Below are 72,089 nucleotides of genomic sequence, written 5' to 3'. Positions count from 1 at the left end.
CTTGTACAAGTGATACCATAGGATGTGCTGGGCCTGAACATGTTCATGGTGGTGCTTGCTGCTCATGCTTGTGGCCATGCACTGTGGTGTGACACTGGAGAAATATGACACAGAAGCTCCTCTGCAAGGGGCGCAAGTATCCAGATAGGTAGCTCTCTGGGTGGTTGTTTTCCTTAAGGATAAAATTTGGAGATTCCGAGAAGTAAATGGCTTGCCCTTTAGGCAAGCTTCTTAAAATATTGTCATTGAAAATTAAGTTGATAAAGAGTTTGAGGTTAATTTTCTGAAAAACACCCAAGAATCAAATGCTCTTTTCTGAGGATCAGTACATAAATAGAAGGAGCCAGGTTTGACATCTCTGGGTAAAGAGAGGAAGCTAACCAAGTCATATGCTTGAAGTGATAGCCACACCATCTTGGAGAGAAGAGGTCAAGGAAGGTTTTGGAGTCAGGGCCAACAAAGGGACTGTGAACTCCAGACCACAGCTTTATTCCTGAAAGGTGAGTTGATTGGGCATCAGTTTCTATGACTATCTTTATTAAGAATAATGGTTGGCTTTCATTATTTGTGTTAATAATAAAGAGGGGGAGAGGAGTGGTAAATCCAAAATAGTAATATGTTCCCAGTTTAGTCTTAGTTAAGGATATTTTTTAAGAACTAAAACAATAGAAATCTCAAAAGCTTTGCCTCCTCTCTTTATATTTGGACATAAGTGCATTTTATTTAGCAATCGAAATATAGTAATAACAGCTGCCATCTGCTGAGTTTCTACAGGGCTTCAGGCAGTGGGCTGGGTACTTTTCTATGTTCTCATTTAGTTCTTAGAAAAACTCCTCAAGGAAGGTAACATTTTTCTTATATATAATTCTTTAGATTTAGTGTGAAGACCCTGCCCAGGAATCTGTTATCTAGTGTCCCCATTCGTGCTCATAAATCGAACAGATTAAAAAAAAAAAAACTAAGAAGTCACAAAAATTTAAAATAAAATTTGCTTCCAATTACTTAATAATTGATTTTAAAAAATAGGTTTATTTGTTGTTCTTAACACTGCTGATAATCAGCTCATAGATGTTTGAAGATTTATTCATACTGAATATTTTCACGGGAAATGTCATAATGACCAAAGATGAAAAAAATCAAAGCAAACGTTTCAGGGAGTATTACCTCGATTATGTCCAGCTGTGCAGAAAGAAAATCATAACCAGACATACCTGTTAGTTAATTTTTCTTTTCTTAACTTCATTGGCCCTGGTCTGGGTGTGTTTACATCAGCCTTCTTTTTAAAGCTCTTTAATGTGTCTAGGTATCATGTTGACATGTTAATTATCCCAATTTTTAAGTCCATAGTGATCTAACTTTCATATGCATAGAAATCAGTCAGGTGCTTGTTAAAAAGGCATACTTCTAGGCCCCACCCCAGAGTTTGTAATTTATCAGTTCTGGGGTAGGGGACCACAATTTCCATTTTTAATAAGCAACACAGTTATTTCTGATGCAGTTAGTTCTGGATCCACTTTCTGGGAACCTCTCCCCAGGTAAGAGATGACAGTGGCAATGACTGGGGTGTCATCCGTGGGTCAGGTAATGGTAGAATATGCATAAGGCAACTTGTTTATTTGATACCTTTTTTTCCTTCTATTTCCTGTTTCCCCCCGAATCTCTAGTTCTACCCATCTACAACTCAAGATCTCAATAGACCCCTCTCCCGCCACTATCAAATCTGTTTAGGATACGAAGAAGCAAATGCCTCGCTGGTTGATTGTGCAGGCTCAGCATCTTAGTGAAGCTAGAAACTTTGTTTCACCCACAACTTGGTTCTGACAATCAGAAATCTTACTCTAAATGAATAAATTCATTCTGAGTTAACAAACCAGCCTCCTGCTTCAGGCCTTTTTAGCAAGTGTGGGTTCTGTTCTGTGGCCAAAACCCTGCTCTGGAGAGTATAAAACCTTGAGTTTGAATTGGGGCTTGGTCACTTACAAATTGTACAGTTTTCAGCATGTAGTAATTCATGATCTTAGAAAAATAGTTTCACCACATGCCAAATGAGAATACTAAAACTTGCATTACCTAGTGTTCAGAAAAATGTTGTCATTCATTCACTTAACAAATATTTATTATACAATGACCATGCGCCAGGTCCAAGTGAGAATGTAGCATTAAACAGTACGAAGTTCTTGCCCTCATGGAACTAATAGAGGGAAAGGCAGATGTAAGCAAATAAATGATATAATGGTGGGTAGTAATTAAGTACTATGAAGCAAAATTAAGCATGGTAATTAGAGAGCGTTTGCCATGAGTGGCGGGTGGTAAGGTGATGGAGTGATGGGGTGAACTATTTGACAGGTTGGTTGGGGAAGGCCTCCATGACATAAGGAATGTAAAAGTAAAAGTAAGTACTTGTGTACATGTTCAAGTAACAGTAATTAAGTTTGAACTTGCCCTCATTACATTTTCCTTTTTCGTATATGTTAAGCATCCTTATTATCTTTTCATTATTTAGCTTCCTACCAAATACAGTCATATGAAATTAGCACTTAATAAAACATTTTAGTAATATAAAATATGAGACATCTCTTGTCTACAGCCAAAAGGAATATATACATTAATTTAATGATCTAATTATTAATTATCTATGATATGTCAGGCACTTTACAGGAATTGCAGATACAGAATAAACAAAACTGACATGGTCTGAATCTTCATTGACCTCACATTCTAGCATAAGTGACAATTATTCAACTACCAGGAAAGATGAGTATTAAACAACTAATTGCACAATTATTGAAACACAGTTCTACAAAAAATTTAAAGTGATTTATAAATGATTTAACAGGGATATGTGACCTAGTCGTGGGATGATGGTGGAAAAAATACTTACTTGAGAAAACAAAACTTGAGCAAAGCTCTAAAAGAAGAATATATATTAACCAGGCCCAAGAAAAGGGGAGTGAGCTGGTCAAAGGGAGAGGTTTCAGGGAGCAAGTTAGCATCTGCCACCCTGAGCAGGAAGGAGCATGACACTTCTCAGGCACTTAAAAAAACTTAATTTTAGAAAGATCGAGCAAACTTATTTTTTAAAAGGTTGAGCTGATGCTGGTGGGAAATGTACTGGAAGAGGCAAGTCTATGTTGGAAGGAGAACTGGGAGTTTAGACTAGAGAAGTGGCTAGCAGAGGGAATAGACTAAAGCTAAAGCTATTGGATTAGAGAGATTATGTAAGAGGTGAAATGAGCAAGTCTTACTGCTTGATTGGACACGGCCGGTGGAGGGGAGATGGGTAATGACCATCTCTCAGGTTTCTGGCTCAACGTGCACAATTGGGGAAAGGTACTATTCATCACAGTGCCGCTGATGTTTTCTGATGTCCTGTTGCCCGTAGGCAGTAGGAATAATAGCTCCTGTGGCTATATTGTACTTAGCATGGTGTCACTAAAAGAGCAGTGGATTGGAAGTCAAACAAATTCATGTCACTAGCGTGACTTTGGGCAAGTCTCTTAACCACTTGGTGTGAATTTATTTTTATCATTTGTCAAATATTGGATTTTAGTGTCTAAAATTCCAGTTAAAAATTTTTATGGTGATTTACTTTGGTCTAATGAGATTAAGTAAATTAAAATTCAATTAGACAGTGACTTTTTTTTTTTTTTTTTAGAAACTATTAAGCCATAGGAACCTACTTAGCCAAGCTAAAAATCTAAGCATTATCCTTGAATCTCTTCTCGCAAATGCCATATCTGGTTTAGCATCAAGTCTCGTCAATTCTACCTGCTAAACATATCTTGAATCCACCCATCTTTCTTTATTGCTGCTGCTACAGCCATGGTCCAAGTCACTATTGTTTTCTAGACTACTGTAATATTATCTTAACTAGTATCCTTCCTTCCACACTCGCCTGCTCCACAACCTACTCTCTATGCAGTAGCTAAACCCCTCTTCTGACATCTTATCGTACTTGGAATAAAATCTGAGCTTCTTCTTCCTTCTCACAAAGTCCTCCTTGTATCCTACCTGTCTCTTCCTCCTCCTTGTCCATCATTACTCTCTTCAACACCCAGGTTCTAGCTACATTATGTTTCTTTCCTTTTCTGGAACATGCCAACCCCCTTTGTGCTTTAGCAGGCTGGTTCTTCTACCTGGAAGGTGCTTTATTGGTTCTTCACCTGCCTGGGTTCTCCTTGTCACTCAGTTCTCAGCCTAGATGTTGCCTCTTCAGACATCTCTCCTGACTACTCGATCTAGTGGCCGCCTGGTAACTCAAATACTTGCCCCTATTTTAATTCTCTGAAAAGCATTAATAATCCCCTGCTTTGTGGATTATTTATTGATTGATTATCTCCTCCCACGTGAATGTCAGCTCCATAAGAGAAGGAACTTTGTCTGTTTCTTTGTTACTATGTCTCCAGTGCAAAAGAGACTTTTCATATATTAGGTACACAGAAGATATTTGAGAAATAAATGAATGAATGGGGACATATCAAGAAGTTAAACACCATTTTCACATTCATTGATTTTACAATCTTGCAAACAAAGTACATGATTTATTATAATCTGAGGTTTTATGAGTGGTCAAGGAGTTAATGTTTCTTAGCTTCAAGCTCAAGGGTCCTTCCTGCAGTCTTTGCAGCCTCTGTAAAGTTGCAGCTACATTAAGCACACATGCCATGTCTTTCTGAGTAGGGTATATCAGCCTATAAAAAAGAAATCGCTTTTAAACTAAGACATTGATGAAAAAACTATTGGCTTCTCTATCCAAATAAATAATCTGTGTCTCCAAACTGTTAGTATTGCTTTTGCTATATTATGTTTTTTCATATTCAATAGTTTTGGTTAGGATGTGAAATGTTTTCCCAGTGTTTAATGAAATATTAAAGCAACATGATCTAAAAGGATTCTGGCTTGGTTTTAAGAGAAATACTTAACATTTTGCTCTGCCTCTAAACTATTCTGTGACCTCTGGATCCCTCTGTCCCTCAGTATCCTCGTCTGTAAAGACTAAATAACGTAATAGAAACCTCTCATTTTCAGGTAAGATAGATACAGAAAGTCAGATTCTTTCAGTCTCACAGTGACTCCCTCGAGATCACTGAGGCGTCTTGAAGGAATCTCTTGGCTGAGCTGGTGAGAATCATTTACTGCTCCACTGTTCTGAGGGCAGGCTGCCAGCCGGGAATCATATGAGGGCACTGCAAGGTCTTGTTTTTCTTAATGTTTATTTTCCCCACCAGTCTTCCAGAATGTCTGAAATGTCTACCACAAGAATAGCTCCTTTGGGTTAAGAGGTTATCTCTAGGGAGACATGTTTAAAATGAACTCCATGTGTAGATAACACATGAATGCCATTTAGCACATCTGCACTGATTGCATTATTAGACTAGAAGTTGCCTTCAGAAGAAAGTTGAGCTAAGGGAATGGAATATGTTATTTTTTGTTTCTTCCACCATGTATCCATCCACCCTTGAAACAGTTCCAGATTACTTCTATAATCATTACCTCTGCTAAGCCTTAAATAGAATTAAAAAAAAAAAAAACGAACAGCCTCTCCTTAAAGGACCTTGCAGTATAGTGCATCTGACGAGCATATAAAATTAACTATACTACAAAGGCAAAATGAAATAAACAGGTGAGATTATAAGGACAGGAGAAGCTCATGTTGGCATGTAATACCGAGAACAGCTTTGTGGAGAGAAGGCATTTTATTTGAGCTTGAATTAGACTTTGAAAAGAAAGAAAAAATTTCAATAGACAGAGGAGGAATGATAGGGGATAGGAGTAAGAAAGGAGAGAGTCTTCTAATCTGAGAGAGCAGCATAAGCAAAGGCAGAGTAAATTTTGATAAAGATGAGAATTTGGAAATATCTGGAGAAGGAAGTGTTTCCTATGAATCGTTTACAATTATTGAAGTATAATCGATACACAGTGAACTGCACATGAGTTTGTTATAAGTAGACAGTGAAATAATCACCACAGTCAAGATCATGAAATATTCATTTCCCCCAACATTTACTTGTGTCCCTTGATAATTTTTCCCTTTCATTCCTTCAGGCAACCACTGATCTGCTTTCTATCACTATAGTTTTCATTTTCTAGACATTTATGTAAATGGAATTGTACAATATACTCTTCTTTTTGTTAAAGTTTCTTTGATTTAACACGATTATTTTGAAATTCCTTTGTTGTCTGTATCAATAGCTCATTTCTTTTTATTGCCGAGTTGTATTTTATTGTATGGATATCCCATAATTTATTTATCTATTCACCTATTAATGAAAATTTGGATTATTTTAAGTTTATGGCTATGATGAATAATGCTGTATGAACATTCATGTAAAAGTCTTTACATGGATAAGTGCCATCATTCTTGGGTAAATACCTAGTAGTAGAATGGCTGGATTGTATGGTAGGTGTATACTTAACCTTTTAAAAACATTGCCAAACTGTTTTCCAAAGTGATTGTACTGTTTTACATCCCAATTAGCAATGTATGTGAGTTTCAGTTCTTCTACTTCTTCATTAGCACTTAGTATGGTCAGGCTTTTTAATTTTAGCCATTGTAAATGATGCGTGGTAGTACCCAATTGTGGTTTCGATTTGTGTTTTTCTAAAGAATAATGATATTGTGCATTTTTTTCATATATTTATTTGCCAGCAGTGTATCTTCTTTGGTGAAGTGTCTTTTTAAATCTTTTGCCCGTATATCGATTCCTTTTTTTGTATTAAATTTTGAGAGTTCTTTGGATATAAGTTCTCCATTGACCATGGGATTTGAAATATTTTATTCCAGTCTGTGGCTGTCTATTTTTTATTTTTTTTTTAAATTAAAAATTTTCAATTACAGTTGACATTCAATATTATATTAACTTTAGGTGTAGAACATAGTGGTTAGACATCTATATAATTTACAAAGTGATTCCCCTCAGTCTAGTACCCCCCTGACACCATACATAGTTATTACAATACTATTGGCTATATTCCCATGATGTATTTTACATCATGTGACTATTTTGTAACTGCTAATTTGCACGTCTTAATCTCTCCACCTTTTTCACCTAGCTCTTCAAACCCCTTCCTACCTGGCAATCGTCAGTTTGTTCTCTGTATCTATGAGTTTGTTTCTGTTTTGTTTGTTCATGTGATATTTGTCTTTTCTGACTTATTTCACTAAGTATAATACCTTCTAAGTCCATCCATGTTGTCGCAAATGGCAAAATTTCACTCTTTTATGGCTGAATAATATTCCATTGTATGTATGTATCATATCTTCTTTATCCATTTGCCTATCGATGGACACTAAGGTTGCTTCCATATCTTAGCTGTTGTAAATAATACTGTAGTGAACAGAGGGATTCATGTATCTTTTTGAATTAGTGTTTTATGTTTCTTCAGATAAATACCCAGACTTTTAACACTCAATAAAAAAAAACCCCACAATTAATTAATGAGCAATTTCTAGGTTCTTTTTTGTCTCATTATAACCTTAGTTTTAAAGTGTATTTTGTCTGATATGAGTATTGCTACTCCCATTTGTTCGTTTGTTTGTTTCCATTTGTTGTTTGTGGAGATGGTTGGGTGGTGCTTTGGTGTGATCTGAAGCTCACCAACAGGGTATGTTGGTTCTCAGAACTCTTGGGAAGGGCTCAGGTGCAGGCCCAGGTCAGCCGCTGCCTTGCCCAACCTGGGCCACATGGTAGCAGCAACAATGTGATCTGAGGTTGGTAGCTGCTTTTGCTGGGCTTGGAGGCACCTGGGATTGGTTATGCTGCAAACTGAAGCTGGCTACCACAGGAGTGTTGGGCTTGGAGATGCTTAACAAGAGATATAGGGCCAGCAGCTGCTTGTTTGGGGTTTGTGGACCATTCAGAGATTACAAAGAAGTCCATAGCAGGGGCTGAGGCCAGCTGTTTCTTTGTAACAGCTATTGAAAGAGGTTCCAGCCAGTGTGCCCATTGGGTGGGGCAGGTTGTCAGGGAATAACCAGATTGGGGTAAATTTGATAGAAATTCGGATTCAAGATCCGCCCAGTGGTTCAGGGTGGGGAGGACTCAGTAAAGGAACAAAATAGCAGATAATGCTGCCCTCCAGCTCCAGCCCTGAAGCCAGACTATTCAGTTTCTCCCCATATTGTCCCTGGCACTTTCCGAGTTGCTGCCCAGTGCTGGATCTCAGAAGGACCTCAAAATAAATGAGTCTGACAGTGAGTAAGTCAGTGTGAGGCCCCTTTAAGAGGAATGTCTGGGACTTCAACAGCCCTCACCCAAACAGAATCCCCACTGATTTTCGCAGCCAGATGATGTAAGGACTCTTATTCTTAGCACTGGTGGTCTGAACTGAGGAGCCAAGTGTGGGGCCGGAATCCCTCCCTCCTCAGGGGAAACCTTAGTAACAGAGATATCCTTCCTGATGCTTAACTGCCACATATGGATGTGGAACCTGCCCCTTTAATGTCTCTGCTTCTCCTACCAGTCTCCACATGGTTTCTGTATATCCTTGGTTACGAGTACTGTTCAGCTAGTTCAGGTGGTTCTCAAGGGTGGTTTGTTCTATAATTTAGTTGTAATTTTGATGTGATCATGGGAGAAAGCAAGCACAGTGTTTACCTACTCTGCCATCTTGACTGCAGTCTTTTTATTCTCTTAATAGTCTTTTGAACAGACGTGTTTAATTTTGATAAGTTATAATTTATTAACTTCTTTTTGTGGATAGTCATATTCATATTTCTCCTCTTTTCTAATAAATCTTTACCTATCCTAAGGTCATAAAGATTCTAATTTATGATTTTTTAGAAGTCCTATAATTTTTATCTTACATTTAGGTCCATGATCTATTGTGAATTCATTTTTGTATATGGCATGAGGTATAGATTGAAGTTCATTTTTTTCTAATATTTATTTGTTGAAAATGGTACCATTTATTGAAACGATTATCATTTCTCTACTGAGCTGTCTTTGCATCTTCCTCAAAAATCTGTTTATATATGGGTAGGAAAATTTATGTTCTTTTTTTCTGTTTCATTGGTCTATTTGACTATCTTTAGTCAATTAAGATAATTCTATATTTTTATAGAACTATTTCTATAAGATAGAGTTAGTTCATCAACTGTTTTTCCTTTTCTAATTATTTTGGCTATTCTAGGCCATTTGAATTTTCAGAATCAGTTTGCCAGTTTCTGCAGAAAAGCCTGCTGAGGTTTTGATTGGGTCTGAGTTGAATCTATAGATCAATTGTAGGGGAAAGGTATATGTCTCCATTATTTAGCTTTTTAATTCCTCAGCAAAGTCCTCTTGTTTTCATTGTACAAACTTTGCACATATTTTACGAGATTTATCCCTAAGTATTTCATGTTTTTTTGATGCTATTGTAAATGGTATTTTTAAATTTTATTTCAATTGTTCATTAGCAGCATACAGAAATTAATTTAAATTTTGTACTTTGACCATTTATCCTAAAAGTTTGCTAGTTCATTTATTAGTTCTATTAGCCATTTCTATAGATTTCATTAGATTTTCTACATAGATGGCCATGTCATCTGTGAATAAAGAGTTTTATTTCTTCCTTTCCTATCTGGACATCTTTTGTTTATTTTTCTTGCCTTACTGAAATTATTAGGATATCCAGTACAATGTTGAATAGAGTAGTGAGAGCAGGCATCCTGCCTTGTCCTGTTCTTAGGGAAAAGCATTGTTTTGTTTTGTTTTGTTTTTAACCATTATTACTGGTGGTATTGTGTCCTCCTAAAATTCTATGGTAAAGCCCTTAGCCACTGGTACCTCAGAATATGACTGTTTTTGGAGATGTAGTCCTTAAAGGGACAGTTGAGGTAAAATGACGTCATATGAGTGGGCTCTAATTCAGTATGATTGAAGTTTTTAGAAGAAGAGATCAGGACACATATGCACAAGTACAGAGGAAAGACCATGTGAAGACAGAGAGCGGACCATCTACAAGTCAAGAAGAGACTTCAGGATGAAATCAGTCCTGCCAAAACCTTGATCTTGGGCTTCGAGCCTCCAGAATTATGAGAAAATAAATTTCTATTGTTTAAACTATCCAGTGTGTAGTATTTTGTACAGAAACCCTAGCAAACTAATACATCCATTGAACATGATATTAGCTGTAGATTTTTTTATGGATACCCCTTATCAGGTTTTGGAATTTCCCTTCTATTCCTAAGTGCTGAGAGCTTTTATCAGGAATATATGTAAGATTTGTCCAAGCTTTTTTTAATCTATTGAGAAGTTCATATGGTTTTTATTTTTTAGTTTGTTAATATGGTGAATCAAATGGATTGCAGCAGTGATTTAATATGCTATAAAATTCTTATGTGCAGGAATTAATGACATTTTTTAGCTCTTTCTGTGTTATCAGTGAAACAAAAACTTAGTTACAAATGAGCCTATGTAGGTTGGTAAAACTCTCAGTGGGGTTTCATAAACTAAAAAGGAAACAGTGAGATTGAATGATTAATAGTTATACCTAAAATAGATTGCAATATGAACCCTGAATTAAGTAAAAAACTTCTGTACTTGACTTTAAAATAGAAAGAGGAAAATAAGAAAACAGGTAATGTAGCAATGATAAATAAAACTCAAATATTCAAAATATGGTGTGGGTTTGGTTTCCTTTTTATTAAATGTTGTATGTATGTCTACATCTATAATGGAGGTGTGAAGAATGGATAGTTATGTAGGTGGTACTTAAGGAACTTCAGGAAGGCATCTTCCTTGCCAAAATACCTATAATGCAATGTTGGCAGTTCATTTCTTTGGTTTAGATTTGTCTCCTTTAAAATTAGATTTTACTTAGATAATTAGCACTTTGGGTTGTTTAGTATCTACTAACAGTTTTAGTTGATTTACTTTTCCCTAGGGCCATTTGGCTGAGATCAGAATACTATGGAGCTAGAAGCCGTATTAAATGAGGGAAGAATAATTTTGAAGCATAGAATAAATCCCATCAGAGGATATTGCCCATTTAGGGGTTTGGCAGTGGGCAATATGAAGGCATAAGGGACTTGTGGCTGGTGGGAAGGAGAAAGTGACACATTCCAGGAAACAAGGTGAAGTGTAGAAAGAGGAAGTAGGAGATCATTTAAGGTGTTATTTAATAAAACAAACCCATATGAGCATCTTAGGTGCCAGATTTGGGTCTAGACATAAGTATAAATAAGTCAGTACCTTTAAATAGGAGTGGGGATGGGAGCGAAGGTGAGAAGTAGTATCTGGGAGAAGCAGGGACATCAGCAGGTAACATTAATTGCCTGTAGCTGTCACAAAGGTCTATTCGAAGTTGGGCTGGAGCATGGTGAATGCAGCTGCTGCTCAGTGGTCAAAAGAGGGAAAATTTAGGAAAATCCTAGGGAGGAGACGTGTATAAAATCTTATTATGGTTTTGATGATAACTGGATATTTCCACAAAATATTTAATTTTAAAGGAAGGTCATATTATTTTCTGTATTCTATGTTTACTAGGGCAAGATGCTAAGAAAAGGTGCTTGTAGGAAGAGTAAAATTATACCTAGATAGATAGATAGATAGATAGATAGATAGATAGAATAAATATCAATATTAAATGTCAATAGATTGTAGAACACAAATTTGGGTAAAAGGTAAAAGGCAGACCTAAATTTCAATCCTGGTTCTCCTATGTACTTTCTGAGCCACAGTTGTTTTTAAATTGCACAATGAATATAATAAGTTTTGTAGGGTGTTGTGACATAAAATATACATTATTGCCTAATCAATTCTCTAGTTATTAATAGGCACTTAATGGCTATCATCTATTATTATTACATATCTTTTAGTGGTCATTTCTGATCATAGTTCTTTTAGAATGACCTTTTAAAGCTATTGCTAAGAAGTATTAATAAATACTCCTATGAATTTAGTGATTTCTTTTATACAATATAGACTGGGCAAAAATCAATTCTTTTTAAAAATTGAGCCATTTATTTCTATCTCTGTTTCAAGAAAGACAGAATTGAAATACAATATATGATAATGTGGTTTGAATACTTAGCTAAACCCCAGCAATTTATTTACTAAAGTTTACAAATATATTAATTTGTTTCCTTAAAAAACTATGTGGCATCTCTAATCAGTGGCGAGAAGATGGAATAAATTTTATTAAATTATATTGGTATTGGGATAATAAGATAGTCTATTGGGAAAAACTGAGTTTGATTTATAGCTCATTCAATGCATCATGATAAACTCCAAATATATTAAATATTTAAATGTAAAATATGAAATCATAAAAGTCATAGATGAGTAGATAAAGATGTGATATATATATGTGTATGTATATGTACATATATATACACACACACATATACATACACAATGGAATATTACTCAGCCATAAAAAGAATGAACTCTTGCCATTTGCAACAACATGGATGGACCTAGAGAATATTATGTGAAGTGAAATAAGTTGGACAGACAAAGACAAATACCATATTTCACTTACATATGGAATCTAAAAAAACCCAAAAAACCCCCCAGAAACTCACATAGAGAACAAACTGATGGTTGCTAAAGGGAAGAGGGGTAGGAAGGTGGGTGGGAAAGGGAAAGGAAATTAAGAAGTCGATTTTTAGTTATAAAATACATCATGGGGATACAATTTACAGCATAGGAAATAGAGTCAATAATATCATAATAACTATATATAGTGACGAATAGTTACTAGATTATTTTGGTGATTATTTTGTAAGGCATATGAATGTTGAATCACTGTCGTACACTTGAAACTAATATAATGTCAATTATAATTAAAAATGAAACAAAACAAAACAAAACAAAAAACAAAAGTAATAGAATAAAAAGCATGAGTGAATTTTTTCTAGCTTTGGAGTAGGAAAGTTTTTCTACCCATGACTAAGAATCCAGAAGTCATAAAAAAGAGACTGATAATTTGACCACATTAAAAAATATGTATTAATATAGCAAAACCTTCCACAGGGTAAAAACTATAATAAGCTAATCAGAAGAAAATAACATATTGGGAAAGGCACTCTGTAATTCTTAGGGATAAAATATTAATCTCCCTAATATATACAGAGCTTCTTGAGATAGGTATGAAAAAGAATAGTTGTTTTTTTAAAGTGGACAAATAATATGAATGGACAATTCACAGGAAAGGAAATATAATTGGACCTTTAAAAATGTAGAATATACTTCAAGTCACTCATCATAAGAAAATTAGATCTATACCAAAAAGCAAATTTTTACCTAACAGTTTGAAATTATACAATTTCTATGAAGTACAATTTGACATTATCCATCAAATTCATAAATACATTTCCCTTAGACTTAGCAATTTAACTTCTGGAAATTTATCCTACAGATAAAACTGTAGACATACGGAATGACTTATATACACGCTTATTTGTTGTAATAGCAAAAGATTGAAAATAACCTATGTGTCCATCAATAAGGGACTGATTTTTAAAATATGGTGGTCCATTCTCTACAATGTGATACAAGGTAGCTCTAAAAAAGAAAAAAAATGTTCTCGTGCTGAAATGGAAAATTCGCTCAGAGATATTGAGTAGTAAAAACAAAACGATCTAGAACAATGTAAATAATATTCTATATTTTGTATCAAACTGGGGAGAATAGGAAAATAAATGTATATTTTATTATAATCGCATAAAAACTAATAAAATTGGTTACCTTTGGGATAGCAGGTGGTGAACAGGGCAGATAGAAGCCGGAATAGGAGTGAGACATTTTACTGCATTGTTTTTAATATTGTTTTAATTTATAACCAGGTACATTTATTACCTACTCAAGAATGAAATAACATAAAATAAAAGTTTTCTGTCTCTTGAATCAATAGTTACATTCTTTTCATGATCATAGGACGTTACAAATAATGACTTATTTTTCTTGAATTAATTTTGTCTTGCCACTCCTATTTCATCTTATTATTAATTTTTCCTAAATCCTCAAAGAACACAATGAACCCAGAGCCCATCAGGAGATGACAAAGTGCTCTGGTCAGCCACAAATAAATTTAGACCAATTAAAAAATGTTTCTCCTGATCTCTTGATTTCCTTTTGTTAATCCTGTTTCCTTAAAAACTAAATAACTCAGATGGTGTTAATTTAGCATCAGTTGTAGAAATGCACACTGACGGGCAGTTGTGTTAGAACAAGTTCTATTATAAAATCATCTTATGACAAGCTAGATAATTTCTTACTTGATTATTCATTTATAATTTAAAATAGTGCCCTATGTCACATATAAAATTCAAGAAGTGGCAAAAGGAAAAAAGATTTTCACTATAAGATATTTTACTGGAAAAGGCCAAGTGTTTGATATTTTTGGCGTATAAAGCTGATTAGCTCAGAGGAGTCAAACAACAGATTTAATCATATTAATCCATGCTAAATGTACAGAGTTAAAAATGATTTCCTATTTATTAATGTCTTCAATGTTATCTCTTGTACTTTAAAATAAAATGCAAGGTTCAACCTTATGATTGAAAGATTAGATGAGGCTTGAACCAGTAAAAATAGATTTTTTAAAGGAAAAGTTATTTTGAGTGGAGTGCTAGCTGTACTAGACAAATTCAGTCGGGCCTCCTCTTCAGTCTTGTCAAAGCTTAGCACAGTCCAGAAGGCACTAGTGTGTATGCCAAAAAATCAGAGCAGCAGCAGTTAAAAAAAATAAGTGCACTAAGAAATATTAAATGGAAAGCCAATGCCTATAAATAAAAAGGCAAGTGAGCACTAATCAATCATAAGTAACTCTGAACAGAAAATAGGAGTTGGAAGGGTGAGAGAGATTTCACATACAACATATGAGACTAGATACAAATGATTTAATTAAACTGCGTTCCTTCTACACGAGACTCAAAATCTCTAAATGTTAAGAAAAACTGGAGTATAGAAATGCAACGTCTTGCTTTGCAATCTATAGCAGATGAGTAGCAAGGCATATGCCAACAGCAGAAATAGAAGCAGTTGATGAATCCTGGGTGAGTGGAAGTGTTTCATTATCTTTGTCTGTTTCTTTCTATTCATCTCAGCTTTATGGCTCTTACTAAAGGACTAAACTCTTTCCACTATGAACAATAGCAGCATCCGTATGATTGAAGTTTGGGGTAAAAATCATTAGAATACAAAACTAATCTGAATAAATATTGAATAAAGGCAGTCAAAAGTTAAAATAATTCAATCAATAAAATCAATATTGGCGGGACCAGAGGGAAGATAGAGGAAGGAGAGAGAAAGGAGGTGAGGAGAGGGAAAAGGTGATCATGGCTGCTTGCCAACCAGTCTCAAAAAAGAGAAATTTAACTCTAGACATTGTCTAGTTGACCTTTAAGGCCAGTCTTGCCTTAGGAAATTATTTATGCCGCTCAGTGAAATTGGACCATATGGCCTTCTTTTTAGAAGGGGACTTGAATCTTCTCAAATAAGTCCCCTCAGCACTATGACATTTAGATTCCAAGAAATAGATATAGGTTGATAAAAACATGCTCCACAGACTTCTTGGATATCCATGATTTTATGCCTTGAAATAATTGTAGATAAGTCAGAAAAAAAAGGAATTATTTTCCTTATATACATTTAGTTTTTAAAATAAAAGGTATTCAAAATTCTGGAATTAAAATCTGAGAGATTTATCAAGTGCTCTCTCTCTCTCTCTCTCTCTCCCCCCTCCCCACGTATATGTATATATGTATATATGTATATATGTATATATGTGTGTGTGTGTATATATATATATATATACCAATATTATTGTTCATTCTCAATTCTATGAAATGAGAATGTAATGACATACAAGAAACTATAATGAGTTTGTTTCTTATCACAAACATTGTAAAGACAAATCTAAATCCAAATACCAAAACCAAAAATTAATTTTCCATCCTAATAAATGACAGTCAGTTCTCTGAAAGGAAAAGAGTTATTTTTTAAAAGCAAAGATGATTTCAGTGGTTGGTAGCTTTGGTAATGGGTAGCGAAAATGGCTGATGGTAAAGGCACATGTGCTGCTAATAGATTGACTGAAAAGGAAAACATTATTATTGGTGTTTTTTCCCCCTACCAGTTCCAGTGATATCACTACTGCAATCTGTTATTTATGTAGAAAGGCAGTAAACAGTGGAAAGGAGAGTATCTGTACGGGAACATCTCTGAGAAGTTGCTTGAAAAATAAGCATGTGATGAATATGTGAGAAGCATTTATGCAGTTGGCAGCACATAAATTCTCAGAACAGTAGGGGATAGAAATGGGTTAGATAAAGAAAATTAAGAATCAAATCCAGATAAACAATGGGACGTTTGTAGTATACATATATTATATATGTAATATATATATAATATATATAATACACACGCACATACATATCTTTTTTATAAAAGCTGGGAATGTAGCCTATACCTTAAATGAAATCCAGCCTGAAACAAAAATTAAAAAAAAATTAGTTCGGACTAAAAATTTTAAGACTAAAATTTTACTTTAGTTCATATTATAATCTGTAACTTACAAGAGGGTATGCCTGCATTTTGTTTCTACTCTCTACAACAATTAAACACACCCTTTTTATAAAGATCAGCTTATATTAGGATTTCTCATCTTTGGCACAATGGACCTTTTGTGATAGACAATGCTTTGTTGTGGAAAGCTGACCTGTCCGAGGTAGAAGGTTTAGCAGCCTCCCTGGGCTCTATCCCCTAGATGCCAGTGGTATTACCCCAGTAGTGACAACCAACAATATCTCCACATATTGCCAACTGTCCCCTGAGTGATAAAATCCTCCTAGCTGAGAATCATTGATCTATATCTCTTACTAGAAAATCAAGGAGATCTAAAAGTTATAAAATCGCTTCTCAAATGGCATATGTACATAATTAAAAAAAAAAACCCCGCCTTATTTAAGTCTAAAATAAATTTGTAAGGACTGTGTGAATGATAAAACAAATTAAATTATGGTTGAGAAAATTTCCTCTAGCAAAGGAAAAAACCTCATATGGAATCTTGAGCACTAAATGTAGTCACTCAAAACCAGTCTTGTTTTCCAATTGTTTTTTTTTTCTTATTGATTGATATAGGCTATATTCTCTGATTTCCTGGCATAGCAAAGTGCCTCCAAATGAGAAAGTCTTTGAGCACTTACTGGTTTCTCCACAGGGAAGGTATATTTTCACCTTCCCCTCTACTGGGGCAGGGGGATGTCATCAGAAAACCACCCTATTCCTTTTTCTCACTGCCTGACAAACCTGCTCTTTAGGGAGAGTCTCAAGACTTTCTGATTGCTGTTGGTAATAAAGGTTGTTCTGATCACCGAATGCTCAGTTTAGTAATTAATAATATTCAGTTTAGTATAATATTCAAAATGTATGTACCATTTCCTCCTACCCCAGCTTATGTCTGAGAGCTGGCTGCCTGTAGTTTGAAAAGAATGGCCAACTTTTCCATTTCCCTGCCTAGAGCTTTTATTCCTCCTCTTCTGTCCCCCTCCACCCCCACTCTACTAGGCTGACTTTTGGACCCACTTGGAATTGCAACAAGAAAATGAGGAGTCAAAGGGAGCAGAAGAGATTTTACTTGACTGATAATGTTGTTGAGTAGTGTTAGCCTTTTCCGGGCTTCTTCCTTTCAGGTTTTTTTTGTGTGAGTTTTTGTTTGTTTGTTTGTTTGTTTGGATGCCCCACCTCCCAAGCACTTGACTCTGGCTAGTTCCTGGTTACCTCCTTCTTTAGCCCCTAGGTATATGGTGGGGCCTTGCCTTTCTAGGGCAGTCTCTTCAACTAAATCTAAGACAACTCCAGGCTAGCTCCCTCTTGTATACTTCACATCTGGAAAGTAGAAAATACTCAGTCAGGTATTATTTGTCCTGACTAACCTTGGATGTGTAGGGCACCCCCAGATCTGCCAAGTCTCTTTCCTCCAATAGCAGAGCAGCCAGCAAACCATAGTCACTCACCCTTTAGAATTTACAGGAATGAGTCAAACATCAGTGCGTTATATCTCCGTGCTGCAGAAGATACACATCAAGCACTCTAAGGGACCTAATGAAGCCCATTTCCTAGGCATGAGGGAAGGAGGAAGCTTATGCACCTTCCTCCAAGGAGTGGGATTTGTACTCACAAGTTAGCTTTCTTCAAAGAAATCCTTCTCCAAGTTCCTACTTGACCCTTTTAGACCTGTCAAAATATACCTTTCAAAAAGTTACAATCGTAATTTTTATACAGATATAGAGTGAGCACATGCCAAAGATTTATGTTACCGTAGTCCTCTCTTATTCCCAAGAAATAATTTCCAAGACCCCCAGTGGATGTCTGAAACCGAGGAAAGTACTGAACCCTACATATACTGTGTTTTTCCTATACCTACTTACTACGAAGTGTGTAAGTATAATATAGTTAGTGAAAAAAGAACACAAAGATAAGATACAAGTTAGTTAAAAGACTGGCTAATGTCCTATAGAGCAATGAAATGGTACTCTTTGGAGTTATTTCTTCTACCAGGCAGAAATCATTTGTGTTTCTATTAGACAAAATAATTTATAACATCGGTTTTATACAAGTTAATATTTAATTTCACAGATTCTAGACCCAAAGCTATAGTAAAGAAGAAAATTATCTTTCTTTAGAGCAGTGGTAGGCAAACTATAGCTTGCAGGCCCAAAGAAACCAGGCTGTTTTTTATATATAAGGTTTTATTGATACATAACCACAACCACCCATTCATTGTGTATTACCTGTGCAATGGCAGTGGGTAGTAGATGACATAGAGACTATATATAATTCACAGAGCCCCCGAATATTTACTATATGTCCATTTACAGAAAGTTTCCTGACTTCTACTCTAGAACATCAGGTAACCCACAGGCAGGCTTATTAGGCCATGATTTTTTACAGCTTTGAAATGGCACAGAATAATCTTTTTGCTGTAATTCCAAGTTTTAGATAATTTTTCTTAACCTTGATATGACTAAGTTGTAAAACAAGTTTTGACTACCATTTTTGCATGCTTATCTTGTCCCTCATTTTGGAATATGGGAAAAGTTGAGGTTTGCAGCTGAACCTGATATTAAAATAGTTTCACACAGTTGTTATCTTAAAATATTGCCCCAAATAACTTATGATCTGGTTTTGGGGATGCTAATTTTGTGTTTTGTTAAAGTGAAAGTCTCATGACTTTGCAAAAAACCTACCTTTTTCCTTGGAATTGGCAATTAAGGAAGGTTGGAAGTGTCAGTAACAGCAGGTGATTCAAAATAATCATTGAAAACAATTTAATTTTTTCGTCATTTTTGTTTTAAATTTTACTCAGAAAACTGCTGCAATTTGCTGTTAGTTAATTAAATGTAATATTATTGAATCTAGTTTTTTATTGCCTACATTTAGATAGTTTTGTCAGATGGCTGTGATGTTTATTGGCGAGTAGCCGAATATCATTTTATTCAGTAATTATTTTTCTAGAGATATGATATATTTGTTCTTAAGTCATACTGCAGTCTCTAATGATTCATTTAAACTGTGTTTTTCTTAGGAAGTAGTGTGGCAGTTGGGGAATTTGGTGATGAAAGATCTTTACTTAGCTACAATCGTGTTTCCTTGATCAGCTTACTTAACTTATCTGTTCTCTTTTCCTAAGTGTTCAATAAGGATAACAATAAAAGATATGATTCCACTTATCTTACAAGGCATTTGAGAGAATGATAGATGAAACAGTGCTTTGTAAGCTATGAGGTTCTTAGCCAGTGTTAGTTGTGTAATTATTGGTGACTGCAGATATTTGAGAATTGTTCCGACTACATTTTACCAAATTTAGATTTTTCAGTACTTCTCAGTCTCTGTAGAGCTCAGTTATTATGTTTTCCAGTGTTTCTTCTTGGATTTCCTAGGATTAGATTTGAACTTGGAGCCTGTGCTGACCTCTACCTTATCGTATGTCTCTTTTTGGGTCTAATACATTATAAGCTTCTTAAGGACACAATTTTACCTTCAGTATACATAGAACTTGCATATAGTATTGGTTTGCAGGATAATAATTGGTATTAGACAGAAGTATAAAGAAGCAGGCAACATAGATTAGAGTAAGATCTAATTGCAAAGAAAAGACACTTGGACTTATAAAAATGATTCCCCTCCCCCAAACAGAACAAAATAGAACATAACAACAACAACAACAAACAGGTCAATCACAGTGGCAGAAAAATACTGTTAAAGTATTTACCAAAACTTAGTGGAACTGGGAGTAGTGGTAATGGGGTACAGTGTGGCAGAGAAGAAATAGACATACCATTAAAAAATGTACAAGGCTCTTGGTGATCTCCTTAATATTTAGGCTTCTGTTTCTCTTGGTACCCTTTCATATAATACATTATGGATAAATTAAGTATGCCATAAGGGGAATAGGCTGGAGAGGCTTTTATCTTGGGACCTAGTACATATCATAGTTCCAGTGATGGGTTGAGAGAGTTGGGAGTTTTAGGAGTTTTCGAATAACTTGTTTTAAGGTATATAAACTCTACCTTGGCAATAATGAGACAAATGACAACTAAAGCCACTTGGAATGTACTTTTAAAAATGACTGATATTTTGTTAAAAAAAATAAAGTTCATATAGAATGTTGCATTGGCTTACAAAGGTCCTCATGATTACATTGAGCCCATCAGGATAATGTCAAGATGCTTTATTTAATCACATCTGCAAACTTTCTTTGTCATGTAGAATACATTATTCACAGGTTTCCAGGATTAGGACATGTATATCTTTCATGGGAGAAACTCTAGCAATACCTGGTGAAGAATATAGCTGATTTGGTTCATGGAAAGCTACAAGAAACAAAACCCTTAACCATTCTTCTATAGGATAATTTTATTATATCATGATTGTATTTTTGCAACAAAACCAGAAAATATTCCTTAGATTTCATTACATACTTCCAAAATTTCGAGATATACATAAAATGGAAGTCCCTGATGCTACTCGTCAGTGTGGTTAATAGAACAAAAATGAAATGTTCTGGTTTGTGATGGAGTAGGGTACTGAGGCACGGAGGGAGACTGCAGGTACTTTTGATCAGTTTTTTTATTTTGTGATAGTGATTATTTTCTCTACCAAACTTTTCAGATGAACTGCCATTTAATATCCAAATTGTTTGGTTTGAATTTCATTTCTATTTCCATGTCCCTCTGCTCTTTAATAGGAAATTCATAGTTATCATCAGGACTAATTAGGAGGAAGAGAAGCAAAGTGTCTAGGAAAATGGGATAAACTACTTTTGAATAACCAAGAGTTAGTTTAAAACATTATTTCGATGGATGAGTGGAGAATAATTTGTTAAATTCAAAGAATTGTGGTATTTTTTTAATAACCACAAAATCTGCATTGCAATATATAAATACTGAGTTTCATATGGTCTACCTTTAAATGGTATTCGAAACAGTATGGCCTTGTTACTTAAACTGAATAACACAGCTGTCTTCTTGTTGCTTCTTTTGCATTTTTAGGAAAAGATACTTTTCTGAGTCAGAAGTTTTAGCCCTTGAAGGTTGTCTGACCAGACTGTAGGTATTTACTGTGAAAATTACATCATTCTATCTAATTGAACTTCCCAGGCATTTGCAAAAGTTTAACTTTTTTTAGTAGTAGTCATTTTTTAGTGCTACATAATGAATTGGGCTCAGTTAAATTAGTCAGCCCAGGTTTGTTGCAGGACCTTTCACTTTGCACTCAATAAATCATTGCCTATTTATACAAGGCATGCTAAGTATGTAGCACTGTGCTACATGTTGTAAGAATAAAAAGAAGGATAATGTGATAGGCAAGTGAATGATGAATTCCCATAACTGGAAGGGGTTTCCATATTCAAAATGTAGTCTTCAATTTGTAGGAAGCACTGGGAGGCAATGTATCAAGGAAACAGCATAGATTTACATTTCAGAAAGATCTAGCTTTATATTCTGACTTTGTTACTTATAAAATGTATATAATACCTACATTATAGTGCAGCTGTGAGAATTACATAAAATATTAAAAACAAACTCTCAAGGCAAAACCACACAGTGGTTACTGGAGGTTGGTAGAGGGAGGGATGACTAGGCATAGCACAGAAGAATTTTAGGGCAGTGAAAATACTCTAAATGATACTATAAATGATGGATATTTGTCATTATACGTTTGTCCAAACGCATCGAATGTACAACATGAAGAGTGAACTGTAGTGTGATTATGATGTGTCAGTCAGTGTAGATTCATCAGTTGTTACAGATGTACCACTTTGGTGGATGATGTTGATAATAGAGGAGGCTATGCACGTATAGGGGTTAGGGATATAAAAGAAATCTCTGTACCTTCCCCTCAATTTTACTATGAACCTAAAACTGCTCTAAAAGAAATAAACTCCTAATGAAAGACGAAAGAAAACAAAACAAAACACTAAACTCTCCTGGTTTAGTGGCTGACAATAGAGTAGTAAAGATGAAAGTTAAAATTATTTAGAGAAGATTTTTGGTTGTTTCCAGAATGTCCCTGGGTAGCATGGACCATATTTAGAAAGAAGCTTGAAAAAGACAGATTTTCCTGAGTTTTTCTGCTTACCTAGTTCTGTCCATGGGCACCACATTCTTGTTATTATTTATCTTATAACAATCTCTGCTGGGAGTGGGGGAAGCTGGATAACTGGGGGAATTTTAAAGATAATAAAAATGGTTTGTTGAAAATTATCAAAAATAAACTTTTTAAGATTATTAGAAATGGTATTTAGCACGTTATCTGTGATAGTGAATTTTTAATATCAATCTCTAATTCTTCACGAAATAAATGTTGAAAACCCTTAGTCTAATATTTCTTAAAGGCAGGTCTCCAATCAGGTCTAAGCTAAATTCCTCTCACCCTATACTTTCCAATTTCTTATTTTCTTCTGAAATCTCTGTTTTGCTCTGATTCTAAGATGGTCTACCCTGAAACATCAATTGTTTGTTTCTGGGTCTGTAGTGAATTGAAGGGTGTTTCTTCTCTCGCCTCCAGATGATATGTCTACCAGTAACTTCACAATGCAACCTTATTTGGAATAAGGGCCAATTCAGAGATAATTAAAGTAAGGGTTTTAAGAGGAGATCCTCTTGGATTAGGGTGAGCCATAAATCCAATGATGGGTGGCTATTTAAGAAGAACAGAGAGACACAGGGAAGAAGGCCATATGAAGATGGAGGCTCTGCTCCTTATGAAACACCAAATTTGCACCCGCTCTCTTTATTGCCTGCTGTTCTACTTGTGTGTTCCTTCATGCTTCAGTTGTAACAGTTGACCAATTTTCATTCTTTTGGGGAGAGAGAAAGATAGCTTCCTGTTTGGAGACTGAGCGGAAAATAATCACCATGAGGGAGAAATACAGACTCCCAGAGGATTCTGGCATAACATGGTTAAATGTCCACCTTGACTACTGCAGCTGAGGATTTCACTCTTAAATTGTTTTTTTGCCCACCTACTTGAGTTATACTTGCCCTTGTATTTGTCCAATTCTAGATAAAAATGTATGTTCTGAAGAGGAAACTATTTGAGTAGTCAAGGCCTGTGTAATCTCCAGGTGATTGGGAGAAGGGCGACCTCTCTAAGCCAGAGCTTCAGCAGTGACTTAGGGAGGGAGCCAGTGAACAGCAGGAGAGAGAGGTGTGCGTGTGGGAGGTGGTAGTAGGAGGATTAAAGGAAGGTGGTGGTGGAGAAAGATTTGAGGCACATGTAACTGTAATTAACATGCAAGTACTTTCAGTAATAACGGGGCAAAAGACCGGTCCACAAAGACTCCAAAGCTATCTTTTTTTTAACTTTTTTTTTCTTCTAAGCAGAAATAATATTTATTTAACAAAACATACAGCACTCACTCTATACTAAGTACAAGCTAAGCATTCTATAAATACTAACTCACTTAATTGTCAAACAAACCTGTAAGTTAGTACTATTATTATCCTCAGTGTACTAATAAGGAAAATGAGGCACAAAGACAATAAATAACTTGCTGAAATTCACATAGCTAGCAAGTAACTGAGATAAAATGGGCACTTATATAGGGTTGCCAGATTAACTATAGGACATACAGTTAAATTTGAATTTCAGATAAACAACAAATAATTTCGAAGTATAAGTATGCATTTTTATTGCTATAACTGGCAACCCTCACCCAGGGGCTGTTTGCTGTTAAGCACTACCCTATTCTGTATTTGATTAAAAAAAAAAAATCTTTAGGGAAGGAGAAAAAAAAATCATCCAGCATGATTTGCCTTTGGTTCTGAAGTCTTAATAAATGTTCTTGGATTCAAAATTTGGGATGCTCTGCACAGTAAATAACATACACTTTTTTACCTCCCCAGTCAAACAAGGCTATTATTGTACATCATTGCGCAAGTGGGCTTATGCTGATTTCAAGTAATTCTCTTCTCAATTTATTCATAAGAGATCAAATATACAATTACATGTGCAACTGCAATTCTCTAAGGCTTACCACAGAGGCACTCATATCTAGCCTTTAATGCCAATTTGACTTTAGGTAACACATAATAATCACTCGTTACTCTTTTTTAAAGCCCAAATTAATTAAAATGTATGTTTCTACAATGAGTATTGTTTCTAGATTGTTTTTTCAAATTCCCAATATAAATAGCTTTTTATGTAGATAATTAAAACCATCTGCTTCCTGGTAGCTCAGTTATGTTTATAGCAGCCCTTTTTTATTTGGGGAATTAAACTGCCATAAGTTTTTACTTTAGTGGATAAAATATCACAAAAATGCTCATGGCAGTATTATTTCTCAAGAAGAAATGGAGACTATTAAATATTATTGAAAAAAATTGCTTCGAGTTAACGCAAAAGACCTTACTGTTCTACATTTTTCTAGGTAAGTATGTTTAAGGCTTTGTTCAATCAAAAAGCCTAAATGCATAAATAAAGTTCTAATTAAATTTAGCATTCAAATGAAAACTCTCAAATCACTTTATAACTGTTACTCTAGTAAAATTTCTTTGGGTTAGTAAAAATAAAGTATCTTTAGTAACCCAGAAAAATTTGATGATTTCAAAAGATATTATAAAACCACAGAATGAATTGAATAAATTGGACAAAGTCACACATAAAAAATTAAAAGTGAGATAGGTATTAAAGTTACAATAAATGTTCTCAGTATCTGACTCTGATCAGAGAGAGTTCTTGCTTCCCCCTTTTGTGTCTTGGCAAAGGTATTTAAATGAATGCTCAATAATATTATTATGATATTTAAATTATTTTATAGTTCCATATTTTCAAATTGAAAAACCCTGCCTGAAAAACCCTACTTAGGTAATTTGCAATTATGACATCTTTATTTTTAAAATTTTTTTGATAATCTTAAATGCTGATTACACTCATTTAAAAAAAGATCAAATTGTCAAAATGAATGCTGAAGTTTTATAATTAAATTGTACCGCTCAAATGTTACTTTCAATTCTTTTCTTTATTCCAGAAAGTTATATATCACGAAGGGCAAGCTATTTGATCCTATTGTTACAAGGGCATTTAAAGAAATCTCTTTAGAATAGAAAAATGATATTTGTTTTCATAGCAAAGCATGGAAAAAGCCTTCTTGAAAATTATTCAAACAAGCAGAGTGAAATCATGTCCTAGTGATTGCTAGCAAAGATTGTTGTCTGCATAATTAATAGTTTTGACTGAAATCTCCAAACTTTCATATCTTTATAGTCTGGGTGTAGCATAAAAATGCTATTTTAATTAAACCTTGAGGAATATATTGTACCTATGAACTAAATTATTGTTCAGGCTTGTGTAGGGACTTGATAAATTTACTGAGGTCTTACCTATTATCCTATTTTTGGACCTTCTCCTATTTTAAGTGTGTTTTTTCTTTCTTCTTGACTCATTCTGCCAACAATTGCTAGAACTTGCTGCTATGTCTGTACAACTCTCCTGTTCCCTCAGTTAGCCAAAGTGTTTCTCGTCCTCAAACAGGCCTGTCTAAACGGCATACGTGTTAACCCATTTTCTCTGGTTCTGCTAGAAGCTCACGCAATCACTTGCCAGGCAATACTTGCATTTTAATAGGGACCTGCAATACTTTTAGTATCTTATATTAAAATGGGCAAGTGTGCTCACATGATTGAGCGCCTATGCTGCGAGTGGCATGTGCTTTAAATACTCGCTCTATTTAAATCTTACCATGACCTTTTAAGGTGGGAATTACGGTCGTCTCTCAGTGTCCACAGGGACCCGGTTCTAGCATCCCCTTCAGATACTAACATCTGTGGATGTTCAGGTCCCTGGTATGATAAAATGCTGTAGTACTTGCACATAACCTAAGCACATCCTTCCATATACTTTAAATCATCTCTAGTTTATTTATAATACCTAATAAAATGTAAATGCTATGTGAATGTTGATTATTCTGTATTTAGAAAAAAATGATATGAAAAAGTCGATGCACGTTTAGTACAGATGCAACCATTTTAGTCCTAACTGCATAGTACATGTCAGCAACAACATAACATTCTTTTTTTTAATATTTATCAATCAGAGCTGGTTGAATCCGTGGATGCAGAACCTGTAGATATAGAAGGCTGACTGTATTAATTTCATTGTACAAATGAGGAAAAAATTTAAATAAATAAAAAATGAATTTAAATAAACTTTATTTAAATAACATTTAAATAAATTATGAATGGATCAAAAAATAATAGTTCTGGCTGGACCAGGATTCAGAAATAAGTCTAACAGAGAGGTCCATAATTTCTTACGTATACTGTGAATCTAAGGTATCTGTACAAGACCGAAGGCTGAGTTTATTTTAGGGTACCTCATCCTATATAAATAATTATCCGTACTATGAAGGAGTCTTGTCTTCTCCATGAAATCATGACATTGTCATATCTAGATGGCTGTTCAGGAAATTTAAAACAGGGGTAGCTCATCCAAGATCTGTGAACATTTGCTATGCCAGAAGTGACTAAATTGTTCAGATAGAATATTTTTCTTCAGAAAATATATTTTTCAGTGTGTTCAGTAAAAAATAAGTCTTTGTATTTATTTGAATTTCATTGTCTGGGAAAATTTTGTAACGAAATGGGGAAAAAACTTTGGAATAGTCTCTGAGACATAGATATATGTTAATTTGGCAACTAGAAGATACTGGTCAGAAATTTTAGACCTGGAACTGAATTTTTTTTTCTTTATGGAAAACAATTTGTTATTACAGCAAAGAGTTGAAACCTTGATAAAGTGGATGGATCTATAGCTTATTTTCAAGTTAAAGGATGAGTCACAAAGTGATTTATTTACCATTTTTTTTCAAGGCCAATCATTATCAATTAACGGTATTGTCAGTAATGCTATTAACAATGTTGCTATTGGTAAAATTGGAACGTTGGAAAAGATTTGATTATGAGGATCACAAGTCATAAGCATCTGAACCCCATTCCTTTATTCAGGGGGATTTCTTTTAAGAACCTTGGTGGAAGGTGTATCCCACCTCTGACTAGGGAGTTCAAAATGGACACTTATTTGTTTTCTTAGTCTCCTTTGCTAGTAAGGGCTTGGGAAAGTTGAACTGTTATTTGGATGCACTTGCTTTGAATTTTGGGAGCAGCTGATGCAATGAAGCGAGTCGACGGAGAATTCACCTTGATGGTGGGTGACAGCAAAGGCAGCAACACTGGGGTCTAGGGCAGTGTGGCAAGGCCACAGCGGCAGCACCAGTGTCAGGTTTGTGGTGGTAGTACAAGCTATAGTGACTTTTGTGTGGGGTGGTGCATGTATGTCCTCATTAAACTGGTTTTGTGATATCACTCTGGCTGTAGTGTTGGAAATCCCTTGTTCCTTTCCCTCTTCCAGAATTGAAGCTCCATGGCAGTTTTGTGAGCTCCTCAAGATCTTTTTAACAAATCAAGAGTGTGCTTGTAGCTGAGAAACTCACCTAGTACACTTTGTTCACATGACGTGAGAATTTCAGTATTAACAGAAGGAAGACTATAATTGGTTATCTTTTTCATTAAAAAAGTACCGTTTTGGTGATTATACTAAGGTAGAAAAGACTAATCATTAAATCACACACATGTTTAAACTATCAGGCGCCATTTGGTCCCTCAGAAAAAAATATATACATTGAAATATCCATAGTAGTACTGTACTGTGTCTTTGGCAAAGTCCTGGGTAACTCTTCAGTAATTACTCTAATACAGTTTGGAAAACAATAAAATGGCAGTTGCCATTATGTCTAAGCCTGAACTTCCAAAGTTTTGTAACACCAAGAGAGAGAAAAGACATTTCCATGATGCTTGGAAACCACTTAAATTTGAAGCAATGGGTAAAATATTATACCTTTTGGGTATGTTTTTTCATATTGATGAAACATGATTTTGACTAAAAAATATATGTTCAGTACAACTAGAAAATTTATGATTCTAGTATATAGAAGATATATATATGTGTATATATATACTTATATATATATACACACACACATACACATGTATATATAATCTGAGACTCCATTATATAAATACCTGTATATGTCTCTATATTATATATAGTATCTATAGATAAAATTATCTAAATAGCCTTTGAACATGAAGGGGAATGGATGCTCTAAAAAAGGAATAAGAAAAAACTATCTCTGATTTTAGAAAGGAAAGAAAAGTAGAAGGAGAGATAAGTCAGACTTTAAAGAGTGATTTAGTAGAAGTCCACTGTCAGAGTCCCTATGTAGTTTAATTGGCTCAGGTCAGTCAAATGAATTAATCTGGGAACAATCACATTTTCTTGCAAATATTTTCTAACATAGTTGCTAAGGATACGTTTAGCTTTTACTAATTAAATCTACAAACAAGAATATTAGTTTTTAACCAAGTTTTGTAAGAAGCTTTATTTCCTTCCAGGACAATGAAAATCATGTAATTAGATTCCCATTTTACTGTGGCCATCCAGAGTCTCAGAGACCAGTCTGAGCCTCCATGTAGAATTCAATATCTGCCTTCTATCCTAGCTAACTTACACCGGCTTGGCGTAACTTGACACTCAATTATATTTATTTTGTTGATATTGTATTTTTATTTACATATTTTTATTTTATAGTATATATTTTAAAAATAAGCTTGTATTCTTTATGGTGCCAGGGAAGACTTTGAAGAGTACAAGTTTATTTTCTTTAACACTGAAGGTTGCTAAGAAATCTATTATTTATTGATAAAATTGGTAAATTATTAGCTTAACTTAAGCTCTTTGTTAAAAACTGAAAAAAAAAACCTTTAGAAACTGTTGAACCTTGTTTTTCACATCTATAAAATAAATAGGTTAGACTCAATGTCCTCCAAAATACATTTTAGCTTGAAGTCTCTGATCATAGGCAATAAAACGGAATTACTCTCTTCCTCTCTTCAATGGCAGTACTGCTACGCAACTGTGTCTCACCTCAGTGTGACTGAGGAAAGAGTGGGTAATCTTGACTGGTCCTCTTTGCTAGATGACCGTATCTGTAGTTTGGATTGACTTAAAGTCTGTCATCTTTTTTTTTTTTTTTAAGTATCTAGAAGGAATATTTTGTGAACCCCAAATTTATTTATATTTTTCTTTCTTTTCAACAAAAGTAACTTAAGTTCACAAGAATGAAGATGATGACAGCAGCCTGGGCTTTAACTGTTGAACATTTTCCAGTTTTATGTCTTATTAAGCAGTATCGTGAGTAATATGCACATATTTCAATAAAATACATGAAAAACTTTGCACATTGTTAAGACATTTTTTCACAGTGTGTTTTGTCAATTCTGGAAGTCTGTGAGAATCTGGCAAACTGTCAGTAAGTGAGAGTAATAGGGGAGGACACTAAAAATGAAGAATATCTGATTAGGTGATGTTAGTGGTAGGAGGGTTTAGGGAATATGTTAAAATAAAACACGAAGAATACCAGCATGCATTTCATTTAAAATATATGTCTTAGGATCCTTAAGGCTGCTTTTTTCATTTTAATGAAATGAGAATGTATGTAATATTACCTTTATATGAAGCAAGTATATTAATATGCGTTTTAAAAGATGTCTTATTGCAGAATACTGAGATTAAAACTGTTCTTTAAATCCAACATTGAATTACAGTGTAAAGATAACTCCTAATATAAGATGTGTCAAATAATTTCTATTTTAAGATATAAAATTAGATAAGACTTATTCTATAACTTATTCTATAATGTATATTGTAAGAATCTCGCCATCACATACACAGTGAGGTATATTGTTTAAAATAAAATACCCACGGAAGTTTCACTTAAGCAAATCATTTTTTTCATTATTAATCAAATCGGAGAGCTTTACTATATATATATATACACACACACACACACACACATATGACAGCATTATGGAAGACACAATTCTGGGGGTTATGGTAGAGAAACTGTAAATAGTTACGTAGCACCCCTTCTATGTCATGCAAGTTCAATGTTACATTTGATTCATGGCTATTTAAGAAAAGTATCTTAAGCAACCTATCTAAGCCTTGCTTTCCTAACCTGCAAAATGGGACCACTAGCACCTGACTCAGTAGCACAAAAAACAGTAGGTAAATTAATTTATAAAAAGTACTTATTTCAGGGCCTGGCCCATAGAAACTCCAATGTACTACTTGCTTTATTCTCACTAAAATAGAAAGTAGCGGAATACAAAATTTAATTTAGTTAGAATATTTATTTTTTCAGGTTTTGCTGTGTCATTTTTATACCTGTAAATCAATGCTACTTTTCTTTAAAGAAAAGAATTTTTGCTTACCTTAAAAGGATGGATCAAAGTATGAGTATTTATTCAGAAATAATAATGGTGCTGAAGCCACACCATGATAATTGAATGTCCATGTTGCCAGCTGTGTGTTTGCAAGCTAATGATTATCTTTTCTACAAAGTCTGTAAATTAAGCATTAGCTTTAATTGCTACATAACCAGAGAAGCTAAAGGTGAATAATGCCTATTTATTTTTCTATATTTAATTATTTCTGAAGAAATTTTATGAATATACTTTGACCTCAAGGAGCACAAATGTTCAGATTTATGTAAGAATAAATTTTCCACATTTAGATTTTTGAACAGTAACACTTTTTACACATTTTTATATAACCTGACCCCTCACCCCAGATGTAACCTTCTCTACAAATTTATAAACTTAGTCCTCTCACCTCACATAATTGTTAAGCTATTTGCAAGAGCAGTATCATCATATTAATAAAAAAATCTAGAAGGAAATACATTTCCTTGATACATCTCTCAATTAAGAAAAAGTTTCTAAACTTAAAGAAACACCAGTAATCACAAAAAAGACTCTAGTTTTTGTCTGTTGAAAAAATTTAAACTTGTAGGATTTCTAGGTATAAGGCAACTTGAATATATATAAAATAATATGTTATATATTAAATACACATATTTTTTATACATAGCATATATAACAACAAAATTCTTCCTAGATTTCCACTATATTGTCAAAAAAAAAAAAAGATAAACGTCAAACACATTGTATTAATGCTAGAAATATTGGAAAGGTGAAAACCATATACTATCACTTTGAAGTCAGTGTACCGGAAAGGGATGAAACTAGGAGAAAGGGAAATAGGATGATCTATAACACACTGCATGTGAAGGAGCAGCAGGTTACGGAAACAAGTGGCAGAGATGTCGCTGAATCCCACCAGGATTCCTAACTCCATGGGATTAGTGAGACAAAGCTGAATAGGGGCACTTGCGCTTGAGGGTAGTTGGGTAAACTGAGCACATCAGAGTCCACTGGTACAATGGGGTGTCAGTAGCTGTCATACCAAACTGGGAGCCTGGTTCATCTAGTGGGAAGGACAGTGCCAGAAAAAGAGCTGGTTCATTTTTTTGTTTTTCTTTATAACTACAATAGCCCCCTCTTATCCACACGATATATGTTCTAAGACCCCCAGTGGATGCCTAAAACCCTAGGTAATACCGAACCCCAAATATATTATGTTTTTATCCTATACATATATATTTATAATAAAGTTTCATTTATAAATTAGGCACAGTAAGAGATTAACAATACTAAAAATAGAACAATTATAACAATATACTGCAATAAAAGCTATGTGAATATGGTCTCATTCTTTCAAAAATCTTATTGTGCTGTACTCACTTTTTTGTGTAAAGGGACACTTTACAGCTTCTTTTTGGTGTATTTGAATTGCCAGCGACAAGACAGTACTCTTATGCTTTGGGGCCATTATTAAGTAAAATAAGAGTGACTTAAGCATAAGCATTGAGATATCACAACGGTTGATCTGATAAGCACCGAGAGGACTACTAAGTGACTGATGGGTGGGGAGCCTGTACAGCGTGGATATGCTGGACAGATGATTCACGTCCTGGGTGAGAAAAGTGAGAAAGCACAAGATTTCATCGTGCCACCCAGAATGGTGTGCAAACTAAAACTTATAAATTGTTTGATTTTGGAATTTCTATTTAATATTTTGGACCACAGTTGGTTGTGGGCAACTGAAACTGAGGAAAGCAAAACCACGGATAAAGGGGGACTACTGTATTTCATAAGCCATAATATATATCATTACATAAAATTTTTCTGGCTGTCTCCTCTGTTACTCCAAGGCAACGGCTCTTATTAAGTCATCCAGGACCTTCATGTAGCTAAACCCAAAGGTTATTTTTTTAGTAATCATCTTGTCTTTTGATCACTTCCATTTTCTTATAATATCCTTTTTTTCCCTTTTATTATGAAAGCACACTTTTCAAGTTTTCTTCCTGCCCTTTTGGCCACTCTTTCTTGAGGTCCTTCGTGTCTTAATATCCTCCTGAACATTAACTATTACCCATTTAATTAAAGCTTTATAAAACAAAAGACAAACCACTGGGAAAGGTGAATAGAAACTTATGAAAATCTCACACATGCAGGATCCCTAAGGGCTCGGATTCATCAGGGAGGATGGTTGCCAGTGCTGAGCTCAACACCGAGCCCTTGATATGGCACTATTACCTGGGTGATTAGCCAGTTATATGGTGGTGTCATGATTACATTGAACTACTTCTATCATGGAAGGGGCAGTACTTTGCTCTTACTGGAATAAACATTTACTCTGAATGTTAATCTCTTTCCTCTCCCACAATGCTTCTGCAAATCCACCATCTGTGAACTCACAGAGTGTCTTATCTACTGGCTTGGTATTCTACACAGCATTACTTCTGATCAAGAAACTTATTTTCACAGTAAGTGGAGTCTGACAATGAGTGTATGTTTGTAAAATTCATGGGTCTTAGCACATTCACCATCATCTTGAAGCAGCTGACTAATGAAATAGTGGAATGGACTTAGAATACCAGCCAGGTGGATACCTTGCAGTGCTGGAGCGATGTCCTTCTGGATGCAGTGTGTGCACTAAATCAGTGTCAGTATATGGTACTCTTTCTCTTCATAGTCAGGATTCACATATCTAGGAATCAAGGAGTGGAAATGGGAGTGACTTTTTTTGCTATTCTCCTAGTGATCTACTAATAAAATTTTTGCTTTCCATCCCTGTGACCATAGGCTTTGCTGGTTTAGAGGCCTTAGTTTCATAGGGAAGAATGTTTCCAACTAGGACACAACAGTGACTTAATTGAATTGGAATTTGAAACCACCACCAAACCACTTTGGGATTCTCATGCTCCTGAAACAACAGGCAAAGAAGGTGGTCACTATATTTGTTGAGGTGGTTGATTCTGACCACCAAGTGAAAATTAGGTTACTGTGACAAATGGGGTAAGGAGGAGTATATATGAAATAAAGGAGATCTCCTAAGGTTTCTCTTAGTACTCTCATGTCCTATAAATAGGTTAATGAAAAACTATAACGACACAATTTAGGCTGGACTATTAATGGCCCAGACGTAGCAGCCAAGCTGAAGTGTTTGCTGACGGCAAAAGAAATGCGGAATGGGTGGAGAAAGAAGGTAGTTAGTTATAAATACTAGCCACAACCATTTGACCAGTTGCATAAAGGAGGAATGTAATGTTTATGAGCATTTCTTTTTTATTTTATGTGTGGGTATATGCCAAATGTTTTGTTTTCTTCTTTTATCTGCTTATCATCTAACAAAATATGTTAATAATTTTAAAATTATACTATGGTATTGTTGGGTGGAACAGTCTATAAATGTCAGTCATGTCAAGCTCAGTGACTTAAGGTTGCTCAAATGGTCTCCATGGTTGATGATTTTCTGTCAATTATTCATTGGAGGTTGTTGAAATTTCTAGCTATAAATGTAGATTTGCTTATTTCTCCTTGCAGTTCTATCAGTTTTTGATTCATTTATTTTAAAGCTCTTTCACTATGTGAATAAATATTTAAGGTTGTTCTGACCTCTTGATAAATTAACGTCTTCTATTCATTATGAAATTATCTTCTTTATCCTTGGTTATTTGTTTTAAAATATACTTTTTCTAATACTAATATTCAGGGTTTTAAAAAAATTTTCTTTTTTACAGCTTTATTGAAATGTAAGAGATAATTAGTTGCCCATATTTACACTGTACAATTCAATGAGTTTTTAAAATTATAATTGGCGTATAATAATATATCAGTTTCAGTTGTATGGCATAGTAATTAGAGATCTATATAACTCAAAAAGTGATCAGCCCACTAAATCTAGTACCCCTCTCCCCTTTACATATTTATTACAACATTGTTGACTATTTTCCTCATGCTACACTTTATATCTCCATGACTATTTTGTAACTATTCATGTATACTTTTTATTTTTTTTGCCCTTTTCACTGTCTTCCCCAACCCTTCCCATCTAGTAGCCCTCAAAATATTCTCTGTATCTATAAATTTATTTCCATTTTTGTTGTTCTCATTTATTTTATTCTTTAGATCCCACATGTACCTGAAATCATATGGGATGTCTCTTTATCTGACCCATTTCATTCAGTACAACACCCTCTAGGTCCATCAAGGCAGTGTCTTTTACCATTCCCTTCCTTTTAGTCTGTGCGTGTCTTTTAATCTGAAGTGTATCTCTCGTAGGTAGCATATGTAGGGGTCTTGTTTTCTTATCCATTCAGCCACACTACCTTTTGGTTGGAACACTTAATTCTTTTCCATTTGAGGTGCTTGTTGATAGGAATGTAGTTATTACCTTTCTTTATTCATGTTTTTGATACATGGTGGTTTTTTTTCTTAAAGAAGTCCCTCCAATATTTCCTGTAATACTGGCTTGGTGTTGATAAATTCCTTTAGTATATTTTTGTCTGGGAAGCTCTTTATCTGTCCTTTGACTCTAAATGATAGCTTTGCCGGGTAAAGTATTCTTGATTATAGATCCTGGATTTTCATCACATTGACTATTTTATGCTAAGCTCTTCTGTCCTGCAAAGTTTCTTTTGAAAAATCAGCTGCCAGTCTTATGGGTGCTCCTGTGTAGGTAACTAACTGCTTTTCTCTTGCTACTATTAAGATTCTTTCTTTGTATTTAACCTTTCGCATTTTATTTATGATGAGTCTTGGTGTGGGCCTCTTTGGGTTCGTCTTTTTGGGGACTCTCTAAGCTTCCTGGGGTTGTATGTCTATTTCCTTCACCAGGTTAGAGAAGTTTTCCATCATTATTTCTTCAAATAGCTCTTCAATTTCTTGTTTTTCTTTAGGTACCCCAATGACACGAATATTTTTATATTTAAGTGTGTCCCATAGGCTCCTTAAATTATTATTGCAGTCTTGGCTTCTTTTATATTGCCATTCTTGTTGGGTGTCTTTGGCTTCCCCATTGTCTACATTGGTGGTTCGATCCTCTTCTTCATCCACTCTGTTGATTCCCTCTAATATACTTTCGGGCTCCAGGCCTGGCTGGTCCCAGGTCTGGCTGTGATCCAGGCTTGCGGCTAGGAACAGGACCCCAGATTTAGAATGTTACATTAGTGTAGTAAGGCACCTATGCCCAGCTCATGTAAGCATGGTTCAGCTTATTGTATCATGCACGGATGGCAGAATGCCACTATTGTTCTCTGATGTACGTGGAGCCCATGCAGTCCCCTAGTGCAGAGGAACACACTCCCCACCATAAAGTTGGTGCCTGCTGTTTCATTCTCATGTTGGCCCCTCGAGTGTTCTTTCAACTGGGCGCCTCACTACAGAAACCTTCCTTTCTCGATCAGCTCTTCATCTCAGATAATGTATTCTTCATTTCTGACTAGGAATTCTACATTCTCTTTCCTTTTCCATATTTATGTTTTTTATCTCTTTGTTAAAGTTCTCACTGGGTTCATCTACACTCCCCATAAGTTCATTGAACATCTTTATAACCAGCATTTTGAACTCTGCATCTGTTAAATTGCTTGACTCCATTTTTCCTTGATTTCTGTTCTGTTCTTTCATATGGATTCTGCATCTTTGTCTTCCCATTTTAATCGCCTTTCTGTGTCTGTTTCTAAGTACTAAGCAAAGCTCCTAACTCTCCTGGTCTTATTAGCGTGGATTTGTGTATTAAGTGTCCAGTGGCACAATCCTGAGAGGGGTTCAACTGTGAGCCAAGTTTAGCCCCAGCTTATTCCCCTTGGGACCATCTGTTAAAATTCAGCAAACAATCCATGGGTGCTGTGCTTATAGTTGCCTCTAGAGGCCACACCGGAAACTGAGGCCACCTGCCACCAGTGTGGGTTTTGGAGCTGCTAGCAAGGGGCACAGGATTGGCCAGGGACACAACTGAGTGTGGCTTGGGTAGGGCCATGAGTTGGGGGAGGCGGAGTTTCAGGGAATCCTGTGGGTAGAGTGACTTCTGTTATCCAGTTTGATGATGTATCAGCTATGGCGGCACTGCGTCCCCACGCTGGGATAGAAAAGGGCTCAACAGAAGAACAATGGATACCGCCAGCACTTCTGCCTGGGAGGAAGCCTCGTCTCTGGCCCTCATTTTAACAACTCATTGTCCCCTGTAAGTCCCTTGTGCCCCACCAAGCAGCCGACCTGGTGTTGGTGCTCAGAGCAAGTGAGTCCATCATAGCACAAATCTGGTTGCGGACGCGGCCCCTTTAAGAGGAACGACTGCAGCTGTAACTTCTGTCCCACTGAGCCACTTGGGACTGGGCAGCCTCTTGTCTTTGCCCCCTCTTAAATCCTACTGTTGCGGGGTGATTTCTTATTTCTCTCCTACTTGTAGGACTTCTGGTCATCTAGACCCCAGGCAATTCCGCTTGCTGTTTGCTGTGTTTCCATCACAACTTTGATTTGGTCTCAAGAAGAGATGAACAAAGCCTCTATCATTTACACCATTTTCCCCAGTCTTCCTAATTTTTATTTTTCATTTTGAGTTGGCGTTTGATATTATTTTATATTACTTTAAGGTATACAGCATAATGGCTAGACATTCATATAATTTATGGAGTGATCCCCTGATTGGTATCCACCTGGCACTATACATGGTTATGACAATATTATCGACCATATCTCTATATTGTACTTTACATCCCTGTGACTATTTTGTAACTGCCAATTTTTATTTCTTATTCCTTTCCCCTTTTTTACCCAGCCCCTTAACCCACCTCCCACGTAGCAACCATCAGTTCATTCTCTGTATCTATGTGTCTGTTTTAATTTTGTTTGTTCTTTTATTTTGTTCTTTAGATTCCACAAATGGTACAATTTAATTTTTTATGGCTGAGTAATATTCCATTATAGATATATAGCACAACTTCTTTATCCAATCACCTATTAATGGGCATTTAGATTGCTTCCATATCTTTGGCATTGTAAATAGCTCTGCAGTGAACATAGGGTGGCCTTGTAAAAGAAGCTTGAATTTTTTGGAATAGTTTGAGAATAGGTGTTAATTCTTCTTTGAATGTTTGGTAAAATTCACCTGTGAAGCTTTCTGGTCCAGGACGTTTGTTCATTGTTTTTTGATCACTGATTTGATTTTGTTAGTAATTATTGGTTTGTTCTTGACTCAATCTTGAAGAGTCTGTGTTTCAAGAACTGTATCCAGATTGTCCAATTTGTTGGCATATAATTGTTCATAGTATTTCTTTATATTCCTTTGTATTTCTGTAGTGTCAGTAGTCACTTCTCTTTTATTTCTGATTTTTCTTATTCGGGTCCACTTTTTTTTTTTTTTTAAATGAGTCTGGTTAAAGTTTTATTGGCTTTGTTTATCTTGCTTTTATTGAAATTTTGTGTATTTTTTTTTAAGATTCTGTTTTGTTTTTTTTTTTTCTGCTCTGATCTTTATTATTTCCTTCTACTCACTTTGGGTTTTATTTGCTGTTCTTTTTCTAATTCCTTTACGTGTAAGGTTAGATTGTTTATTTGAGATTTCTTGTTTCTGATGGTAGTCCTGATATAAATTTCTCTCAGGATTGCTTTTGCTGTGTCCTATAGATTTTGAGTTGTGTTTTCATTTTCATTTATTTAAAGATATCTTTTGACTTCTTCCTTGTCTCATGGTTAACCTATTCATTGTTTAGTAGCATATTATTTAGCCTCCATGTGTTTGTGTCTTTTTCAATTTTTTTCTTGTAATTAATTTCTTGTTTCATACCATTGTGGTTGGAAAAGACACTTAGTGTGATTTCAGTCTTTTTAAATTTATTGAGAGTTGTTTTGGGGCCTAAATGTGGTCTATCTTGAAAAATGGTTCATGTGCTCTTGAAAAGGATGCATATTCTGCTGTTTTGGGGGCGAAATGCTCTAAATAAATCAGTTAAATTCATTTGGTCTTGTGTGTCATTTAAGGCCACTGTTTGTTGATTTTCTGTCTGGAAGACCTGTCCATTGGTGTCAATGGGGTGTTAAAGTTCCCTAATATAATTGTATTACTGTCAATCTTTCCCTTTATGTCAGTCAGTATTGCTTTATATATTTAGATGCTCCTATGTTTGGTGCATAAATGTTTACTAGGGTTGTGGCCTCTTATTGAATTGATCCCTTTATTATAATGTAATGTTCTTCTTTGTCTTATTATAGCCTTTGTTTTAAAGTCTTTTTTTGTCTATTTCTATCCTAGTTTTTTTTTCATTTCCATTTGCATGAAATATCTTTTTCTATCCCTTTATTTTCAGTCTGTTTGTGTCTTTTGAGCTGAAGTGGGTAGACAGCATATGTAGGGGTCTTGTTTTCTTATCCTTTCAGCTACCCTCTGTCCTTTGATTGAAGCATTCAATCTATTTTTATTTAAAGTGATATCGATAGCCATTTTATCATTCATATTTATATTCTTTTCTCCCCTCATCTTCTTAAAGAAGTCCCTTTAGCATTTCTTATAATACTGGCTTGGTGGTGATGCATTCCCTTAGCTTTTTCTTATCTGAGAAACTCTTTATCTCACCTACAATTTTAATTGATAGCCTTGCCAGGTAGAGTAATCTTGTTTGTAGGTCCTTGCTTTTCATTGCTTTGACTATTTCATGCCAATTCCTTCTGGCCTGCAAAGTTTCTGTTGAGAAATCAGCTGACAGTCTCATGGGGCTCCCTTTAAAGTAATTAGCTGTCTTTCTCTTGTTGCTTTTAGGATTCTCTTTGTCTTTACTTTGGCATTTTAATTATGATATATCTTGGTGTAGGCCTGTTTGAGTTCACCTTGTTTGGGACTTTCTGAGCTTATTGGATTTGTATCTCTATTTTCTTTGCTAGGTTAGGGAAGTTTTCCATCATTTTTTCTTTGACGAGGTTCTCAATCCCTTATTCTCTCACTTCTGGTACCTCTGTGATGCAAATGTTGTTATGTTTGATGTTGTCACAGAGGTCCCTTAAACTTTCTTCATTTTTTAAAAATTCCTTTTTCTTTTTGCTGTTCTAATTGGGTGTTTTCTGTCGTCTTCCAAAACCACTGAGTTGATCCTATGCTTCACATATTCTACTGTCGATTCCATAGAGTATATTCTTTATTTAAGTAATTGAATTCTTTTCTGACTGGTTCTTTGTATGGTTTCTACATCCTTTTTTTTATGTTTACTGTATCTTTTTTGAAGTTCTCACTGAGGTAATCTAGTCTTCCCCTAAGGGATCCTGTTCATTGAGCATCCTTCTAAGCAGTGTTTTGAACTTTGTATGTGGTAGGTTGTTTGCCTCCATTTTATTTAGTTCTTCTTCTGGAGTTTTCTCCTGTTCTTTCATTTGGGACATGTTTCTTTGTTTTCTCGTTTCGGCTATATCTCTGTGTTTGTTTCTATGTATTAGGTAGATCTATGTCTCCCAGTCTTGGCTGGGTGCCCTTATATGGTAGGTGCCCTTTGCGACCCAGTGGCACAGTCTCCCTGGTAACCTGCACTGGGTGCTCCAAGAGCATCCCTTATCTAGATTGTGTGTGTTCCCCTGTTGTAGTTGAGACTTGATTGCTGTTGGCACATTAGTAGGGGGATTGACTCTCAGGCCGATTGGCTGTGAAGATTGACCATGCCTTCAGGTATGAGCTGCTGTGTGGAGGCTGACCCCATGGAGTGGGATTCACCCTGGTAAGCTCATATGCTTGTTGGGACCACCCTTTGGGTGTGCCACTTGTGGGGTTAATTAGGTGGTGTTCCATTGTGGTCTGATGCCAGCCTTCAATATGTTGGTCCTGGGACCACTTGGGAGGGGTTCCTGTGTAGGCCAAGGTTAGTTGCTGCCTGTGACTGCGTAGGACTACATAGTAGGAACTAAAAAGTGATCTGTCGTTGGTTGCTGCCAGTGCTGGTCCTGGAGGTATGTGGGAGAGGCCACAGTATAAACTGAGGCCGACTGCCACCAGTACTAGTCTAGGGAAGCTTAGCAAAAGGTCCAGGGCACCTCAAGCCCTGAGGTTGCCCGATGGCTGCCCGTAAGGCTCAGCAGCCGAGGGAGTCTTGGGTGGTATACGAGTTGGATAAGGTGAGGCCCCAGGAAATCACCAGAGTGGGAAGAGTGGTGTACTCCAGGTTAGTGCTGATTCAGATCTGGTGCCAGCGCAGAGCATGTGGCCATTTGCAAGAGTCTCTGATCACATTGAGGCTGGCAGTCACCCTCCTTGGGTCCATAGACCTTTGAGATTTGTTCAAGAAGTATTGTAGTTTGGACCAGGTCAGAATGGCTACCGCCTGCATTGTCTCTGGAGGCCTGTGAGCTGAGGCCTGTTGATTGCTGCTAACATAGCTTGCTACTGAGAGGGCTGAGTAGTGCTGATTTGCCCAGCCATGAATAGACCTGTGGCAATTTGTGAATTGGTTGGAGCAAGGTTTCTGGGAGTCATAGGGTGGAGTGAGCAGAACTCACAGGGCCAATGCTTTTCCAAATTTAGCCGTGTGAGGGGAGGGCTCAACACAGGCAAGATGGTATGCACCTGTAGGCTGCACAGGAGGAGGGATAATGATGGCTGTCCCTCCAGCCCTCACCCTGAAGCCACACAACTCAGTCTTTCCCTTTATGTCTCTTGTGCCTTCCGAGCTGCTGTTCCTCCACCAGAGCCCAGGGTGAGTGCCTGCAAGCAAAAGTGAGTCTGTGAGTAATTCTTAAGGGGACATCTGCTTTTTCAGCAGCCTTCCATCGCACCTGGACAGTCAGACTCTCCGCTAATTTTTACAGCCAGATTTTGTGGGAACTCCTTTTCCTGGGACTGGAACCTTGGGCTGAGGTGCCCTGGTGTGGGGCTGGTGCCTCTTGTTCCCCTAGGGGAAACTCCATGGTTGAGATATCACTTCCAATGCTTAATCACCACACACAGCTGTGGGGCCAACCCAGTTTGCATCTCTGCCCTTCCTACCAGTCTAGATGTGGCCTCCTATTTATATCCTTAGTTATAGGATTTATGTTTAGCTAATCTTCAGAAGGTTTTTCATATTGACCATTCTATAATTTAGTTGTAATTTTAATGTGGTCATGGGAGGAGGCAAGCACAGAATTTACCTACCCCACCATCCCGGCTAGAACCAGATTTTTTTTGATTGGTTTATCTTTTCCTATCCTTTTACTTTTTAACCAGCTTCTTCTTTTATATTTTAAGTAAGCATTTTGTAAGTAGAATGTAGTCGTGTTTTGCTTCCTTTAATCCAATCAAAAAACTCTGCTTTTAATTATGGATTTTAGACCATTTATATTTAATTGCATCATTAGTAATGTTAAGTTTAAATTTTGCTTCTTGCTCTTTTTTTTAACTTTCTGTTCTATGTTCCTTTTTTCCCTTATTTTTTCCTACCTTCTTTTGAATTATTAAAAGAAATTTTCTTTGTTGCCTTACGAGCTATAAATATTGTATTATTATAGTGCTTATTTAGAGTTTAGAGTACACATATTTAACTCACTGCTGTCTATGTTTAGCGATAATATACACTGTCATATACAGTATAAGAAAAGTACAACAGAGTACTCGTGTTTTCCCCTCATGCCCTTTGTCCTATTATCACATAATTTAGTTCTACATATGTCCTAAATTCCCTTCTGTGTTGTTTCATTTTTGTTTTAAATAGTGAATAATTTTTAAAAGAGCTTTGGATAAAAATTTACTTTCTATTTATCCAAATATTTATCATTTCTGATGCCTTCGTCTAGATCCAGATTTCTATCTTGTATTATTTTTCTTCTGCCTGAAGAAATTATTATTTTTTTTCCTTGCCTCAGGCTTATTTGTTCAAAGGAGGACCAGCTCTATGCAGACAGCAGCCCAGGGTCACTCTAGTCCTTCCTCCTTCTCATTGGCAGACAGTGGCTTCAATACTGGAGACTTTGTGGTGGACTGGGCACCTTTAGGATCCTGAACTGAAGCCAAAGCTATAGCTGTAGCAGTGGCTTTGGTCTTGACCTTTGGCTGGCAAAGCCTGAGATCCTTGATGATGTAACATGAGCACGTTTCCCAAACTTGGGGTGAGCAATACAGGTAAGTCCGATGAGTTTGTGGCTGCTACCCTTTGGGATCTCGACATTGTCCTCCTTGGCTTTAAGTGGGCCTCCATAGTCTTTTCACGAGCACTCATGGCCTTGGCCTTTTTGGCCTGCATCTTTAGGTCTTTTTTTATGCCTGTTAGCAAAATGTGTGTTCTTCAGAAACTTGAGGTCTACCCCCTTAAGAGATTAATATCTTTGTGATCAGGGCTTCTTGATGCTGTTTCTGTGCCATTTTGGGGACTGGTTGTATGTGATGTGGTTCTTGGACTTGGCCATGTTTACACTGAAGCTCATTGTTCCCAAAGCACCTAGGACTGAAAAAGGAAAAAAACAAACAAACAGGAAATTCTTTTAACATTTATTTTGCTGCAGGTCTGCTACTGATTAATTCTTTCATCTTTTGTCTAAGAATTTTTTATTTTGCCTTCTTCTTAAAGATATTTTTGCTGAATCAAGACTTCCAGTATAACAGTTTCCTTATTTCTGTACTTTAAAGATGCTGCACCTCTCCCTTATTGCTTGCATTATTTTCAACACACAATCTGCTGTCATTCTTATTGTTTTTCTGCACCAAATATGTCTTTTTTTGGTATCGGCTTCTTTTTACATTTTCTTTTTTACCACTTTATAAGTAACTTGTTTACACTTTATCTTGGTGCCTGTTCCTTTATGTTTCTTATTTTTGAATTTCATCTGTAGTTTAAACATTATTTAAAAAATTTTTTTTTTAATTATTCAGTTGGGGGACTCCAATCACAAGTTTATTAGACTGCTTGAAGTTGTTCGATAGCTAGCTGACTGATGATCTGTTCATTAAAAAAATGTATTTCTCTCCGTGTTTAATTTTAGTTTCTATTCCTGTGCCTTCAAGTCCACTATCTTTTTTTCTGTAATGCTTAAAGCAGTGGTTCATCCCAGCCAGTGTATTTTTCATCTCATACTTTGCAGTTTTTATTCTCATAAGTCTGATTTGGGTCTTTTTAAAAAAAATGTTTCTATGTTTCTGCTTAAATATATTTAGTCTTTCTTCTAGCCTCCTAAACATGTGGAATAAAGTTATCATAACTATTTTAATGGTCTTATTTGCAGTTTATGACCTGCGCCATTTCTGGGTTTGTTTCAACACATTGATTTTTATCCTTATCCTGGGTCATATTATTTTGCTTCTTTACATGCATGACCATTTTTATTTGGATGTTGGATGTTGTGAATTTTGATTTCTGTATTTTTTGTATTTCTATAATTTGTGTGTGTGTGTGTGTGGGTGTGTCCTCTGTTCTTGGATATAGTTAAGTGACTTGGAAACACTTTGATCCTTGTTGGTCTTGCTCTTCTTAACTTTTTAAGGTGGGAACAAAGCAGCATTTAATCTAGAGCTAATTTGGATTCATTACTGAAGCAAAAATCTTCTGAAGCCTCTATCTGATACCTCTGAATTATAAGTTCTGGCTGGTGGGAACAGGACTAGTTCTAGGTCTCAGTTAGCTCCCAGGATTATTTCCTTTAATTCTGTCAAGTGGTTTTACCCTCAGTCTTGAGGAGTTACCTCACATGCACATTCTGATCGGTACTCAGCTGAAGTCATGAGGAGAATTCTTTGCAGGTATCCTATGTCCCCTATTTGTGTAGCTCTCTCCTCTCCAGTACTCTGCCCAAGGAGCTCTAGCTGTCTTGGCCTCTTTTGACTGTCACTAAGGTCTCCTCAACTCAGGAAAACTACCAAGCTTTCTTCCTCACATTCTCCCTCTCTCTGTATTGTGGCCTGGAAACTCTCTTAAGGAAATATACTGAAACAATGGTTGGGCTCACTTCATTTGTTTCTCATCTTTCAGGGGTCTGTGTTCACTGTTGATAGCATCTAATGTTACGAAAACCATTGCTTCATATATTTTGTATGGTTTTTTAGTTTTTTCTAGTTGGAGGGTAAATTTCGTTCCTGTTTCTCCTTAGATAGAAGTGGAAAGCAACCTTAGTTATGTTTTTGAAAAGAAAAAACAAAATCCCTATTCCTTTTAATCCATTTTCCGCTTTCTCTTCAATTACATTAAATGCACTCTGGGCTACAAGGAAAGTGGTATGATCATTTTGTGATGGATGTAAATGTGCTGCTTTTAGCAATATTTTCTTTCATTATTTTGCCCTATATAATGCTGAGATAAAAGATAAAGTAGGGATTGATGATTTGGTTTGAGGGACTAGATGTTATCCAGGTACATAAGTACCTAAGTTTAGATGGTTTTCGCGTAAAAATTAGTGTTTTTTTTCCCTTTTGAGGTACCATCTTCTATTATACTTGTACGAATGAAGTTTTCTCCTTCTAAGATTTCAAAAATGAACATTATTTTAAATCAACATTTTAATCTACATTAGTCACTTTGCTAGTTTGGTGGCAATTTTAGTAGTAGCTTTCAAAAGTGTTTTGGGGATAACGCAAGAATATTTTCTTTTAATTTTTTGGACATTAAAAAAATCCATTCTGAGTGTACACACTTTGAAACATTTACTTTTAAAAAAATCTAAGTATGTTCTTTGGTGGATAGCAAATCACTATGGTTTGGATTCTCAATCAATAATCGAGTAATTGAGAGAAAAAGGATTATTATTATTATTATTACTATACCGATATCCTAATATTTGTTAGCACTCTATAGGTTTTAAAGAAAAAGCTGAAACATATTTCTTCTAATTTCTACAACAACCCTGGTAGTATATATTGTTATTCACATTGCTGGGCCAAGGAAGCTGAGAAAGAGAAATTAGATGACTTACCCAAGGTTAAACAACTAAGGGGGAAAAAGTTTTTTTCAAAAGTCTAGTGTGCGAATAACTGCCTTAAAATCCTTCTTCTGTTTGGTGCTAAACAGACGTGCATGTTTATTGTTGAGCACCTAGTATTTTAGGTGCTAAGAATATGGCAGCAAATAAAACACAACTCCTGCTCTTGTTGCATTTACATACTAGTTGGGAAGCCAGGTAATGAAAAAACAAGCAAATAAATATCTAATTTTATGGCTGTAATAATAAGTGCTATGAAGGAAAATAAAACTTGGTAAGGGGATGCAGAGTGGTGTGGGGCACTTTTGAAAAATAAAGTGAAGGAATCAGGAATGCGATAATATGGGGAAAGTGTGTCCCAGGTAGAGACAACTGCCAACTTAAAGGCTTTGGCATGAGGGTTGGAGGAGAATGTTTGGTTTGTGAGACAAACAGCCAGGACTTGTGTGACTGGACAAAGTGATACGAACTTTTAGGAAGTGAGAATTGGGTTTATATATAATACACATTTAAATATATTTATATAAATCATGGTTTTAATCTTAAAACCGTGTAAAACATCTCTCTTGTCAGAAAATGGGCTCTTTAAGGGTAGATACTATTTTATCACCTACTAATTGTCCAAGAAGTAAAAATTAAAATAAAAGTGCATTTTCCTCCTATTTAAATGGCAAAGATTCAGATAAAGACAGGAAGAGAGAAGGCCACTGTTTCACTGAAACACAGACACAATATTTCAGGAGCAGTTTGGCAATAGCTAGCAAAATCTTAATTTTTTTGCCTATTCTTCGACTCTGCAAATATACTTCTAGAAATGTATTTTAGGGAAATAATCAAGATTTAAAATAAAAATCTGGCTATAGGATGGTAATAGTATGCTTGTTTTAATAGTAAAAAATTAGAACCCACCAAAATGTTCCCATAGTAGGCAACTGGATAAAGAACATTTCTATCATGGAATACTATGCAGTCATTAAAAATGATTTTATAGAAGGCTGTATAACAATATTGAAGGATGTTGATGGCATACTATTACTAAAGGAAGAGAGCAGGTTGCAAAATGTGCTTACTGTGTTCATATATTTAGTAACCCATAATATTCTTATAAATTTACATGCTTAGAGAAAATATAAGAAGGACATACACCAAAAATGTTAACAGTAACTATTTCGAGGAGTTAAACTTATGAGTAACTTAATTTTCTTACTTTTATATCTATATTTCTAAATTTTATACAATTAATATATATAGATTTTGCAATAAAAAAAGCAATACATATTATTGAAATGGAAAAGCTATAAATATGTTAAGTACTTTCTTACAAAAAATCATTATTAAGCACAATTATTTTTATATGGAAGGTAAGTATTCCTTTTAGGAACCTACAGTTTGATTTAAAAATGATAATAACTTAATGCTTTGGGAGACAGATATTCTATAAATATAGACATAATTTAAAGCCTCTTGTCAGTTATCCAAAATGGATTTGTCTGAATCAGAGATTTAATCTGTCCTTTCTTCTCAAGTGCTCTAAAGTCTTTCTCCTTAAATCTATTAATAGGAAAAAGAAAAATAGAGAACAAATATATCTTAACTGCTATAATGGATCTCTTCCTCCAACACACCCTCCCAGTAACAACAATGACCTCAACATTCCTATACATGGAGAGGTTTTTTTGCATATTATCTTCCTGATGGTTTCTACTGGCTCTTTCCTTGAAGAGTCAATTTATATCAAGTCCTTGAAAGGGTTCACTGGTGTCTTTAGACTTTTATCTACTACTTTCTCTGTGGATCTACTGTGTTATATAAATGACCAATACTCTGCCTTAATGTATTATGACAGTTTATGTGTTTGTCTCTCCTACGAGACTCACCCAGGGCAGGGACTTTGGGTCATTCATTTCTGCAGTCTCTACCTGCCATAGTGCCTGGCATTTGGTAGGGCTTAGTAAATGTTACATAAATTAGGTTCTGAAGTAGATTACTTAATTTTCAGCTTTTGCTGTAAAATTCCTCTTATCTGACGTAACTAAGACTTGTAGTTAGTTGGTTGATGAATTGAAAAAGGTAGTGAAAACCAGGCTCATAAAAGTGCTACATACATATCTTAAACATTTTATTTTAACTTCAAACACCTAAATGTACACTCATTCACCAATCTTTTGATACAGAGGCAAGGTTTTTCACTGAGTGTGGATTTGCTGATGGTATTTCTTTCCTGAAGTGTACCCTTAATTTCAAAATGCAGTTTCATATTATTTAAAGTAGAGAGAGGAATTAATGATTTTCATGAAGCAATATGAAAATCTAAATTTTTATCAACTACTTTCCACCATACTATAATCTTCTGCAGTTGTCTCTTCTCACTTAATTTTACTGTTTGGTTTTTGCAACTTGTCTTTATGAAATCTTTCCAAACGTTCAACTTAGTTTTCATAGAAATAACTCTTTTTCTCTTCACACTTATTTTAAAATGGTTTATTTATTATTATTATTATTATTAGATTAGATAACTAAAATAAATACAACTAATATAACAGATTGGGGGACAAATGCACTTGGCTTTTGGGGAGCACTCTGCAGGCCCATTGACCTGAGCATTTAGTGTGTTGTGGGCATCAACCAGTAAGATTTACAGAGGGAATGGAGAATGTTTACTCATTTGGCCAGTTTGCTGAGTAGAGATTGGTTAAAAGAGTTCATAGTGTACATTCTGCTGAAATCTACAGAACACTGAACTGAACAAAGTGGAAAGTTCTCCATAATAGATGGACTGACGACAGAGTAAGGGATGCATATTATTTGGTATCAAGAATTATGCATGGTGGCTTTTTGAGGGTTTGTTTCAAAATGGCTGTTGGAAGATACCTGTATCCAAATGCCCCCTGAGTGAAAATCTATGTCAGATTCTTCTGATTTAGAAAATAATCCCAAAGCAAAGACTAGTGTGGGCTCCCAGAGCACACGGAAAATAAATTTAGTTGGGCAAGGCTGAGGTTCTTAAGAGAAGTGTGGATAGTGGGAAAATTTGTGTGTGTGTGTGTGTGTGTGTGTGTGTGTGTGTGTGTGTGTGTGTGTGTTTATCTTGGGGTAAAAAAGAACTTATCAAATGTGGAAGGGAGAAATATCTTTGGAACATAGATGATCTGTGTATTACCCCAGAAACTTCTATGGCTACTAGGTATACTTAGGCTTGTAAAATTAGGCTCATGCCTCAGAGATGCAGCCCTGAACCTCCAACTTTTTGATTTTTTTTCCCCTTTTGGCTACTTGCCATTTAGCCCTGGCAAGAATTTTTCCCCAAGCATTTGATTGGCTGCATTAGCTTAGTCAAGCTGATGAAGAACAATTTTTAGCACCAGCGAGCAAAACTAACTTCTTCCTCCAACTCTGTGCCCAGTATCAGCTGCTCAGAGAGAGCCATATGGGAACCAAGTTCTGAGCCTGGAGTGGAGACACCTGCCTCTGTGCTGTGCCTCCTAGGGCTCAGGAGCTCTGTGGGGTTTCCCTAAGTGCTTTGTGAGGGCTCGAGACAATCATCTCTCTCAAAATTTGGCCTGAGGTTAGTATCTAAGATTTAAATATTACAATTACCTGTGATTTCAGGATAGGAATCTACACATTGAAAGTTTTTGCCCTCCAACCCAGCTCCTATTTTTAGAACTTACAAGAGTAAGACATTCTAAACTCTTAGTAAAAAAGACAGAGAAAAAATGGTTCCTCATAAATCTTCCTTGCCCTCCTGTCTCTATAGTCATATAATCAGAATTATTCATGGTCCCCAAGTTTCATCTCCTCCCCACTTTTTGAAACTTAAAATGAATACAGACTTCTTATAAAACAAATGCGGTTTTATACTGTGCTGTGTAAGATCACAAAGGCTTTATACTAACACACAAGAAACATATTTCACTCTCACTCAATATTATGATCAATAGAAATAGTTTTAAAGAAACACACAAACATGTATGTCATGGTTTTAAAAACCAAGTAGAAAACATGTCACCAATCACTGACTGTCATATATGGACATCCCATTACTTGGCAAGTAGCAGGTCATCAGAGCTACAGCATCTACTCAGTCAAGGCCTTGGTGTACTACAACTGCTCTAGTTTACCATTAATTCCAATTTGACAAACACTAATATTGCTCATTATCTGCATCTTAATTAATACTAAGCAGATAAAAACCTCTAACCTTCAAGTAGAAAGATTATTTCAGGTATTTAAAATAACAAGAGGTTTTTCTCAGCTAGCACCAAGCCCCAAGTTTCAGGACTAACCAAATCTTGATAATTGTCTTTTTTATATTTGCCAGGAAGTCACAGGGGAGATGGCACATATAGATAAATGGTACAAGTCATCCTGAGAAAGCCAGTTGGGCTTGAGATTTGCCAACCGTCCAAGGTCCAGTAGAAGTAACATACCTGCTTAAGACCAATGTCTAATATCTATTTTCCACTTCTTTAGGTTATCATTTCTTTCCTCTAAATTTTTGAGATGAAGCTATTCAAGAAGGATGGATATACCTGAGTTAATTAAAAGATTGGGAAGGTTAAATATATTAAAGAAGGCAGCCTTTTTAAGTTTCATTGTGGTTAGAATAAAAATATAGTATTATAGAAGATAATATTCATAGAAGAAATTTCTGAAACCAAATGAAAATTTAAACTTTTAACAAAATCAACTATCTTAAGTTGGAGTAAATAACTCGAATGACTTCAGGGCTAGGTAGGTGTTATAAATGAGTGAAACTGGTTAGAAACCAAGTGATTGGAAGTGGTGAGGACCATGGAAAACCAGAGAGTGCTCAATGGGAAGAGATCAGTGGCTGAGGTCTAGTAAATTGCCGATTGTCTCTAGGAGAAAATACAGGCCCACTGTTGTTCGGTCTTATGATTTTAAAAAGGAAATAGCCATTATAAAGAGAAATCTGTATTTTCATGTAAAATCCTTTGTTATATAAATATTGGCAACCAAATCAAGATAGTAAAAGAACACTGTAAGACTAACAAAACACATCTGTAGGCTAAATTTGGTCTGATGACCTACATCTTATGACATCTGATCTATGTTTTACCAAATTGGGGGTAACATTCATGGTCATTAATTCAGTGATGTACGATCTTCTTAGTCTTTTTTTTTTTTTTATCTTCAGCATTAAAAATCAGTATAAAGCTTTTATTTGCATGCTCTCATTGCCTCCATCTTTGTAAACTGTCTTCCATGCTGTTGCCAGAATGATAACAAAGATCTTAACTATATCACCTGTCCAAGTTCTAAAACCTATGATAACTTTTCAGTGCCGGAAAGATATTTTCCAAACAGATTATGGCTTTTTCAATCTGATCCTAGCCTACTTATCTGAATTTATCTCTAGCCATTCCTACACTGCATCCTATGGTCTAGTCACACCAGATTATTCCTCATCCCTCAAAACTAGTGTATATTACCCATTTACATGACTCTGCTAATGCTACTCTCTTTTTCTGAAATACTTTCCCTCCTATTCCCAACCAATGCTCAACTCAGTTATTCCTACTCTTTTTAGTCTGATTCATCTATTCCCAGGCAATTTAGTTGTTCCATATTTCTGTTAGTGAAATATATACCTCTATTAGGGAATTTAACACATTGTGTTATACTGCTTTGTTTTTATGTCTGTATTTTAAGATATGTAGTGAGCATACTGAAGGCAGTGATAAATCCTCAACTCCTACAATTTTAGGTGCAATTTATTTGTTAACTCAAGTTTAACACAATGCTATATAAAGAAAACTAAAGATGTCACATATTTAATCCAGTTGATGGATTCCAAAAAAAGTTGTTTAAAAATACAAAGTTTATGAATTAAATTAGACTTTTTATATTGAGAGAGTTATCTAAAAATATTATTTTGTAAAAAGAAGAATGATTTGAAATGCCCAGGGCTGGTCATAGTCATAACAGTATAGGTACCTGTCTATACATTGTGTTTTGAGGGAATAGACCCTCTAATATTTTGGATCTGTCTAAAATAGTGTCTGATGGTCTTCATTACTCCTTAAGACTTCACTATCCAAATTCGAATTAAAAATAAGTGCCCAATAGCAATATGTGGCTAATAGTGATCATGTTGGACAACACAGATACAGAACATTTAATCACAGCAAAAAGTTCTACTGGAGAGTACTACCTCAGGGATTTTATCAAGAGGTGAGAATTATAAACGGAGAAAAAGGCAATTTATTTTCCAAACAAGGTGGTGAGTTAGCAGGTACACTCCCACTTTTCCGAAGCAACCTGATTAGAGCCTGGGGAGGAGATGGTTACTCACTCTGTATTGCTGCTTGTCTGAGAGCCTGCACTAGTTTCTGACTGCAGATTGAAACGGGAGATAACAATTCTCCTTGAAGCAGAAAGGGTCTCGGCAGATTCTTTGGTTTAATGCAACATACGATAATCCTACATGGGGCTCAGACCTCCATCCTCTCAGTCATTTTCCTCTATTCACAGTTAGTGAGAACACGTCTGAGCAATGCCACTGCTATGGTGTGCCGTGGGAGAGGTCTTCACAATCTTTAACATGATAGGTCTTCTGTTATTGAGCATCAGAAATTCTCTTGATCCGCTTTCTGGTCTCTGAAGAATATCAACTTAGGGTTAAAAATAAGTGCAAGAGTTCAGGGAAGTTACCACTGCTCTTTCCGTTATACTCATTTTTGGGCAAAATAAAGATCTTGATTCTCAGGGATCACCATTCTGACAACATGAGAACGTAAATAGAATTAAGATGAGAATGGGGGCCTTGGAAAGCTTCTGCCAAGGATATTATATACTAAGCCTTATATTCCTGTGAGTTTCTCTTTTTCCCTCCCTTCCTCCCTCCGGTCCTCCTTCTTGTTCGCACTTGCACTCTCTTTCTCTCTCTTGCTCTCATTCTTTTCCTGGAAATATTCCAATAAGTTGCATAAACCACCTTCTGAAAACAGGAAGATATTAAATTGGACCATTAAAGGTACAAGGCACAAAGCAATTCTCCAATATATCTGAAGGAAGGAAGAAATAAACAGAATCAAATTCTTGTTTACATGTTGGCCAGCAACTCATTTTACCCCCTCTGTGATGTTCTTTTTTACCATCTTGGAGGTCTGTTTATTGTTGATATTTAGTTATTTTATCCGTTATAGTCATTGATATCTCTGCTTGGGACTATCACATAACATTAACATGTGGCTCTTGTGTAACTATTAACATTTTACTGATAAGATATCAAAAAGAATGTACAGAAAGCTGTTAGAGTTTTCAATTGGCTCCCCACCTCCATCCATTTCTCCAAATAATAGTTTGGCCTTTTTTATCCTGAAATTCAAAGATGAAAGTCTTAACGACAGATTGAAGAAGGGACTTAGTGAAGTAAATTAACTATAAATCATTAATTAAATACTTTAATTTATAAACCACCCAGTTTCCTTTCTGCTGCTATTGTCTAATTAACCTGAAATTATTCAGTTAAAATTCCTAATGATGCAATTTTATTATCATTTAAACTAGCCCATGTAATTAAAGTTTATTAAGGTGTTTTTTTTTTTTGTATACAGTAAAAAGATGGTTTCTAGTGTGTTTAGGTAAAATTAAAAATTTTTAGATTCAAAATTCTCAGCTGGAAAACAGACTAATTTGAATTCATTGTATGTCTTTTTATTGAGCCCCTAGTTGGACACAGATGCTAAGGCAGATTCAAAAGAAGCATAAACATTTATTAAATGAATATGTGCCCTGCTCTTCAGAAAATGACATTTTAAAGTAGACATTTTAATAAACAAACTTGAAAAATAAATAAGAGATGTGAATTTACCTAGGAAAATAATTTTAAAATGCATTGGGGAGTCTGTGGTGGAAAGACTATTAACAAACAGTAAAATGACTAAAAGTTGAAGGGAGAGGAAATAAAAAGGTGAACATGGAATGTTTCCAGATTATCAAGTTGTGGTCTCTGCATGGGTATACACATACTAACTTGCGCATGTGTATAAATCTTACTGATTTGCCCTTTTAGATATGTACAGTACATTCAACTAACATAAGTTCTGTTAAGATCTGCCCTCTTGACATTCTGGTTACCTAATCTTCATATACCATCACCAGATGCTCTGATGACCAACTCAAAACTGACATATTAGCTGGGCTGGGATTGAACCCTGTCCTCACGAAATGAGCCTGAGTCAGTTACTTCAGGTAATAAAAAATGAAGTTGAAGTCTTGCTTTTTGGGTTGTGAATTTGACTATCCTTTTTCCTTTTGTGGATCTACATGTTCTTATTCATCTGTCTTGCTTTGCTCTCCTTTCTTGTGCTGCTTGCCTTGATTTCTCGCTTGCCTACTTGAGTTCTGACCCTAAGCCTGGTTCTGGTCTTTGGCACCTGGATGTGTCCTTGCTTCTGGCAGCTCCCCTCATTTAGGAATTTCAGCTCTCTCTGTCTGACCACACGTTTCTAAGACAGGTCTTCCCTGTTTTTGTTATCTTGTAGTTTTTACTCTGAGCTTTACCTCATCCTCCTGGCCCCAAATGTTTCCTGGGCTTGATGACTTCCTACAGTCTCCAGTGACCTCCTATCCCATTGCAGAATGGTACCTGGTTATTGTATTATTGACTTGCAGCATCCCTACCCTCTCTGAAGCTTTTCTCCTTGTCTAGGGATGAAGAGTTTGGTTAGTTGTTCTTTGACATTTTTTTCCAGATCAAATGTATAATAATTCTATCTACTTCAATCACATCCTAAAATAATAAGGATGAGAGGGCAGTTTTAATAAAGTTATTGTAATTGTAAGAACCTGATCCTATGCTAGTTAGGAGGAAGTTGCCTTTGTGGGTCTCTGGTTCTCCTGGTGTGCCTTTTGGTCCTAACTTGTTTGCACTGAATGTGCCAGTTGAACATCAGCATTTGTGGATTTCTTCATCAATGGGAATCTTTAAAATGTCTCTACATAGAAGAAATTTCTTTAGGTTCATAACTTAGATTAGAATATAGAATTTAGAATGATTAGATCATTACAAATCATTTTAAAAATAAGAGAATGTTAGTTAAAGACTAATGTGTGATAAAGATTATTTTATTAAAAGAACTAAGATTAGTTATTTATAACAGCAGAAGCCAGCCTACTTTATCTTTTAGTAATATAAAAAACCTGCCCACTGAGAGGTCGCATTAGTTGATAAAATGCTATGCAGTTGTCTTTATTCATACAATGTCTTTATTTTAATGACTTGCAAAAAACTTGTTTAGGATGATGTTCAAACAGCCATATAAAGGTTGGGACTGGATCGTAAGGTTTCTTAAATAAGAGAACTATGAAAATCTTGAAATAGTTCCTTTTACATTACTCTATAAAAAATTGTGGGTTTATGCTTTAAGCAGGTTTATCTCCTACTTTTGCAAAAGAACTTCTGAAGTTGAATTCTTTTTATTATGGGAAGGTATTGTATCCTGTTCTATTTATTCACCTTAATAGTAATCATGTAGGGCTTCTGAAATAATTGTAATGCACTGCTATCGAAGTAACCTAAAATAGACTTTACAAACTTCACAACATTTATAAGGTGGTTTCATATACCATTCTCACCATTTTATAGTTCAGTAAAGTAGAATAGGGCAGAGATGCTTTTGGTAGAGTTTCTCCAGTTGTCTCCTAATAACAACCAAGTCAGAAAGAGATATTTCTTCTCTCCCAGAAATGTCAGCTTGATACCAGTCCTAGAGCATGTTAATCATGTTTCCTTTAAGGCATATAAAAACGGACCAATAATTTTCAACCCTGACCCGTACTCCATTAATCTCTTATGTAAAGTGCCCATCACAGGGCCAGACACGAAAGCAAGTACACAGTAAACACTAGTCTCGTTTCTCTTTTCTACTTTTAGATAAACTAAATTCCAAAAGACTCTGAGGAGAATATACTCCTTAATCTTTATAATCCCCTGAAAAGTCAAGTTCAACATGGATCCAGATCAGATAACGTGGACACTTGGAAAGCCTCAGATTTGTCCTTACCTAAGGCATTAAAACACTCCTAGCCTACTCCAGGGTGGTGCCTTTGCCAAGACCACGTGCCTGAGACGTTGCCAGTGTACATTGAGGTGTTTTTTTCAGTTTTTAAGTATGTTAATGACCATGGAACGTTATTGTGTAGACGAACTTGGAAATACTGCCTAAGGAAGCAAAACCCACAAACAATGCATTTAAGTGCTGTCTGTCTGTCTGTCTCCTACCCTATTCTCTTTTCTCTCCTCTTTTCTCCTCTCCCTCTCTCCCTCTCTCTGCAATATAGTGGCAATTAATAAATCACCTTAAACTGGAAAGAAAAGTTCACAATTAACTTGAACATTCACTTTTATTGCACACAAGCAAAGTAAATACTTATTTTAGAATTATATTTAAAACTATATTTCTATTTCTTTTTGAGAACATTAGAGTTGGAAGTTTGGTGCTTTAATATTGTACAGTTAATTTAAAGTATACAATTACATATAATTAATTCCCCAAATATGAAAAGTAGTAAAAAGTTTAAAATATATTATGGAAACAAATAAAAGAAAAAAAGAAGGTCCGGTTAGCTGAGCAGGTTTTAAATTATGTTAAGTATACGTGTCCAGTAGTTAGCATTAAAAGTTTAAACTTGTGACATATACGTCAGCTCAAATAAGAATACTCAGAACTTAAATTCAAATACAGTTGCTCGCATGATAAAAACACAGCAGCAACAAACATCATCTGGGAAAGGGAAAATCAGAGTTGGGAGAAGATGGGGAAATATTCTTTTATTGTCCACTAGATGTCAGTACTGAACTGGCAAACATCTGTTCTTCCGAGCTCTTGGACAACATGCTATTAATTTATAATAAAAGGTATCTGACAGCTTTATTCTGATGAATTATGGGAATCCAAAGCATAATTCCCAGCCTTTGGTTTATAAATTGTCATTGATTTTAATGTTCTTTGTAAAGTTGTGGCATGCAACAAATTTTCCTGCCAAAAGCTGTTAAATAAATAGTCATCCTTTGCTCTGAGTAGTACATTGAACTTGTTAGACTGATGAGCAGAACCAATTGATGGTTATCCATAAACCATTTATGGCAGAATGCACAGCAGCAATTCAAACAATTATTGAATGCATTTATTATATATTTTTTAAAAAATCTCAAGTGAACCAAAAGGAATATCGCAGGTAATAGACAGTAGCAATGCTACGCAATTCTTTATAAGATACTTCCTGAGTGACAGATGACTAGAATTGTTGTAGGATTTGCTGAGGGCTCATCAAACCTCTCTGGAATTATTTGGTTTACTCCATTGTGTGATTTGGCATCCCAAAAGTATATTGCTTGCCTTTTCTAAAGAAAGATGTTTATTGTAAAGACAGAAGCTTTTGTTCATGTAAAGGTCTCTTACAAATTGGCTTCAGAACAAAAGAAAGCTTATGCTTGAGATATAATTTCAGTGCATTTGGAGACATGGATTATGTATAGAGGACCATGAAATTTGGAGGTCTGTGATGACCATTAAGTGCTTAATCACTTTTAAGCAGAGGTTCCGTCTCCTCAGAAAATTCTCCACTGGCCTTATGCTGTTGTGTTTGATTTCACTCTCTGAAAACACTTAACATCCTTGTTGTTTTTCAGAAGGACCATCATTTGTCTTTGTTCTTTGTTTGAAATTGTCCTGCATGTTCTGTTGCTATTTCAGGGACCACTTCTACTCCCCAGAAGTGGCTGTCTTTCAGGGATGTAGCCTCAAGTCTGTTGTTTGTACAATGTTTTAAGACTTCTTTGGGATCAAAGGAAAGTGACCCAGGCATGTAAAATTCTGTTAATGGTGCTATTTGTGAAAGTACACCGGCAAACTACCTTTAGGCACTGTTAAGTAGTGAAACAGTACATTAAAGACTGAGGAACTGACTCTAATGTTCTATCCTTGATTTCTTTTCTTAAATCTTTCCGTTGCCCTAAATGTTGTGATATGACAGTCGTGCACAAACTGGAAATGATTCCCTGGTTTCTCTTTCAAAGGGAGAAATCCGCAGGCTGAGGATGTCGGATTTTAGTCTTCGTTCCTCAAAAAATTTGAAAGATAGCTCTCTTTAGTGCTGTTTTCTTCAGATTTAAAAATAAAAGAGTTTTAAGGAAAAAACATTAGGAAGACTGAGAGCTTGATACACATATGGCTGCCTTTTACAAGTCATTATGATCTGTCACATAAATACTGTATTTACTGACATTTCAAAATGTGGACTCTAATCTCCACACGCATTTATTTTTTTAATAGTTGCTTTTCATTGCAAGCTTCAGTCCAACAATTAACATAAGAAAACACGCAACATGGTCCATAGGTTCAACTATCAATGTCATTACTCTTTAAAAAGCTCAAAGATGGTCAAGTTCAGAGTATAAGCATTTAAGTCTAAATTGAATTAAATTAAATTGAGTTGGGTGGAAAGTTAGTGAGAGGAGTCATTTTAAGCACTAATACAATTTTTCAGTGTTAGGGATGAATGGTAGCTGTGTGCTGTAGCGTATTTTTCCAAAGCTATTTTATACTGGTTTCTTTACCTAACTCTCAGACTTTTGCCATCTCTTGTATTTATCAGCTGTAAGAACTCTTGGGTTGCATTAATTAGCTGTGGTAGCATTTCAAACAGGCAGTATTACTCTATGCAGTTACCACAGTGTTTAAAAATTTACATTCTGTGTCCAAAGTTGTGACCACCTGTGACCAATCAGTTTGATATATAGACTCAGAAGCTTTTTCTGTGCCCAGGGTCACTCAAAAGACTGTTTCTCAGGCTAATGTTCCTGGGGATCATGGACTCAAGGGAAAATGGGTGTGGAGAGGTGGACTAGAGTAAGTTTTGCAGAATTTTATTGGGAGTGTGAAATGAAAACTTGTGCAACGAGTCTTTGGGACAATTTTTACTTAAGTAATGTATCCATATCTTGAAGTAAATATTGCAAAAATGTGATATTGCATCTTAAAGTGATAAAGCGTTAAGAAAAATAACTGATCGATTCTAGAGAAGAAAAAACAATGAGTCAATTTCTTTTTTGACAGACTAAAGTGTTCACTTTTCAATCAGTTTATTCATGTAGTCACTGAATAGTTATCAAGCTCCTACAAGAGGCCATATTTCTGGTACTGGGTATATGGCAGTGGGTAGGAAAATAATTTCTTCCCTGGACCTTGAGGAGGGAGATGAGCAATAACCAAATATATAAATAAAGAGTCATAAGGGGTGATAAGCACCCAGGCAAAGAAAGAGAAACAGGGTTAGGAGGATGGTGAGTGGTATGTGTCGGGGCTCTGTGCTCTTTTAGAGAGGGAACTGCGGAAGCCCCTTTGGTAGACTTCTGAGCAGAGACCAGAACAGAGTGAGGGATTGAGACCTGTAGATAACCAGGGTGAAGTACTCCAGGCTGAGGAAATAGCACATGTAAAGGCACTGTGGCAGGAATAGGCTTGTTATATGAAAGAAAGAGCAAGGAGGCTAGTGTGGACAGAGCATGTGAGTGAGGGGGAAACTATAGGCACAGGATGTGGGACAGGTATGGGGGAATGTGGTCAGATCATGTAGAATCTTATGGGGGTACTGTCAGACCTCCAGCTTTTTATTCTCAGTTATATGGAGAATGTTTAGAACGGAATAGTGAGAGCTGATTCTTGTTTTAGAATCACTCTTTTTGCTCTGTGAAGGGAGTGTGGTAGGGGACAAGGGGACAAGTAGGGAAATCAGCTGGGACATAATAGCAGTAGTCCAAGCAAGAGATGATGGTGGCTTGGCCAGGATAGGTCATAAGAAATGGCCTGATTTGGGATATATTTGAAAGGAAAGCCAACAAGACTTATTGACGGATTAAAGTGGGGGTATGAGAAGAAGGAATGAGTTAAGGATGATGAAGAATTTGGCTTGAGCAGTTTCTCAAGTGTCGGTGCCATTTGCTGAGTGGGAGAACGTTGGAGAGAATCCCGTTTTGGGGTTGAATAGAGAATCAGGAGATGCTGAATGGCAAGTAGATACATGCTCATGAATTTGAGGCCAAATGAGGTTTTATCAGTTAATAGATTTAATATAGAACTATGGGACTGGATGAGATGCCTCACGTGGGAAGGTTGAAGGGTGTAAGACAGCTATATATCATGCCAAGTTAGAGGTCATGGAGAAGAGAAAAACCAGCAAAGGAAACTGAGAAAGAATATTAATGTACAATATCAGTATTGCCTGGGAGTTTAGAAATACACATTCTCAAACCCTACCCCAGACTTACTGAATAGGAATCTCTGGAGACGGGCCTCAGGAATCATTTATCGAGCACTTCAGGGTGTTCTTTTATCCAGTGATGCCGAACAGAGGAGGTGTTTCAAGTCTGTCAAGTGAACATTAGGTGATGATTCTCTTTTTATTTTAAAATTACTTCATTTTTGAAAATATGATAGTTTTATTAGAAAATAGTATACTGTGTTTAGTAGTAGAGTTTTGAGCTGTGTATCCCAAAATGAGTTCAGAGACCTAAAGTGACCAGCCAAGAAATATTATTGCTGAAAGCATCAATAACTTTAATCAAGATATGTATAATCATCAATCAAAGAACTATTCAGATTCTAGATCAGATCCAATAGAATCTTAATTTTCCCAGTAAAGGATAATCAAAACAGTGACTAACCTCCCAAGCCCCCTGGTTTTAGCCCCTTATGCACTGTAAATGCATTGACTTTACCCTTATATCATATATCATGGAGTAATTGTTGACCTGGGGCATGGATTGAATTGAATTTTTTTTTTTTGTACATGAGTACAGGTTGTGGCCTGACTAGACTTCTAGCATATAGGTTGCCCTTCATCACTCAGCAGTGAAGAATGAAAATCAACAGAGCTTTCCCCAGCCCGCTGTTTAAGTAGCTGCTAATAGGCAGAAACAGCCCAACGTCATTAACCCATTAGATGCTGCTCTAGCCCAGGAATCATCCTTAATGAGGCTGCTGTGTTATAGGGATGCCAAGGCATGTACCAAAATGTTGGGCCATTAAAACAAGAACCTTAGATGTGGGGTCTATAATGGAGTTACTATTATATCAGAGGCAGGTACATCTGAGAGCACGCTTAAGGAGGGTAAAGCAAATGGTACTATTACCATTTTGTGAGTTTATAGTGTTTAAAAATATTAGAAATTTAGAATTCGGGAGGAACTTGGAAGCTTTCCATTTTCCCTAACATCTTGTCCCCCTAATTAGCAAATCTGTTTTCTAGAATAGGCAGCAGTGTACAGTATGAAGTCTTAGATTTAATGCAACGGTTGAAAGCAGGCTTGATCCCTCTAAACTTCCTGGTAAGCAATTTTCTCTGGGCAGAAAGATAATGACTGTATGTAAAACACCCCCTATCTTTTTGTAGCCTAGAGGCAATAACGATTCAGTTTGTGTCAACAAGGAATTTTTAGGGCTGTGTCAGTATGACCTTCAAAGCAAACTTTGCCACATCACTGCCTCACAAACACTGTGGCTGTGGAGCATTTTCTTAGGGCCTCAGAAAGAGGCTTATGGTTGAGTTTTTGATGCAGCTAATAAGGTACAGTGTTAGAATTTCTCCATCCCTAAAATCTTAGCAATTATGAATTACTCCAAGTCTCCTTTTATTGGAGATAGTAATTCTAACTCCCTTTCAATGCTTTCATTTACCTTCTCCTGTCTTGCTGTTCTAATCATGTCTACAAATATCTGAATTAAAAAAATTTAAAAAGCTCTGCCATTCTTTATTGTCACATTATATTAAAGGAGAAAAGTCATGCTTTTATATTTTCCCTGTTTAAGAAGATGCTGAATAAGGTTTCCCATCTATTCCCAGAAGCGGAAATTCTATTAAAATTTTAGATTGTAATCTAATAAAATTTCATCTTATTCTATTGCTTTTTTAAACCACCCCCCAGCAATCAAGCACATAGTCTTAGTATCTAAGGCTAAGGAAAAAGGAGTTCATATATTACATAAGTGTTTTCTAATAAATTTTTTAAAACTTGGAGGAGGTGGGGTGCTTCATGTAATTTTATGGGACCTCTGAGGCCCAGAGTTTTTAAGTAATCTTTTTTGATGTTTTAGACAGACCATTAAGCGGAGGATAAAAGTTCCTGTGTTCAATATCTGGATACATTAAGCATTAGGTTTAAAATTTATAGCTTTCATTTTGACAAGGAAAATGACACGTTTGGTCTCAAGTGCTACCTTGAACTGTTTTTCAACAGTGAGACAGGTTGTCAGGCTGAGGGTGGAGGTCTCTGCATTTAGCCCCTGCAACACTCCATGAGGTAAACTGCTCTGGCTTGTCAGGAAATGCGGGTGGGGCCCTCGGCAATGGGCTGGTGTCTGGTGGGGGGAATGTCAGGATACCATGAGGATGCTCATCCTCCGTGGGTTGAAGTCTAATCGAATTCCTTCCAATGAGAATGCGGTTGATGCAAAGTGGGGAAAGAGAATCCCACAGAGAATGCCTATATAAATGGGCGGAATTCCATTTCGATTTTGCCCATAAAAGATTCTTCAATGGAGCCTCTTTTTCCTCTGTCATATTACACTGAGTTTGTGAACTGAGACTTCAGGGAATTGGCTGAGCTAAATGAAGGGCAGGTGAGGCCCTTCTGACCATAAGAACAATGAATTAGGAAGAATCAAAATGTGAGGAGAGCGTGCTGTCATCCAGGTGATACAACTGCTGTCAGGACTACTGACAAATATATGGCTTGCCTGCAGCCTCCTACCTCAACGCAAGAAATGAGGTTGGGGAGGTAGAGATGGAAGAGACCGGTAGGAGTTTTCTAAGCTTGGATAAGGAATGTGGATTTGATCCTGAAACAGTGGATGGAGATGACTAGATTAGTTGCTTGTTTCTGGAAAATCACTATAGCTTCTAGGTGAAGAATGGACGTGGGGTAGTGGGGGAGCCTGGGCTGCCAGGCTGGCTGGGCGATGATTGCGGTAGTCCAGCCGGAGACAATGAGCCGGTGGCAGTGCTGCCCGCGCTGGGGAGAACTGGAGCTGTGGCCGCAAAGGTGGTGGGCGGGGCGGTAAGGAACCGTCTTCCCCAGAAGATTAGAAAAAGGTCGGGAAAACCCTCAACCTCACAGTCATGAAATGAAGAATGTCTGTTTTTTTCTTTTTCTCTTTTTCACATCCTCCTTTTACATTACCCACCTCCCAGCCCTCTTCCTCATCCCCATTGCTACGTCCCTGAGGGAATAGAATACTTCTATTTACTGGACTTCTGTCTAATTCCGCCTGTTTCTGTTTACTCATTTATTTATTTATTTTGCTACAATACTTATTATATTTATATTTTTATCCCATATAAAGTGCTACTGTAAATTATATACACTCAGACTCAGTACTTCTTCCTCTCTCCTTTCTCTTTGTCTCTCCCTTCCTCCCTCTCTCCTTCCTTCCGTCCTTTCCTTTCTTTCTCTCGCTGTTTGTTTCCTTCTCATAATTTAGATACTCTGATATATTGGAGACTCACAACCTGTGAATTATTTCTGTGTGAAGACCATGTGTCAGTGGCAAATATTGTGGTTATGCAAAATACACACAATTAATTTAACATTTATTCCTGGTATTGTGGTTTTAAACAAACGAAGCATAAAGAAAATATCAAATGACAGTATAAGAAGTCTTAATTGATTTTAACCTCCCATGGTTGCAGATCTATAGTGCCCAGAAAGGGCAGACTGTACAACTGATCTAACCATAACAAAAGTAGTGTTTTAAAGAAAACTTACTGTTTAGTTTGTGTCTAGGTGTGTGAAGAGGGGCTTGTCAAGAAAAACATTCATTTAAAATGTAAAGGGATTAAGAAGTACCAATTGTCAGTTATAACAGTCATGAGGATGTAAAGTACAGCACATAGAATATAGTCAATAACATTATAATAATTATGCATGGTATCAGATGGGTACTAGACTTATTGAGGTGATCACTTTATAAATTACATAAATATCTAATCACTGTTAATCACTAACAGATAATCACTAACAGGGTGATTAGATATTTATGTAATTATATCTGAATTAGTTTCAGTACACCTGAAACTAATATAATATTGTATGTCAACTGCAATTGAAAAATAAAAGGATTAGAAAGAAATACATTCATTTAAAACTTAAATGGTAAGACTTTATTTTAATGTTAGATTTCAAAAGTTTGTGTTTATAAAGAAGGCTTGATATAAGGGGCTTACTTTCAAGTTCATCTATTTGCAGAAACAATAGGAAAATTTAGGTCTTCCCAAATCAGAGTAAGTTCCATCACACCTTACTGCCTTACAAGAGAATTACGAATAAAATGGAAAAGTACTGAAAATAAAATGGCTATGAATTAAGAAATTCTCTGTGGAATTTTTCCACACCGAATAACATTTATACAAAAAGAATGTAAATAGCCTGGGGCCAAATAATTTTTCTAATAAATGGGGTAGAGAAATGTTATTCAAATCCAGAACATTATATATTAAGACAGCTATGCCTTAATTCTGTGTAGCATCACCAAAACAATGACACATGATCACTGTGTGAAAAACTTTTTTTTACCATGTAGCTATACAGGTGTTTTAAAGCCCTTTATTCCTGCTTTTATTTCCTTTAAATGTTTCATGAAAAGGATAAATTGAGATAAAAATGAGGGCAGTACATTTATAGTTTTAAAATCTGTAGAACATTCAATATCTGTCCTGGATAAATATATTGGACTGTTGTCTCTAAGCCTTTACCCAGAAAAACAGGCGGCTGGCCTAGCATTACAAACGTTGTTCAAACGTTTCCCAGAGACATAAAAGAGAAAATGTTATCACAAGTAATAAAAGTGAATAAGAAAAACACACACACACACACACACACACACACACAGGAGTGTGGCATCGGGACAGACCAAGTGAGGGGATGAGAGAAGAGAGAAGAGAGGACTAGGCACAGGCAATTGATCCCATAGAGAACCTCTTCTGCGCTTAGTTTTTATGTCATGTTTTGAGTCTGTTTTGTCATTTGGCTTTAGCTATATTGGGACCTCTGTTTCTTGCTTTTATTTTATAGATACTTAGAAATAACGGATAGAAAAATGAAATGTATTACTAAATTCAGAAAATTAGATTTCAAAAAATATTTTTGGAACCTGAGAAGTAGAAGGCTTATGGAATTAAAATCTATTTTGGGGGATTTCGCTCAAGAAAGGTGTCTGATAAAGCCAGAAGTGTGAAATATACTCTAACCTACCTTACAGAAGTCATAAAACACACACATCCAACAAAAGATATATCCACACACATGCACATACACACACAGGTTTGTAAGTATCTAGAATGATGGATATATCATATTTAAGTCAATGAGTAAATATTTAACCTATTAAATTGATGTATAAATATGTATGTTGCACTTTCAGGGTAATTGCTACCTCTATCTTACAAAGAAGAGCCTTTTTAAATTATTAAATCAGTGTTCGAAACAATTAGGAAAGAGATATTTAGCCAAGATGCTCTTCCACTTTCATTTGCAAGGAAGTTACCAGATATTTATACACCTAAATTATGCCAAGTCCTTAATTTAGAACAAAGTCTCAGTTGTAGATTCTTTTCAAGTGGCGGCCCACCCACAACACACCTTAGAGAAATGACTCCTTTTCTGACTGTGCTCATACTGATGGGCCCTGGCAACAATGTTTGTGTTTTACTACATCACATCTCAAGCTGTAGTCAACCACAGTACTTACCTAACCCAGACTGTCCTAGAAATTCACACACACAAGCATGCACATGCGCACGTGAGCACGCACACATGTAACTCCTTATTAAATACCATTATGCTTTCTGCTTTGTAACCCTTATGTCCTTAAAATAAATTTTTTTTATATACATTTGAGCTAATTACAGTGGCTTTCTGTTACTAGTAACAACAATCACAGCAAAACAATAACAACCACCACCACAAAAAATCCTTGATCAAGATAGACAAAGAGAATGGAAGAAAGAGATACTGGTGAATGTAAGCTTTAGTGTGGTGACGATATCATCAAAGAAGCCCTTTAAGCCAAAGGGGTGGAGAAATTTTGTATCTATGACCCTCCAGGGGTGAAGAGTCCCAGAAACCTTCCCCTGCCTGTTTTCTCCCTTTCCCTACCAATCAAGACTTATTATCTCCACTATCTGCTTTGAATCCAGACATAATCTCATTATATCTATATTCATTCTTCCATCAGCCACCGCAAATCCCCGGACATCCAGGTTACTCTTCTTTCCTATACGTTAAGCCCAAGTGAATCTGCTACTTTCCCATTGGTTCTCAAACTTTATTACCTGTAAGAATCATCTAGAGGGTTTGCTAAAACATGAATTGTTGGGCCTGAATTTGTTTCAGTAGGCACAGGGTCCAGCCCGAGAATTGGAATTTCTAACAAGTTCTGAGGCGATTCAGATGCTTCCAGTCCTGGTGGAGAACTCCTGCATTGTTCCTGTCACCCTTCCCAAGTTCTGAAACTCACTCATTGTGCTCCCTGAAATCAGAGTGTGTGGGTAGCAGAATTGCCTGTATTCTCAGCCTCTCTTCACCATCTCGACTCTTTCCTAAGCTCCATTTCCCTGTAGCCTCTCAAGTGGCTTTTCCTCTCCGGGCCCTACTATCACTGCTCACCAGGTGGGGTAGGTGTTCTCTCTAGCTTCTCCCTACAAACAACTCACCATGAATCTTATGCCATCAGATGATACCGGCCCTGCCCCTTACTGTTGCTGTCATTTATGGATTCCTGGGTTATTTCTCTAGAATTCTTGGTGGTATAAGTGCCTGTTTCACTCTTTCTAATAATACTCTTGTCTTGATTATGATAGATTTCAATAGATGTCTAGATGATTCTTTGGCCTATCAGTTCCTTGACCACCTCTCTTCCAAAGATTTTGTCTTTCATTTTATCTTAGCCAGTCTTTCAAGGTCATACCTGGACCTCTTCATAATCTCGATTTCAAATATTCTGCTTCCTGACTACCATGTCTTATCTTTCTGGGCCATTCTTTTTAGTATTAGGGTCCTAACTACCTTTGACTTTAATGAGGTCTCTGATACTTTGATCCTATCTTCTTTTAATTGACCTCGCATCCTTCCAGATTAAATTTTTGGTTAATCATTATAATCACTCTTATAAATACCTTCCTTTCCCTTGCTCCCTCTCATTCTGTCTCATTCACTTGGTAATCCATAACCTTGGTTAAATCTAACCCTCTGACTGCTCCATGCCTTCAACCCTGTCTGGAGAAAAACACACGACCACATTGACTTTACATTAGAAATAAATCTTTAATTTTGCAAGGTGATTATACTAGATGGTTCTCCCACTCTAGATGAGGATTTGAAATTTCTCTTCCTTTTGAAATTCAAATGCCTTCTTCTCCACTAAGAAAATTGGAGCATTCACAAGAAAACTAACAGAAATTATCACTACCACTTCAACTTGCCAGCCCATATATGCTCTGGCATCCTGCCTGTCACCGTAAGTGAACTATCCATGCTCTTATTGCAAGTCAACCCTTCCACTGTGCCCTGGAACTTATCTCTCATTGTGTTATCTAAGAAGTTCTCTCTTTCTTTATAATATCAGCCATCCTTTTCACTGTATCATCATACAAAAATAATGTTACTTCTCCCAACCTAAAAACCTTCTCTTGATCCCTTTTCCCAACTGCCATTGCCCCACTTTATTGCTCCTGCTTGCAGCAAAACTTGAAAAAGTTACCCATGGTGATATCTCCATTTTATCTCTGCTTATTCTTTCTTTAACCCACTTCAGTCAGGCTTTTGCCTTCACCACTCCTCCAAACCTTCTCCCCTGGAGCTCATCCAGGTTGCTATGTCCCATGATCAAATTTCTGCTTTTATGTTAGCTCATTAATAGCATTCGAATCATCCATCTTCCTTGATATATATTCTTCACTTTTATTCTAGGCACCACGCTTTTTTGGATTTCTTCCTAGTTTACTACAAGCTCTTGTTAACTTTCCTTTCTGGCTCCTTCTCTTCTTCATCTTTTCATACTAGAAAGCCCCAGGACTCAGTCCTTGGACCTCCTTTTTTCTTTATCCAAAGTCACTCTATTTTATTCAGTCTCACAACTTTAAATATCATATGTATGTATTTATAGTGCTGTAGGAAAGTGTCTCTCTAAAACTCCAGGCTGTGTAGTCAGATGTCTATCAGGCACCATACTCAGCTTTTCAAAACTGAATCTCTAGACTCACCCCCTCCTACCTTGCCTGCTTGTTACTAATTGCTTTCTCAGTTGATGGCAACTCTATATTTCTAGTTGCTTAGTCAAAAATTTGTGTTTGATTTTTCTAAGTTCTTCAAATCCCACATAAAATGTGTAAAGAAATTTTGTACTAAACCTTCAGCATATTTGTAATCTAATCACTTCTCTCCTCTTCCATGGCTACCATCTAATATCATCCCTCAGCTTGATTACTGAAATAGCTTCTAATATTGTTCCTGCTTCTACTACTTGCTTCCTTAACCCTAATCAAAAAACAGTAACCAGGGTAATCCTTTAAAAATATTAGATTACATCGCTGCTCTTTTTAAAAATTTATAATGACTCCTCATTTTTCTAAGAGTAAAACTCAAATTCCTAATTATCACCTGTGATAGCCAGTGTCTAATATGACACTAAATAATTCTAGCCTCCTAGTAACATTGTAATTCCTTCCTGTATTAAATAATCTTGACCTGTGTCTATAAGAGGATGTTGTAGAAATGTGTCTTCTGAGGCTCTACATTATGGCTTTGTCCTCCCTCTCTTGAATAAATTATTTTGGAAGAAATGGGTACATTCCATAGGGATGCTCAGGCAGCCCTGAGGAAGAGTCCACATGGCGAGGAACTGAGGCCTCCTGCCAACAGCCATGGGAACGAGTCATCTTGTTCCAGCCCCAGTCAAGCCTTCAGATGATTGTAGCCCCAGTCAATATTACAACCGCAAACTCATGAGAGACCCTGGGCCAGAACCACCAGTAAGTCATTCTTCAATTCTAGAACCATAGAAATTGTGTGAGATGATAAGCGTTTATTATTGTTTAAAGCTGCTATGGTGTGGAGTAATTTGTTGCACAGCAGTAGATAACTAATACATGTCTTATAAGCTTACATGATGTATCTTTCTTTTCTGGCTCTCAGGCCTTACCTCCTACAACTCTCTGTCTTGGTCATTCATCTCCAGACACACTGGCTTCCTTGTAATTTCTAGAATATGCCTTTGCTCTAGCTGCTTTCTGCGTCAAAAATATTCAATTCTCTAGATATCTTCTTGTGTAGCTTCCTACCAATGTTTAAGTCTTGCTTCAAATCTCATCTTGTCAGTAAGACTTGCTCTGGCCAACCTGCTTAAAAAGACAAACTATCTCCCTCATTCTAACCAACCCTGTTCACTTTAACTGGTTTTCCTTATTTTTATACCACTTATTAACATTTAATGTGCTCAATAATTAACCAGTTTATTATGTATATCATTTATTTTTTGTCCCTTTCATGTCTAGAAGGTAGATTTCACTAGGATTTTTAAAAATCTCAAGCACTTTAAGAATAATCTATCTTTGAGGGTTGCCCATTACTGGAAGTAAGATGCTGGAGGACAAAATGATTTTTAAAATCACTTACAAGCTTGAGATTTTAGAATACAAACCATAGAGAATAAAACGAGAAAAAAACCAAATCACCTATATTTATTGAGGTTCTTAATTATAAATGACAAAAACCCAATTAAACTGACTTTAATCGTTTCCCCTCTTAATTGATTTCATTTGCAGCCAGGCCTGCACCTCATTTTAGCTCTCGGATGTTCCAGTCTTTACTAACAGTTACAACAAACAAACAAACAAACATTTGAAACTGAGTCTCATTAGCTCTCATTGGACAAATTTGGGATTCATGCCTACCTCTGGAACTAAAAAGTGGAGCGGAGACAATTCCACTCAATCTGAATAGATGGAAAATAGGAAAGAAGTTTTCCAAGGAAAATTCGTGTGCATTCACTAAAGGTAGGTAGAATGAAGGCAAGAAATACAAAAATAGCAATTGTTTGCTATAACACATAATAACAAAAAGCTTTGATTTTGTAATACAAGGATACATGAGGGTGTTAGCTTTTCTGCACTTTCCAGATGTCCCTGTGCATGAGCTGAGCAGACTTCTATGGCTTTGGAGAAAGCACATGATTTCTCTGAGGGAGAGTCTGTATCTGCTTACTCTTGTGGCTATAGATTTCTGGTCACTTGATGTCTCACCTAGGGGTAAACTCGGAAAGGGTGCTAGAATATAAGAACTTTAGAAACAGTCTGGTCAGTTATTTATTTACTTATTTATTACTTTTTATTTTTCAATTACAATTGATAATATTATTTTGTATTAGTTTCAGAGGTATAACAGAGTAGTTAGACATTTATATAATTTATGAAGTGATCCCCTCAGTTAGTCTAGTACCCACTTGGCACTGTATATAGTTATTATAATATTATTAACTGTATTCCCTATGCTGTACTTGACATCTCATGGCTATTTTATAACTACCAATTTGTACTTCTTAATCTCTTCACCTTTTTCACTCAGCCCCCCAGTGCCCTCCTATCTGGCAACCATCAGTTGAAATAGTCTGGTCTCGATGCCCCTTGAGATGAATAATATTCAACAGTTTCTGTTCTTGGTCAAGTGTCAGAGTCCCAGAAGAGTTTGTCCTATTAAGCAAGCTTAGGTCATGCTTTCACCCTTCTTCCTGACCTGGGGTTCCATGGAGAATATGCTTGTTCTCTTAGCAAGAGAGAAGAACTTGATTTACCACCTCCTTAAGGTTCTATACAATGTGGGAGGGATAATATCGCAAAAGGACTCTGGATATAGTTACGAAGGAGGAAATATATGCAGAGAATTCCAAAAACAAATGTCTAGCATACTCTATTGGATCCTAGGCTCTGTATTGTTGCTTAATTTTTTGCTTAAATTTTAATTTTATGGGTAATATTTTTTAATTACTATTGCATCAGCATATTATCCGGAGTGTGTTTTTGTTTGGACATAATTTACGTCTGTCAGAAATACCTTTTCCCTAGGAACAATTACCATGTAAATTTCTCCTGCTCTAAATCACCATTTTTCAGGAAGTCTTCTAGTAAATTGTTTATTTTCTATGTTCTTATGAAGCTTTGTATAACTTATATTTATATGTTATTCACTGTATTGACATTATATGTTTACATGTCTCTGAACAATGAAATATTGATGTCAGTGGCTTTTCTTTATACTTAAATCTCCAGTACCTGGCATATAGTAGAGACATAATTAATGCTTATTTGTAGTTTTTACTTTTATAATTAAACTTAACTTATTAATAGATTATTATTCTATTAGATATTTTCTCTTTATGTAAGATATTTCAATGATATTTACCCCTCCCATTTAAGTAGGCTGAACACTGCAATATTATTTTTGTTCACAAATGAGTTAACAATACAGCTTGTCACTATTAAAATTATCATCAAGCTGTTTAGTACCTATCTAAGTAAAACAGAACTCACTTACTGATAACTTCATGCTTAATCAATTAGATCCTAATAAGAAAAGTAATGTTATTTAGATTGAAATAAAATAACTACAGTATTACTGCCTCTATCTCTTTTATTATTCTATTTACAAAAGACAAGACATTTGGAGAGAGTAATGACTAGGTAGTAGCTTTCTTCCTTGCCCTTCCCCTAGGTTTTAGAGAAATTCTCATACTATTGCTATACTTTCGAGATCACATCGGTTAATGCAAGAAAGCATCATCTTTAAATGCTAAAATGCTTTAAATGCTAAAATGCCATTAAAAATTGAAACACCCTTAGCTGAAGACTAATTGGAAATTATGTGGAAGATTTTAGTAGTACTTTGGTTGTTGTGTACAAAACTTAATTGGATGAGAAATATTGGGAAAGATAGAAAGAACATGCTTTAATTATGGTAAGGACACATCTTTGGAATTTCTATTCTTTTTCATTATCTCTCTGTGTGAATACTGAGGAAGAAAGCCTGGCAGCCCAATATCCTGTTTTGTAGTTGTGTTTAAAACAGAAAGCAAAAATTGGCAATAAATTTTGGGCAATAGATCTCATTATTCTCCCTTAGTAGCTCATCAGTTAAGTTTCATCTCTTACTTTACGATACATAAAGAAACTCCTGTCTCAGAGCACTGCTGTTTTGTTGAAAACTTTGCCCTTTCCCTTTCTCACTTCCTTCTACACACTCTTCCTGCAGTGGAGATATAGTCCAAAGTTAGGCAATGTTGGGTAGAAATACCAATGAAAATGCCTTTCAAGAGCTTATGTATATTCTAGTCTATAATTCATAGTAACAGAGCTGTCCAGAAAGCCGACTTATGGTGCCATCAGAGGTTGGTTTACTACTCAGTGCCAAATTTATCTGTGTCTC

The sequence above is a fragment of the Rousettus aegyptiacus genome, unplaced genomic scaffold (genome assembly GCF_014176215.1).
Source record: "Rousettus aegyptiacus isolate mRouAeg1 unplaced genomic scaffold, mRouAeg1.p scaffold_m13_p_2, whole genome shotgun sequence".
NCBI classification, from domain to species: Eukaryota; Metazoa; Chordata; class Mammalia; order Chiroptera; family Pteropodidae; genus Rousettus; species Rousettus aegyptiacus.
This window is presented reverse-complemented; position numbering follows the sequence as displayed.